The sequence below is a fragment of the Lepidochelys olivacea genome (assembly GCF_965140295.1).
Source record: "Lepidochelys olivacea isolate rLepOli2 genome assembly, chromosome: 3".
NCBI classification, from domain to species: Eukaryota; Metazoa; Chordata; order Testudines; family Cheloniidae; genus Lepidochelys; species Lepidochelys olivacea.
The window spans coordinates 205,542,668-205,613,267 of NC_140413.1; the positions used below are offsets into that span (position 1 = coordinate 205,542,668).

A 70,600-nucleotide genomic window follows, 5' to 3' on the forward strand; every position below is an offset into this window, starting at 1 on the left:
GCCCTTGGGTCTCAAGTTGGGTACCCAAAAATTGAGGCACCTAAAATTAGTGAATATTTCTAAAAATTTGGGCTGGATGCCAGATATTCCACTTACTTAAGGAGAAACATCAAGGGCTACTACCTGGGTACTACCTGGCTATAATATTAATTTGCAAGTTCAGTGCACTATGAATTATGCACACACTACGGAACAAGTTTTTAAACACGAAGACTCAAAGTCCATAGGTAAAAATGTGTACCCAGTAACAGAAGGCACAACCTGGGTACCTGCTCAGAAAAATGGTCATTTAGGAATCAATACAATTTAAAGGTCAAATAATCAAGTACTCAAAAATTCCAAAGGCTGAGCAACAGTGCTCCCTTGTGCATCTGCCTCAAGGCCCCCCAGCACCTCCACAGCATCAATGAACAGCTCTAGCTGAAATGGACACACTACTTGGCATTTATCCCCCTGAGACACTGCTCTGTTTCAGCAGCAGGAGATATCTCTCAGATCCACTGTGAGCTATTATCTGCAGTGTAACATGAATATTTTTCCCAGTGGGAAAAATTCTATCCCCCATATCAAATCATATAAATGATTAACCAACCTTTTAATTACCTGGAAGAGTTCTGCAATGTGTAACTGTGGACACTATAATGGGAAAAAAGATGCCTTCCTTCAACTTCACCATAACAAGATCCAGTGGCAGTTAATTAAGGCCTGTGTAATGCAGCAGGTCAGATTTCAGGGGTCAACAACCTTTGAGAAGTGGCATGCCAAGTCTTCATTAATTTAAGGTTTTGCGTGCCAGTAATAAATTTTACATTTACAGGAGCCCCCCGACAGAACCCCAGACTGGCAGCAGGTTGAGCAGTGCCGGCGGCCAGGACCCCACCTGGCAGGGGCCGGCGGCAGGAACCCCAGACCGGCAGCGTGGGCGGAAGACAGAACCCCAGACCGGCAGCACGCTGAGCTGCTCAGCCCGCTGCCGGTCTGGGGTTCCATCTGCCGGCCCCTGCCAGCCAGGTTCCCGGCCGCCAGCCCCACTCAGCCCGCTGCCAGCCCAGGGTTCCGTCCATCCAGGCCGACAGCGGGCTGAGCGGGGCCAGCGGCCAGGAACCTGGCCGTTAGCAGAGTGCCACTAAAAATCAGCTCGCGTGCTGCATTTGGCATGCATGCCACAGATTGCCAACCCGTTTGATTAGATGATCACAATAGTCCCATCTGGTGTGGTAACCTGCAACCATAGAGTTTTGAACATCAAAAGCTCTTTATTCTGCAGAACAGTCAGACTGGCCACAAGACTTCCACCAGGAATATTCTCTCTCCACTGTTGCAGGGAATCAGTCTATCATTGTGACCTATGAAGATGAAGCTAGTATAGAAAGTGTCTGAAGCCCACCATACCAATAGTAGAAGACAAAAGATCACTATAAAATCTTACCACACCACTGATAGAGCAGTCATTCTGCTTAACAATATTCTCCCTCATGGCGGTCTGGAAACAGAACCAGCAAAAAAGGGTCATTGCCCTGACAGAATAAAGAAGACAATGGTCAGCCCATGACAAAGAAATAATATTTTCCTGCTCAGCTTTCAGGCTGGAGCCAAACACCAGGAGTGAACTATTGGCCTTATGAAGGCAATGGGAGTTTTGCCATTGATTTCAAAGGGGCCAGGATTTCACCCTGACTTGAGCGTGTCCAACACTATGAGTAAAGATGGCAACTGTCTACATGACATGTGATGGCAGACATAAAATTCTGAGATGATCCAGAACAAACATCATGTAAATGACATTGAAAGTTTTCATCAAGATAGTTGTGTAATAGCTAGGTGTATTTATAATGAGTTTCAGTGGAACTGAGAAACAGGGTTTGACTAACTCCCTGAAAAAAGCGACAGCATAACCTTTGATTTCTTGTGAATTACAGACACCCACACAGGGCTGTTATTCATCTGCCAATTGTGGCAAACATTCACAAAACAGAACTCCCTTTGGACTAGGTTGTTAAGGATTAGCCTAAGGGGTTGAGTGCCCCACAGTACCTGTTATTAAAGTTACAGCATATTTTCCATAAAAGCTTGCTTTTCACATTAAATAAGGAGTTAAGCAGAACATACCAGTAAGAGCTAATTTACTATGCAAACTCAGTACTGATCTTAGCAGGCAGTTATTACACTTAGACAGCTACAGTTTGTATTGTTCTTTTTCAAACCAGTAGCAACACCACCATCTTTCGTAGTGTTATTCTGTGGGAGCCAGCATATATGAATTAATATACAAAAGCACCACGTTGTGCATCAGATAAGGTTGCTCTGTACATAGCATATCTAACAGAAGGAAATAAGTTAAGACTATCAGAAATATATACCCCAACCTCCTCCACTCAAAGACACACCTCTTCTTTAGCACAACCATCATATACCTCAGAATATTAATCAAGCCTCAGTCGGGATGCCAGCCTATCAGCAACCTTTCCCCAAACGGGCCACAATTCTCCACCCCCTCCAACCCCAAGTTCTGTGGTCTGAGGTCAGTCTTTATCGTTGGTGCAGTTGGGATTAGCTCCCTGGACTGTATAGAAGAGGGAGACTAGCAACTACAAGCTATACAAGGGTTTCACTCCCACCTCAATTATAATATAAAAATTTCATCTTTAGGTAGCAGTAAACAAAACTGGCTTTCATGCTTAGATCATAAGCCTCTTGGGGTGGGGACTGTCATTTTTTCTGTTTGTACAGTGCCAAACATAATGAGGTCCTGGTTTGTAAAGGGCTCCTAGGCATGACGGTAAAACAAATAATAATAGTGCTCATTTAAATCCAAGAACCAATGAAACCTGAATCAACTGAGCTTGCACCTGTTTGTGTCCATTCCCTATAAGGGCCCAATCTCTGCTCCCAGCACAGACCCAAAGCCATCCTCTCATTCCAGCCTTTCCTTTTCTGGCTCCAGGCTCAGACTGACGGGTAGGGGTTGCGATTCACCACCTCAAGTATTAGGGAGTAGCCGTGTTAGTCTGTACCCACAAAAACAACAAGGAGTCTGGTGGCACCTTAAGGATTAACAGATTTATTTGGGCATAAGCTTTCGTGGGTAAAACACCACTTCTTCAGATTCACCACCTGTGTCACTGCTCATGCCCTGTTCCCAGGATGGGGTGAGCTCTGTCCTGCTCCCCAAACTACCAAGCAGCTGAGCTGGGGCAAAGAAGGGCCACACCACCACTCAGGGCAGAGTGCCTCAGCCCCTGCCCTGACACGCCGACATCCCCCACAGCCCTGACACACATCAACACCCCCGCAACCCTGACACCCCTAACATCCCCCCCTGGCCCCAGTGCCCCCCCACAGGTCAACAATCCCACAGCCCTAATACCCCCCATGTCGCCCCACAGCCCCTCCCTCAGCTCGAGATTTCCACAGCCCTGACACCCCCCACATCCCCCATGCCCCCCCTCAGGTCAACCCCCCCACAGCCCTGACACCCCCACATCTGCGCATGGCCCCGATGCCCTCCCCATGGCCCCTCCCTCAGGCCAACATCCCCCCACGGTCCCGCTCTCATCTAAACACCCCCAAAGCCTTGACACCCCCACAACCCTCATGGCCCCGATGTCCCCACAGCCCCTCCCTCACATCAAACCCACACACACACACACACACACACACACACTCAAACCCCCCCCCCAACACCCCCAGGCCCCGCCCCGTCTCTCTGTGACGCGCTATCCACGCACGAGGGTGCAACCGCTATAACGGCCCGCCCCGCCTAACCCCTCCCCCGCCCCAACTACAGCTCCCAGGGTGCCCCGCGCGCGCGGCCGCGCCCCGTCCCGGCAGCCCCCGCCGCCGCCGGGATTTGAAGATGAAGTGCCCCGCGGCCGCCGCGCTCCTGCCCGCCGAGTGGCAGCTCTACCTGAGCGAGGCCCGCCTGGCCACCTACCGCAGCTGGCCCTTCACCGAGGGCTGCGCCTGCACCCCGGAGCGGGTGAGGCTGGGAGCCGGGGCCCTCCCTCCCCCACGCCCGCCGCGCCGCGCTGCGAGCGGCCCGTTCCCCGGCCCCAGGCTCCCCGCGGCTGCGGGCGGGGATCTCCGGCCTCTCCCGCGGGCCCCTGCTGTGCCCGCCGCCAGCCCCCGCGGGGCGGTCGGTCCCACCTGTCGGGAAGGAGCGCGGTGGTCTTGCTGATCCGGCTTTCTCCTCTCTCTCCCCCCCTCCCCCCCCCAGATGGCAGAAGCCGGATTCGTCCACTGCCCCAGCGAGAATGGGCCTGATGTGGTTCAGTGCTTCTTCTGCTTCAAGGAGCTGGAAGGCTGGGAGCCTGAGGATGACCCCATGTAAGTATCCCCGTCCACGGGGGCCACCATCGCCCGGCGCCCTGCCCACAGAGAGAAGCTGCCCGTAACAGGGGAGACGAGACCCCTGCAAACCAGGGTGCCGAAAGGTCCCATGGCAGCCTTCATTTTCTTGGCCATGTGGCACGTTGTCTAATTACACATCACTGAAGCTACCCAGCGTCTGCCTCTTGGGTGGAGTTGTCTCCTGATTATTGCAGGACTACAGGCTTATGTACTGGGTTTATGCTCCTCAGAGGAGAACAGGGCGCCTCTGCTGCCCCAGGCCTGCTTTGGTAGCTGGGCCCAACGTTCTCCTAAGTATCACAAGGAAAACGAATGTCCTGTGTGTGTCCTCAGTAAGTAACTTGAATTTTTACTCAGGAGTGGAGCCAGTCTATTGGACCTCCATAGAAGGAGTTCCACTGTAGGAACCCACAGTAGCTTTCCCCCTCTGGGGGCGTGTGAAAGTCACAAACACAGAGGTCCGCTAAATATGGGAGTGAAGCCAGAGTACCATACTATGCAAGACAGGTTTCAGAATAACAGCCGTGTTGGTCTGTATTCGCAAAAAGAAAAGGAGGACTTGTGGCACCTTAGAGACTAACCAATTTATTTGTGCAAGACAACACACCACTGAGCAACAACTGGAACACTCCTGTCTTTAGCCTCCTCTAGGACCTTGTTCTTCACTCATGCCAAGTGAGACATGGTTACATTCTACTTTTCTTAACTAATAGCAATCAGAACAGAGGACTAGGATCCTTTAAATAGTTCCCTGAACCCACAGCCCAGTTGCTACTATGGGTTTGGGACTGAGCCCTGAGGAGACTGAAGGGGCTGAGAGTGAGGAAAGTACTTTAGGATTGAAATGCCAGCTGAACCTCAATGGTGGAGTGTTTTAGCAAAATACCAGTAACTTGGTATCTTCTCAGTATTGCAGGGAGTGACTCACTTGTGGCTCTGTGACTAGTGGACATATGGTAGAGCAGAGGTTCTCAAACTTTTTGTTGACAGACTCCTTTTCAAATGTAATGTTAATCACAAACTCCCAACTGATGAACTGATTGACAAAAGTATGTATACTTCATATAAACATGTACTGTTAGTAATGTTTTAAGAAAAAGAGTGTAAGAGATACCTGTGAGATGGGTGTGTCTGCTTCTTTCTGCAGCCTCTATCCAGAGGCAATGGATGTGTGTGTGCACGCAGATGTGCCCTGCCAGATTTCTGTCTTCCTTTTGGCCCTGCTACCTGAAGAGCTGATGTAGCAGGGCCGAACAGTGGTGTCTCTCCTTGGCTAGCTGCTGCCTGCTCATGCAGTCAGTGGTTGTGAGGCAACTCCTTCTGATGGCAGGGGGAGATCTCTCTTCTGCAGTGACACACTGCAATTTTTAGTTGCGTGACAGGTGAGGTGGAGGTGGCACTGCCTCCCTGGGCCCATGAACATTTTGATGGCTCCCCCTGCCATCAGAAGGGGTTGCCCCACACCATTGACTCCACAAGCAGGACCCCACATGGCCCCCCGGATGTCGCCTCTGCTCGTAACATTTTGTGGAGCCCATGTGCAGTCTCTAAGGACCCCAATTTGAGAACTCTTGTGGTGGAGGATGGGGTGAAAGCAAGTAACTATTTGTGCCTTTAACATGAGCCTGGTCTCCCTTTCCTAGGGATGAGCACAGGAAACACTCCTCTGGCTGCGCTTTTCTCTCCCTCCGTAAGAACCCTGTTGACCTGACACTTCAGGAGTTCCTGAAACTGGACAAGGAACGAACAAGAAACGTGATTGTACGTACAGCTCAGAATTGGGGTGTGTGTGTTAGGCCTCTATTCCAAAAGGCTAAGGTAGCCTCCAGTCCTAGGACCTGTTGGGTCAGCCAGCATGTCAACTTGAAGTTCCCTCCCTTTGCCCTGGGGGGAGTGCTGAGCTGCAGTACCTTGTCCTTTTCCACCAAGCTGAGTGTGATACTGCCTGTACTAAGCTGAAGGAATTTTATTTTTGATCTTTCCAGAAAAAGCAAATCTCTCAGAAAGTGACGGAGTTTAAGGAAGAATCAGAGCGTGCACGTCGTGATATTGAGAAGCTGGTCTCCTAGGCCCCTGCGACTTGCCTGTGTGCAGTGTTTGACTTGTATATATGTTCTCTAGAGTTGCCTCTTTGTGCCTGCGTGGTGGTCGTAGCTCATGTCCCTTTCATGCAAGGATCAAAGGGATGTATACTTAGAAACAAAGGGGGAGATTTTCAAAATCATCTAAGGCATTTAGGACTGCAACTACCATTGACGTTTGTGTTCCTAAATCTCTTACATGACTCTGCAAACCTCCTTTGAAATTATTTTGTCTCATGTTGACACATAAATAAATGTCTCAAGGAAACAACGCACAATGATTTATTTAACTGCTCAAACTGAGTATTCTCTAGTGAAGTGTATCAATCTCTCCTATTAGAATAGTTCACATACATTCTTTTTATTTTAAAATGTAAGTTAATCACAGTAACTGCTGTCTTAAGGGCACCACTGCGAAAGTGGTGAATGATCCATTTAAGATTAGGGTGCTGTTGGAAATATCTTAAAGGCACAATTACTCTCCTTGGGCTCAATCCTGTAGTTCTTACAAGTATAAGAAGATTACTTATGATTTTGATATCAAAAGGTGTCAGCTACTTGCTTGATTCAAAGTCCCTTAGTCAGTTTAAAAAAAAAAAATGCATCGCCAAGGTGTGCTGTCTTTTAAAAACCAAAAAAACCCACTTTCTTCCTCACATACACACAGCATCCAGTTCTGCCTTGGATAAGAAAGCTCCAATCAAGCCATGGCCAGACTGATATTCTTGGGCTTGGTCAGTTTGTCCAGCATTCCCTGTCCAAGTTTACTAGCAAACAATGAAATTATTTCTTCATTCCCAGTCTTCAGTGCCAAGTCATATGCTGATAAGCCTTTTCCATTCTTCTTTTTAATGTTTGCATTACAGCTGTAAATAAAGAACAGGCTGCTTAAGCTAATTTAGAAAAGGAATCTGTTTCAATTCACTACAACTCAAAAGTAAATCACAGAGTCAGATTCTGATGCTTACTCGTGTTACAATGTAAGTGATGATATCTGAGTTTGGCCCTGGGTCCTGTTGTACATGTACAGCACAATATTAAGTTGTGGGCACTCAGCTCCTTGCTGGATGAAGCCCATACCTGTTACTGATTACAAGTAGCCCAGAGTTGCACTGGATGCCACAACAGCAGAACTTACCCTAACAAGACTTTGATGCATTTCTTTCCCTCTAATCCAAGCAAAGCTGCCTCATGAAGAGCAGTGGTGTTATGCCTGTATAGGTGGAAAACAGGGTGTACTCAAATAATTTATATTATTTAAAAAGAAAGTCATGACTTTATTTAAAGGAATGTTTTATCTCTACTAGTATATCAACTGCCTCAAACTAGGTGGGAAAATCAAGGACCAACAAATGTAGTCTCCGGTGAGGTGGCTATCTTCTCCTTTTTGATAGGGAGAAATGGTGTAGGAGAGGAGAAGACTGGGGGGTGGTAGTGGGGGAACAAGGAAGGTACCAGTGACAGGAAGATTGAGGGGAAGGGTTTAGGAGGAGGATTGAGGTTTTGTAGAGCTAAAATATGGGGCCACATTTTTAAAGCTGGCCAATTAAAGTGAAGCAATAAAAGGGGTAATTGTCTGTTGATTGACCTGTTTGCAGCTGTGGGTGTGTGTGTGTTTGGTTTTGAAAATTTGATTCATGGTCACTTTAGGAGATTTTAGTCCCTTTTGGTGAAATATAAGTCTCAAGTCCCCCTGCTGGTCAAACTCTATAGAGGATTCTTGTTAGAAATTGCTCACTTACGGTCCTGACTGCTGGTCAATATCAGCACCTTTCTGGACAAGAACTGGAACCACTTCATCATGTCTGTTTAGGACAGCAACTGTTAAAGCAGGTCGGTCTTCACTGTTGGTGCAGTTTGGGTCAGCTCCCTGGAATGTGCAGAAAAGGACTAGCTTATTACAAGCTATACATGTTTCAACTCGCCTCCCCGATTTAATATAACAAATTCAGCTTTAGTTGTCACATGTACTGTCACAGTCTCTCTCAAATCTGCTTTAACATTCAAAACACTAAAGAAACAGCCAAACCTGGAAAATTCAACTTTCATGTATTTGTCTTTTTTCGGTCAAGCCCTTGTAGTTGTGCCTAGCACAAAACCAGAGTAATCACATGGGAGGGAGAGAGGGTCAAAGGCTTCCCCACCTATTTGGAGGAGAGACATTGCAGCTGCTTTGTGGCCACAACTCCAGGCAGAGGTGGCGGTAGTGTTGTGATGATGGATTTGGCCAATGGAGGACTCCCCAACCTGCTTGCACCTCAGAGCTCTCGCTCTTCTTGCGTTCTACTGTGCAGTATATCACCATGCAGTTAAGGTGTATGCCCCCACTTTAGGGAAGGCTTGTGGCAGTTCTTCTAAGGATTTGACCTTAACCCATAAAATGGTTACAGAAAAGGTTACTTTTTTCCTTACTACCATGCTGTTGGTGGAAGCGGGGCAAACTTCTCATGTATCTGTTCATTATCAATTTTGGAAGAATCATAGAATATCAGGGATGGAAGAGACCTCAGGAGGTCATCTAGTCCAACCCCCTGCTCAAAGCAGGACCAATCCCCAATTTTTGCCCCAGATCCCTAAATGGCCCCCTCAAGGATTGAACTAGGATATATGCAAATAGATTTTCCTGTTTCTTTTTATTTAAACTTCATTTTCTTTAATACTGGGGGCAGCAAGGCCCAGAGCCTCAAAAATATTTAGGGCTGGTCTACAGTACACAGTTAGGCTGACTTAACTACATCGTTCAGGGCTGTGTAAAACATCATGCCATGTGTAATGTAATTAAGCTGCTCTAAACCCCAGTGTATCACTGCTTGGATGATGGAAGAATTAATCTGTCGTCTTAGCGACAGCGTCCTGGAGAGGTGGATTCACTACACTGACAGAAGAACCCCTTCCGTGGCTGTCGTAAGTGCCTATGCTACAGTGGCACAGCTGCTGTAGCATTTCTAGTGTAGAGGTTCCCTTAGGCTCCTAATTTCCATTGAAATCAGTGGAAGTTAGAAGCCTAAGTACTTTTGAGGATCTAGGCCTAAAAGCTCTACTGCAGCGATTGCCCTGGGAACAATCGTGTTGGGTTATGTTTATTATTTTTCTTATTAAAAGTCATGAAGGCAGGACTAAAGTTTTAAAAAAGAGTAATTTCTAGTTCAGGTTTTCAAGACACAGATCCAGGCCCATTTACTTCATGAACTTACTTCATCAAGCAATTGTTCTACCAATGAAATTTTTCCTTCCCCTTCTGGACCCACTTCTTTCAGGAGCTGTCTAGCCTCAGGCTGTGAAAATACAGAAATCAACAACACTCGATAACATTTCACAGAGTAGAAATATGATCATAGGGAACTCACACTGGCAGAGTAGCGTAAATGTAGCTGAGGGCAGAATTTGGTCTTATGTATGTTAGGTATTTGAACTTCACTAATCCACACACAATTTCTACAAAAAAAGGCTGTCTCGCCCTACTTCTGAGCAAATATTGAACAGCAGGATGCTATCGTCAACGGTCATATTACTAAGGTCCCAATCCTGTAATCACTTATACACGAGCTTAACATTACTACCATGAGTAGTCCTATTGAAATAAAATAAAACACAAGATAATAAGGTTAAGCACATACATATCTTTGACAATTCAGGGCCTTCGACTTCCTGTTTTTACAAAATACACTGCATAATATTTACTAGCATACTATGAAGTTTTATCAAATAATACTAAACTCCAATTGCCAAAGCACTTTAACAAAATACACTTTGTGATTTGCTAGCCTTGCTTTTTAATTGTGTTTGTTCACTTAAGCCAAACTCCAGCATCCAGCCTGAAAATCTGGGCTGCACATGGGTGACACGAGGACAGAAAGAGGTGGGAAATCCTACTAGGCCTCAGAGTCACTCTATGGCATGCAAACTCGAGCCAATGGCGGGATTAGCCTATACAAACATTTTCACCCCACAGTTCCCTAGATCTATGGCCCAGTGGCTTTCGGCTGAGCCTAAATATGTGCTAAGCCCAGGAGAGACTATAAAATAGCAAGGAGTGAGGGAAGCACTTCAGCATGTAAAACGCATACAGTGGCCCCATCACATTGCCACACAGAGGTTCTTGTGAAGTATGGCTTGCAGAAATGTGATCTTTTATTTGGGGTGTAATTCACTGGAAGTGTTTTTATTTTTGCACTGAAAATCAGTTATCTGTTTTTTTGTTTCTTTATTTTTTTAAAAGCCGTGAATTCAGGTACTCATGTTATATTTCTTACAATGTAACATAGCAAGTCTCCTCTTGTCCCCACTGGATAAATGATGTAACCACGTCCATGGTAGGTTGCCTTTAAAGGTTTCCATAACACATTTTCTGTAGCATTAACACTCCCAATTAGTAACAGTGGCAAAGATTCTGGACCTGATCCTGTTCTAATGGGAGTGCTACCATTCACTTCAAAGGGAGAAGAATGGGTCCAAAATACTTTAATTAAGCTACTTGCATACTGTCCAGACAGTAATGCTTTCGTTAAAAAATGAAAGCTATCTAGTTAAAAAAAAACTTTTTCAGGGAGTAGGGGAAAATTTGGTTAAATCCAACTTCTACAAAAATATACACATGCCAACCAACCATGCCTATTTAGAAAGAGAGCCATTTTTTAAACCAAATTTGACTATGTTCCACCTTTCCCTTCCAAAATGTTCTCCTAGGCCAATGCATTTAGAAGGTGTTAAAAAATAAAGCAGCCCAGTTTTTCCATTGGATGTGTCGATTAGCATTAGCACTTTGTAAGTCCCACTATCCTTCCTACACTCACAGATTGTACATATACATACAGATAACTTATCTTCTTTTTCTAACAATTTTCTTGTCTTCTTTGTTCTTTTTACTTTTTCTCTGGGGCTTGTGATGCTGTGACCCTCTTCACACACTAAAATGGGAGAATCCAGAGTTAAAACTAAAAGTCATATTAGTGGTGTAGCAAGAACTCAGGAGCCATATGTGGTACATACATTCATACATTGTTGTAGCAGCGTGAAATCAACCCCTATCCAGAGCACCAGCATGAAGCCTACACCCCATTTAAGTGGCCCCTTGTACTGGCCATTTGCACTGGAAATGAACTTCAATTGGAGTGTTTCGGATTTGAATAGCATTGAAAATGGGTTAACTCTACAGACCATGCCACATCCCAAATCTCAAGTGACTTGGTATACAACAGCTCTAATAAGGAAAACTGACAGGAATGTGTAAATGCAGTGTTGTTGTAATCGTGTTGGTCCCAGGATATTAGAGAGACAAGGTGGGTGAGGTAACATCTTTTACTAGACCAACTTCTGTCGCTGAGAGAGAAGCTTTCGAGTTTACACAGAGCTCTTCTTCAGGTGCACGCTTGAAAGCTTGTCTCTCCTACCAACAGAAGCTGGTCCAATAAATTATATTACCTCACCCATCTTGTCTCTCTAGGTATATATAAAAGCATTCAGAAATAAATAAGGCACCATGATAATTCACATGCATGTGCATTCATAAGAGCAGTGTTGATAGTAAATGGCAATAAAGCCAGAGTCCAATAACAGGTGGTCTGATTTTCACGTATTGAGCGTTCACACCTCCTACTGAAACCCATGGGTGGTACGAGTGCTCAGCACCTTGGAAAACTGAGCCCTAGGATTATACATGTAATCATTTCTGTTTCATTTGTCAAATGTAGCAAAACCAAAACCCTGCAAACAACAGCTCAAAAACCTAGAAGTTGTGGCCTTCAGATATTAAACAAACACCTGTCAGGGATGGTCTAGGTATACTTAGTCCTGCCTCAGTGCAGGGGCTGGGACTTGATGACCACTTGAGGTCCCTTCCAGCCCTCCATTTCTCTGATTCTATTACTGCTTGATTAGAGCCATACAGTGTCACTGGGCACGGATTTTACAACTAGGATTCAAAACCCTGAGCTTCAGCTACACTTACATGAGCTTTTCAGCTATTCTCTGACGATGTAATTCAGTGTCTGTGAGCACTCAACACAGCCTGCACAATGCCTATAAACCACTTAGGCCCAGATCCACAAAGATACTGAAGCACCTAAACCCCAGACTTGTTTGGTGCCGATGTTTCACCCTCTGGGCATGCACACTGCTGCATCCTGTTAGGTGTTCAGACTCCTGTCTCTCCACTTAAGCCCTAGAGTGAGTCACAAGATAGGGGTATGGACGCCTGACCTGCATGCAGGGCTCAATCCAGTAGGCATACTCGGAGGCCCCTGACTGGATCAGGTCCCATTCAAAAACTAGGGTGGGTGGGAGCGGTGCCTGCCTTATAACTTTTAGTCCAGCGGTCAAAGAGCTTGCCTGGGATGGGGGAAAGAGGATTTGAACAAAGATCTCCCACCTCTCAGGAGAGTGCGCTAACCACTGAGCTGTGGCTATTCTGAGGAGGGTAGGGTCCCTCAGTCTGTCCTGCTGAAGCGCTTCCTCTGTGAATAAATAATGAAAGAGTGAGTGGAGCACGGAGGCTGGACTCTGGGTAACACACCTCCCAGGTGGATGCCCTAACCACTGGACCACAGAGTCATTCCCTCTGTGGCCCAGTGGCTATTTAAGTATTTATCCACAGTGGAACAGCTCCAACGTGAGAGCTCAGGGATTATAGCATTCCTGTGAGAGGCGGGAATTGAACCTGGGTCTCCCACATCTCACCGGAGTGCTCTAATCATTAGGATAAAAGTTATACGGTGGGTACCAGCAGCACCACCTCCTTCTCCAGCTATTTTGTGTGGAGAAAGGCAGGCCTAACTCATTCTCTCAAGAAACGCTTCAGGAGCCTAAGCCACCTGACTCCAGGAGAGAGGTTCCTGGTCGTGCACCACTAAGTAAAGACAGGCGCTTCTCTGCAGCCCAGATTTAGGTGCCTACATCTTTGAGAGGGATGGAATTTAGCACAGCCCCCTCTCGTTGGCATCTCCCATTGGCTCCCTGCTTCATGCTGGATTTTGTGGATTGCATTCTAAGACACTGCTCTCTTCCCATTCCTAGGCACCTAAGTAGGCTTTAGGGAGTCCGTTGTTGTTCTTTTGATTTTTTCTAGGCACCTAAGAAGTAGGTGCCGCAATGCTTAAATCCCTCTGTGCATCCCACCTCTAAATCCCACTTACACCCTATTTTGAGGTTTTAAATGTTGCAGGCTGTCTGCACAGTGATAAATTTCCCTGTTTGAGCATCTAATATGTTATTCATAGGAGACAGATTCCTATTCTTGACTGCTGTAGTTAGGTCAGATTATAAAGATATAGGAAAACTCACCCAAACTAGCCTGACTATCATACCATCCATCTCTGCCTTCTGTCACAGTGCTCAGATAATGATTGTCAAACTTCATTGGTTTACCAGTGAGAATATCCTGGGGAATCATAACATGTGGACATTTAATCAGATGATCACATAATTCAGTAATATCCTCAGTAGCATGAAATGGGAGGAAGTTATATATGAGAAAAGATATACAGCTATTTAAACTCTTCAATCTTAGTTAATCCTGTTTCAACACAGGCAAAGGAAACAAGTTTTTAAAGCACCTCACTATTCAAGACTTGTTTTAATGCAAAAATTTGATCACCACCTCAATATTGTGAAATGAAGACACACATCCAAGGAAAACCATTATATATATATATCGATTAAGAAAACCTCTTAACATATTGCTTGTCAAATAAGATACAGCACTAAGAAGCCAAATGATACACCTTCTGAAACACCTTTCATCAGGGTGCCCTCCAAAAGACATAATCTCTGAGTTGAGCTGGATTCCTTGGAAGGATTGGGAATGTGGGTAAACAAGGTAATATTGCAGGAACACGCAGAGCCTCAGAGCAAAATTAGAAAAAGCTCTGGCATGTGCTGCCTCTGACCTGTATTTGGAATTAGAAAACCTGTGCCACAAGACAACCAGTTGCAGTCTGGAGAGTAGGAAGATTTGAGAGCAGGAGGAAAGTGGTATTAAGGCTATTAAAAATCTTCTCAGTTGAAAGAAGAATGTTAATATGAATAGCATACTTTATAAGATGCCTTGGCAATGAATACAAGATAACAGCAACATGACCATGAAGTCTGGTTTGATCAATAGGGATTCCTGTTTACTTAGCTCAAACAGAAAAAGAAAAGACTTTCACTTTAGAAAGGAATAACACCCTCCCAACAAGAGACGTTCTGGAATAGGGTTAGAGATACATATTAGTGCTGAGCTGTCAAACAATGGCTATTGGCTCAGTAGGTCAACTTCTCCAATGATTAGCCTAGTCCCCTAAACTGACCTTGTTTATGGAAAGAGTATAATTTAATCTGAGACTGACTTCATAACCATCCTCATGGACTGTAGCAGAAATAATCTATAAGGAAAAAAGCACAAGTTAGCATCTCTTCTTATAAAAGTACAGGAAGACAGTTTCAGTAATGCTAAGTAGTCCTGATGTGGGCTGAAAGTATTTATCAACTGAACCAGTACATTCATAAATAAATAATACAGTAATAATAATAATTAATAATTCACACTTTACTTCTTTACAGCACTGTACGCACATTAACTAATAATCTTTCCACTGTAACTGAGTGAAGGGGTAAGAATTTATAACAGGTGATATTTTGAGATAAGTAGAGAAACCTGAATGACTGAAAATGCCAAATGTCTAAAAATGATATTAATGATTCCTCACACTCTTATCCCAAAATGTTGTACATGCCATGAAACAGATTCACACCCAGGGCTGCAGAGGGATGGCATTTACACACACACACCCTGCACCCAGAGGGGCAGCTATTGGCAAATACTACGGTGCACAGTGCTCCATAAATACAGTAGATGCAACGGATATGATAAATAGAGATGCTTTACCATGAAGGAGGGCTGGTGCTAAGTAAGCATATTTCTCAGCTGACCTGGCCTCTCTCCCACTTACTTTTGGGCTGCACCATATGGCTACAGAGCCGCAGTGGAGCATGAGTTATGGGCAGCTTGTGCCACCCTGCTCCAGGAAGACTTATCACCGTCGGACAATTGCCACCTGGGTTGTGCCAGTTTGCGCCAGCACATGAGCAGAGTGCTGTATATACAGGGGGGCTAACGTCACCCGCTACTGAAATGCAGCCTGCTGTGGAGAGGAAACGGCACCATTCTGTGGCAGCCACACCATATAAACACTCTATGAAAGTGATTTCAAGAGGAGAAATGGTGTTATTTATAAAATTGAGACTTTAGACAAGTGGCACATAGCTGGTTGGCTTATGAAAGCTGATAAGATTACAATGCAGGTTGGCATCACTACAGGCTAAGAACTTTATCTATATCTCTAGATATATTCTTCATGAAACATGAAAAAGCATTAATAAAGACCAAATATTGGCATTTGCCTTGAATCAACACTGATACTTTTCTTGGCAGAGGTTTCATTACAGTAGGATGATAGAGGCCTAGAAATTGCAGGAAATATCCCTCCTGGAGATGTTTTCCATATCTTTCCAAACTGCATATGCCTGAACCTTCTCTCAAAGAAAACAAATGGCAGTGGGCCTGATTCTCATTTCACTAAAGTCACTTTACACCTTCTGGCAGTGTAAAAAGGCTTTAAAATAGACACCACTCATATGCAGGACCCTGCGCAATGTCAGAGAGGTAATAAGGACGTGATGGGATGCCACACCTCCAAAGAGTGGCATATGGCTACGCCATTCCTGCTGCCAGCCACCTGCATTTTCAACTGTTTCTGTTTGGTATGATTTTTGCATTTGTGCCATTGAGAGCAGTCACAGCACGTAGAAGGAACCTCAAATTTCCATCTCCCCAGTATGACCATTTTAGCCATCAATACAGCCCCAGCTAACCATTTTTTAGTGTTGGCTGGTGACATTAAGTCAGCTAATATCCCTAATATGCACAAGCCAAGTGCCTGAGGTAAAAACACATTGTTCCAATAATGGCATAGTTTGTGGCAGAAATAAAGTGTATGACACAAAGTGACCTGCTGCTGTCTACTGGGGAAATTCATCCCTGTGCAGAGGGCCAGCCCAAGGCAAATGCACTACTTATAAGTAGGACTTAAATAGTGCATTGGCCTTGTGCTGACCGAAGGCACAGGGGTGAACATCTGCTCTGGGCTATAATAAAATCAGTTGAATAACACCTCTGCTCTGATAGGTCAGCAAGGCCTTTAAGGTTGTTGTGACCATCTCCCCTAACTTCAGGGGTGGTTCCAAAGAGAATATGTGAGAGAAGGAAGGAAATTATAACTAGAGAGAAAGCAGAAAGAGCTCAACAGCAAACTAAGAAGAAAAAAACGCAATAGAATGAAAGAAGTGAGAAAGAGAGAACAAAATGGGATTAGAAAGAGCAAGCAGGAAAAAAAGTAGGACAGAAATAAAACACAGGTAGATGAATCAAGACAATAATTGGCACAGTTATTTAGGCCAGGTCTATACTACAGACTTCTGCTGCGTAGCTATGTCCGTCAGGGCAGGAAGAGGTGTCTGATCCCTGAACAACACAGCTATGCCAGCAGAACCCCCTAAGGTAGGTGTAGCTCCACTAGCAAGGCTGCACTTTAACCGGCGTGGCTTGTTTCATTCATGGGGGTGGTTTTACTATACCCGTACAAAGCGCTGCTTTGTTGGTATGGCTGCATCCACACTAGGAGCACTGTGCTGGTATAGTGCCCTGGTATTCCTATACTGGTAAAGCGCTCCTAGTGTAGACATGGCCTAAGGGGCTAATTTTCTAGAAAATAAAAAAGTATTTTGATAAGGTTTATTTGCTCTTCAATTGTTCAATCACAAGAAAAATGTTAGGTGCACAAGCTATTTCTTACCTTTCCCATTCGAGGTTCTCCAATCAAAGCCCTGAACTCTGGGTTGTTCTGAGCATAGCTTCTAAGGTGAGCGCAGACATGATCTAACTGTTTTCTCCAGTACCCTAAAAAGTAGGAGTTATGAAAATACCCTGTAATTGTCATCAATAACGCTTCCACTGATGTGGTGGAGTAAGTAAAGAATTGTAGATTTTGACCAGGACAAAGAACACTGCGTTTTTCTGTAGCAAATCCAGTTTACCACGGAGGAGGAAGAGAAGCAAGCTGCACCCCATAAAGGGGTGAAATAATACTCTTCCTCTCAGATCAAAAGTGGAGCACTGAGTCATTCCTTCCCAGTGCTCCTCTTGGGATGGAAAAGCTATGTGCTGGCCCATATTCAGTGTTGAGTCTAAAGACTCACGTTAGCCCTGTGTGACAGAGAATGTAAAACAATTTTAGGGGAAAAAAAGTTTGCATTAGTGCAATATTAAGCCGGAGTTATCAGGCATGACTGAACTGATTTTCAGGAAATTTGGCTTGCTTTGTAGATCTCACAGAGAGTAAAAATGAAGCCAGGTCTGAAAACTGCATACACTGTAACAGTGTATAAGGGTTTCCAGTTTGTATTATAAACTGTATTATTGGACAAATACTTTATAATTTCCTAAAGACAAAGTATATTTTAAGGCATAGACAGAAGGAAGTACAGATAAGGATGAGTTTTGACATGCAATTTGTTGGGAATGGGAGGAGTTCTAACAAATCAATATTGGCTCATTAACTCCAGATGAACTGTCTCTGTATTTCCTTCCATAGGGGCCCCTCCACTTGAAATGGACTGAGCTGATACAACTGACAATTGCCTTCTCATCTTTCAGAGCCTTTTTCCAGACCCACTTCTGAGACATCACCTACGAGACATTAGCCAATTGCTAGGTAGCATCTAGGGGGTAACTGGAGACAGTTTATGCATATAGTGTGGAGCTGCCATCCTAACACTGATCTCTCTGCTTGTATATTGCAGGGGTGGCCAACCTGGGGCTCCGGAGCCCCGTGCGGCTCTTCAGACGTTAACACGCGGCTCCTTGTCCAGGCACCGACTCCGGGGCTGGAGCTGCAGGCGCCAACTTCCCAGTGTGCCGGGGCGGGGGGTGCTCACTGCTCAACGCCTGGCTCTGCCACAGGCCCTGCCCCGACTCCACCCCTTCCCACCCCCTCCCCTGAGCCTGCTGTGCCCTCGCTTCTCCCCCCTCCCCTCCAGCGCTAGATATTATTCATCCCTACCTCAAAAAGCTTGTAGTCTAATAGACGAAGAGCAGACAGAAAACTGGGGAAAGAGATACAGTATACCGGGGTGGCTAACCTGGGCCTGAGAAGGAGCCAGCATTTACCAATGTACATGGCCAAAGAGCCACAGTAATACGTCAGCAGTCCCGCATCAGCTCCCGCACCCTGCTCCCAGCGCCTCCTGCCCACCAGCAGCCCTGCTGATCAGCGCCTCCCGATCAGCTGTTTCATGGTGTGCAGCAGGCTCTGGAGGGGAGTGGGGAGAAGCGAGGGCACGGCAGGCGCAGGGGATTGAGCCGTGAGCACCCCCCAGCATATTGACTCCGGGGCTGGAGCTACAGGCGCCAACTTTCCAGTGTGCTGGGGGGTGCTCACGGCTCAACCCCCGGCCCTGCCACAGGCCCTGCCCCCCCTCCACCCCTTTCCACCCCCTCCCCCAGGAGGCACTGGGAGCGGTGCGGGAGCTGATGGGGGACTGCTGACCTATTACTGTGGCTCTTTGGCAATGTACATTGGTAAATTCTGGCTCCTTCTCAGGCTCAGGTTAGCCACCCCTGTATCTCTTTCTGTCTGCTCTTCGTCTATCAGACTACAAGCTCTTTGAGGTAGGGGTGAACAACATCGAGCACATTCTGGGTGCCGCCACAATCTAAATAATTAATAAGAAGTCAGAGTAGGATTTATTTTAAATTCTTTTGCAATCTAAATCCATTAATTCCAAGGCAATATTCTGTGTTTAGTGGACAAAAGGATGGAAGGACTTGTTTTAAACCTTAAGTGGCTGTGTCTTAGGATCCAGCCAACTTTACTGTAGAGTGCCCTTATAGAAAGTACAGAGAGTAAATAAACTGTGGAGAGTACAGAGAGTAAAATAAGCTGTTATATACTTAGATAAAAAACAGTCGTCCCTGATTTAATATCAGGATGTACAATGGGGCCCAACCCAACGGGGGCCTCTGGACATTACTGCCATATAAATGTTATTTTATTTTATATATATATATATATATATAAGGTCAAAGTATAAACAAAGAAATGATTCTCTAAACATCTTTGCCCTTGAGGAAATCAAGGTAAGGAAGCTTAGAAGAAAAATCAACAAGTTCAAAGGTTGGCCATGTAGAAACTATGGTAAAGCAAAAAGACAGACTTCTAGGGTATTGATCACCAAGATAAGCTTTAAAGAAACAAACTAAGAGGGGGTACTCATCTCTACAGGACCCAAAATTGTTCCCCTAATGGCTTCCAAAGCAGAGGCATTTTGCTTTAAACTAAATCACAGACTGCAATAAATACTAATTTAAAGTAACAATTAAACGTTACAACTGGGCTACTACTTTGTGGATGCAATGCCCAGTGAAGTCAGTGATAGTTGCACTAGGTAAAGCCAGGGTTAAATTGGGCCAGGAGCCCATGACATAAAAATCAAGATGTAAAACCAGGACGCCAGAAATACACTTGTGCGTGCTTGGCTTCACGCTACTTATGTTCGTTATGTATCTTAAAGGATTTCTGGCAGCCTTGACTGAATATCTGAACTCATGTTGTCATTAACCAGTTACACCTAGATCGGACCGATTTACTGTATATTACAGTAAATAAAGGGATGGCTTCTCTGTGATATTTACTTTGCAAATGCTTTTGGCTCCTGTTCAAAACCAACTGAAAATACAACAGAAAAAACAGAGTTCAGATCAGAAAACTGAAACTTCTGTTTTGTTATTTCTCTCTCTCTAAATTGTCCTATACTTGTACATTTTCCCCCTGGAAGCATGATTGTCTATTTAGTGCAGGAGGCTTATTTGTTTAGGGAGGAAACAATTACCTTAATTATTTGGCTTTTTAATTTAGCAATAATGTCATAAATCAAATACAGTTGCATTGAAGAAATGATGTATGTATGTGGCCTGGGTGTCACTGAATGGCTGTGGTTAGTACAAGTGTCTCTGGCCTACGTAGCTTAGCATGAAGCAAGGGTGATGATGTGGAAGGCGAGTCCTGTGGGCTAACAAACAAACTGTTATGGATGTGCGGGACAAAGCCTAGGGGATTCTAATGGAGAACAACCTGCCAGCCGCCCCTGCTCTATATTCAGCAAAGGCCTCTGGGGACTCTAACTCTATGTCAGCTGATGAGGTTCAACTGTAATACAAAGCAATTCAAAGCTTCTCCTCAACTTGCCCCTGTGAAGGGAGTTCTCTTTCACATGGTGAAAGCTGCACTTCCGATGCACAGACACAAAAGTCTTTAGAGTTAAATATTTTCTCAGCCCTATTTTGGGCCAATCCCTTACCTTGATCTGATAACTTCTTTCACATGTTGAGTCAAGTACTCTTTTCACTGCAGTGATGGAACTATGAGGAGATTCCTCACTGCAAGGCAGTGTAAAGAGTTATTCCCCAAGTACTGTAATAGGTTAAAAATAAAAAAGCCTCACCTAGATGTTTACAAAAAATTTAGGAAGGCCTGAAAGATGCATTAACCCCTTTTTTTACACTACAGACATATACATCATTCTAACCAGTCCTTTGGTTGGCACACTGAAAAACCCCAGTGTTCTAAGAGTTAGGTACTCTACTGAATGGGAGAATAGCTACAGATGGGTGAGCCAGCTGGGTCAAAAATCAACCCACCGAACCACTGCCCTACAATACAACAATACAATTAGTTGTATTGAGGCTCTAGCTCTTTAAAAGTTAAAATATCCTCTGGGCTGACAGACTGGAACACATCATGAGATTAATGAGGTCAGTGGGAGCTGCTGGGTGTTCAGCACTTTTGAAAATTAAGCCACTTATTTAGGTGCTCAAATATAGCTATAGGAGTCTATCTTAAGGCTTCTTTTGGCCCTAAACTGGAATTTTGCCAGGACACTGGGGCTACGATCCCTAACAGTAAAGGATTTTTAATGACCACAAACTGTCAAGATGTTGGGTTTAAGCTTGTCTATACAGGAAAATTGACCAGAATAGTTATTGCAGAATAATCTATTCTGCAATAGTTATTCCAGAAGAGCTCCCTGTGTGGACACTTTATTCTGGAATAATCTAATAATCTATTCTGCAATAGCTATTCCAGAAGAGCTCCCTGTGTGGACACTTTATTCTGGAATAACAGTGCCTTTTTCATTTAATTTGTTTCCACAGTTTATTCTGCAATAACTATTCAGGTCAATGCTCCTGTGCAGACAAGCCCTTATATATTTTCCAAAAGACAGCGCCTCCAGCAGCACTAAATGCCACTATTGCCAGAAAGACTAAGAACACTGATTATATGAACATCACTTTCAGACAAAACCTGAGTTTTCCTTGGTAGTCTCCAATCCAAATACTGACCAAGTGTGACACTTCGCTTGTGAGATTTGATGACATCACAGTCAAATAGTAAAGCTGCACAAAGGCCTTATAATATAATTCTCGTGCATTCTGTGAAGGCTTGCTGTGCTTTAGAGAATGGCTGCGGTCTCAGATCAAAGCTCCAGACACAGGGTATACAGTTATTAGTGGGAAGAGAGACCAGAGTAATGATGTAAAAGAGTGGCTTTTCAAGGGATTATTCCACAGAGGACCCGTTTTAAAACAATACAAGGTAAAGTACTGTAGTTTTGTTTCAGAACCAGAGGAAGTTTTCCTTGCTGACCATGTGCAATCATGAACTATTTCTAACCTCTTCCAGGACTAATGGCTGTGAGCAGGGGCTTGCGATCACTCATCTTATCCTGTTTTTCTTTTTGAGAAATCAGCTCAAGTTCCTTCTTCTCCAAGAGTGTGCTGGATGGGTAGAACAGGCCAATGGTCTGGGTTCCTTTGTCTTTTCTTTCTGTTATATCTAGCCTTGACTTTGGTAATGAAACAACCAGAGGCTCCCAGGCAGCTCGAGTCTGTAATCCTTTATCCTATTGGGAACGATCAGTGCCCAGATGATAAAAGTGATAATAAAGTGTAATTAATAGTTATATAACTTTATACAAGAAAAAAAAATCACCAAAAAAGGAAAGAAACTATGTCTGTAAAAACAACCCTAGAATGAAAAAAAGTAATCAGAGATGCAAACTGTTTAAAGGAATAATTTTAATAATGCCCAATTACAGTTAACATTTGGGAAAAATGCCACCCTCACATATCAGAAATACTCAGAAAAATCCATGCAACCTATTTCTTGTAAACAGAAATTGACTTATGTTCTAATACCTTACATTTGTGCTTGCTAAGTATTACGGTCTTCTCTTAAAATATATTTTTTTAAAACAACGTGGCATATGCATTAATCAAAGAAAACCTTAAATTAGCCAGATATAATTTGTGAGTGATTGTGTCAGAACCAGATAAAAGTACTTAAAGAGCAAACACTTTAAGGAGAGATGGATTGCTTCTCATTTTGCTATACGTAATAATGATTAGGGATGAATAAATATCCACAGCAAACAATTCCCTCAGTGAACGTATGTAAACTCTTTTTCTGCTCACAGAATGCTTGCAAGCAGAACATGGTATCCTCAGATGGAAGAAGTCTATGGAGTTACACCAATTTATACCAGTTGAGGATACCAGTCTCTCTACTGTGGTCTCAGCCTCGTTTGTGACGTTATGCGACTTACCTCAGAAAACACAAAGGTATCTCCAGCACCCAATAGCATGCTATTCTGAGAGCCCAGTCTTGATGGAGGCTCAATATAAACACCACAAGATCCACAGAATCTAGCATATGGGTGGTTGCTTGCACCACACTTGAAGCAAGTAAAGTAGCTTGGAGGAGGACCTGGCTGAAAAGTACAATGGAACTGTTGTCACCATAGGAGCACATACATATATAGCACAATGGAGATCTACCTTCTTGTACTCCCAGAAATAAACTACCAATCAGACCAACCAGTATGAATTTAGAGAAACTAGAGTAATAGTGGTTACAATTGTTAGACTGGTGACTTGGTTGCCAGTTCTAAACCAGGCTCACACCCTGACAAAAGCCAGACCAAATATACAGCTCATCACCGTCAACTTTGGCTGAACCAGGCCATGCAGAGGTAGGGTTTTGCAGATGGAATCAGCAACTACATAGGTTAATTTTTAGGCCTACCAACCTTAAATTATTGATATCAAATGCACTTTTAAAATATTATTCTCCTCTTGGAAACCCTGTCATCAGTACTGTGGAGCTCTGGAACGTCAAAGCATCTCAGTTAATATTCTGTTCAATGGTATTCCTCCCCAGGCCCTCTCTCTATGAAGACCCATGATTTCACTTTCACCTTGCATCCGACGAAGTGGGTATTCACCCACGAAAGCTCATGCTCCAATACGTCTGTTAGTCTATAAGGTGCCACAGGACTCTTTGCCACTTTTACAGATCCAGACTAACACGGCTACCCCTCTGAAGCATGATTTCACTGGCATATATAGCAAAGTTTCTAATTTTTATAAAAAAACAACGAGGAGTCCTTGTGGCACCTTAGAGACTAACACATTTATTTGGGCGTAAGCTTATGTAACACGGCTACCACTCTGAAACCTGTCTAATTTGTATGAGGCCCTAGAAGATACAGTTTGAACTTCCCTATCCTGGTGGGGGTGAATCTAGCACAAGAAGTTGTAGAAATACATAGAAATATGGTTGCAGAAATACATTACATGGGGACATCTTTACATTGACTATTTTAGGTAAAAACTCCTCTGGTCAGGGAACATGGGTGAAATTCTGGCCCTCTGGAAGGCAATGGGAGTTTGGCCATTAACATTAATGGGATCACAATTTCATCCTATGTCTTTAATTTCTCTTTACTGAGCTCTGCACATCTATAGCACTTTATACAAACATTAAATAATAACAATATAAAAACATGCCCTAACCCACAAGATTTTTGGGAATGGAGCTATGTAATTGCTTCAGGTCACAGATGAGTAAAACCAGGCTTGTCAACACAAACACCAAATGCCAATGAAACAGAAAGAGAAAACAGTCTTTACAGAAGCCTGAGCCTAAAAGCATACCTTGGCTCCACACCAGTCACAGAAACGAGCATCACAGTGGTTATCACGGCCACATTTTGAGCAGGATATTGTTCTCCCTAGATGACTAGATAAAGGTGGGGGTGTATCTCGACTGAGTGCAGGCTAGTAAAGCAAAACAAGAATTTCATAGGCTACAGTAAAAGAAAACCAAACAGGAAATAAGGGGAGTGCGAAAGCAAGCCAATTTGAAAGCACAAAGCAATGTTCAATCTAAGGGAATGCTCAGACTAAAGCTATTCTTTCAGCAGTGAATTAACACTGGGTTTACTCTGATCTAATGTGGAATTTTCTCATTAAAAGGATACAATAAAATATGTTTTTAAATAGTTTTTTGTGCCTCTAACTTTCCATTATTCATCCTCTGAGAAATCTGACCACAAAACCTTATTTCCTAACATATTTTGTCCTTTCTTAATAGTGCAATTATTTACCTAGAAACATGGCGGCATAAGGAAAATCTGAAATTAAAACAGGCTATGTTGAAAAAACTACATTCCACAATAGAAAATTTGACCAATATTTTTCTTATTTGTTTGCAAGATTCGTGTACATCTTAAAATGTTGGCGTGAGTGGAGGGCTGGGGGGATTAGATCACTTGTTTCACATTTATTTTGAGCCCTCATCTTCTATAGTTGTTTCACTGCCAGCAAGCCAGCTCCTCAGTGTAACCCTACTACAATGAACCAGTGAGAGTGCACAATATGCTTAATTTAAAGCTTGTGAGTAGTCCCACTGAAGTTTCAAGATTACAGGGATTGTCCAGGAAACCTCTACACCCAGGTCCTGGTAGTTTTAGCTAAGATCTAGCATTGTTGTCATAGTGACCAGTAGGCAATGAGATCCAAATTATTACTGTCTTCTCTCATCTCTGTATCTCTCCCTGCTTAGCAAAAGAAAATCTCTCCTTGGGCATTTAGAAGAGATTTTGCCTAAGAGGTAGAAATTAATAACTACTCCACCCAGCCAAATGAACACAGCTAAACTGGAAGATGACACAGACAGCAATCTTAGAGGGAAAATTCACTGTTGTTTCTCTCACCTCTGGACAGAGTCACTGCCAAAAACAAGCATAGTAGTTGTACGCTGATAGGGAATGCAGGAAGTGGACATAATAAAAATAATTAAAAGATCACGAATACACACAAAATTTTAAATTGATAAGAGTGGTCTTTCCTGCTGCAAATACCCATCATTGTTGTCAAGATTTATAGTTTTTAATTGCAATTTAAAAGAGAACTGAACATACACAAGCTTCACTAAATTAAGGAAACTTTGAGTCAAGACCATCACCTTTAACAGACATTTTCAAAGCACCTTTTGGCAGAGACAGCAGCACTGTACAATTGTGGCTCCCGCAAGAGATACAAGAAGGTGTGTGATGGGATTTCCAGTATTCTTGCAGAGCTCGGAGCAGGATATTTCAAAGGGAGAGCTGCTAGGTGCCAGAATTCTGTCCTAGGCTATGCAAGAGAAAGCACAGTCCCCAGCACAGGACCAGATTTGGCCCCATGTTTTCAAGAATAAGAAAACGAAGTTCATTCACTGATCTCATGTAACCAAGTGTGACTGTTTTGTACATGAACCTTACCGTCTGTATTTCAGGCAGTCTGCTTTCACAGGTCACACAGTGTTTTATGTGAATAGGATTTCCTGTGCCACACACCCGACAGATTACTTTGCCCTTTAAAATACAGAAAAAACAGACTAATCACCGGATAATTTTAAATTGCAGCCAACAGAACGGTAAGGATAAACAATCTGCTCAACAGGGATTTGAGCCTGCAGAGGTACGCGTAGCTTAGTCCTACAGATGGAGGAACTCCCTCAAGTGTGCACACACAGTGCTCAAATAACTCCTTAATAAAGTTAAGCTACCATGCCCAGCTGCCATGCAGATCTGCAGCTGATGGCAGTGTTGAATTGGCAATACATTTGCCTCAGGGGCTCCAACATCAGTGTTCCTTTCAGGCTGTTTATACACTAGTGCCAATTTGCTTAGTTATACACACAGTTCCTTGCAAACAGTCTATTATTTGCAGGGAAAATCAAAAGAAAGCCACCTTTACCTTTGGGCTACTCTTCCTGGGGAGATCTCACTGGTCAGCCCTGGTTACTGCTACGGAGTGTGAGTTTCCACCAGTGCTAGGAATTATGAGTATGACAAATTCTAGTGTCGACAAGCGTGTCCACACTAGCCATGCTCAACTGGTTTAGGATTGCCGCTCTCTACCTACATTAGGGCTGCTCTAAACCATTTAAAACGTGGGCTGATGTCTATGACAAATGTAAAAACAACAACGAGGAGTCCTCAGCCAGTGAACATCCTCAGTTCACTTTCTGACAATCCCCATTCCCACAGTTCTTCCTTCAGCAGCCTCCTCCCTTTCCCAGAAATGCCTCCCCAGCCCATCATACCCCATGATAACAAGCTAGCTGAGAATCACCAGCTGAGACTGCATTCTACATCCCACAGGAACCCCCCGGAACCTGTCTCCCCCTCACCCCATCTCCAGTAACTGCTCCAGCTGTGCCATTCTCATAGAATAAGTAATATTTCACAATCAAAAGAGGCAAATAGAATTGTGAGGACAGATTTATTAGAGTTAAAATAGCTATGAGTAAGGTATAAATGCCTAGACAGATCAAATTAACATACTCTATACTGTGCAGAAGAAATGTATCCCTACCTCACTCAAATAGATATTACTGACATATTGTGCTCTTGTACAGCACGCTTTGTCATGCTACTGAGGTCTATCTTTAATGACAGCTACTGTTCAATAAATATTTTAAATCCTACTAACTCAAAGTTGCGGCAAGGTAAAGACCCAAAGCCAAATGGAATCAAAACATCTGTGACAAAAAATCGTCTATAGGAAACATACAAAGCTCTAGGTAATTTACTTATTGGTTACATTGATTCTTCATTACCTTTAAGCAGATGCTGGCCTGGGGCTGCAGCTGTGGAGCTATAGGGGCCTCACATACAATACAAGTTGGTGTGTTCATTGGTACCATAGTTCTGCATTCTACGCATAGTCCCATCTGTACAAAAGACAACATGATGTTTCTTTATAATGGAAAATTACACTATCACGAAAGTTAATATCAGACTTCACAATATTATCACTTAGCAGAGGGTAAAGCAGTAGGCACAGGGATCTGATATTAGGAAGCATCTACCCCATATATTATTCCTGCTACAAACGGTAAGATGTTGTCATTACTAGGGTTCTTTATAAGACAAATCCTGTAATCCTTAGTCTTTACTCAGGAAAAAAGCCTCACACTGATTCCAGTGGGACATTTACTCAGCATTGAGTCATAACACACTCACAAAGGACTGGCTCCTTTCCTCTGAGATAGGGTGTCAGGGAATGCTAAGGAAAGTACACACTGCAGCACACGGAGCATTACAATGAAATATCTATGGCAATTCACACTGCAGGAAAGTGGAATGAAATTAAGAACAAAAGAACGACCACACTGGTTCAGACCAATGGTCCATCTAGCCCAGTATCCTGTCTCCTGACAGTGGCCAGTGCCAGGTGCCCCAGAGAGAATGAACGGAACAGGGAATCATCAAGTGATCCATCCCCGGTCGCCCATTCCCAACTTCTGGCAATTGCTTCCTAAACACCTAAATCCTGGGCTATGCCCTGAGTAGATAAACCTTAGGCTATGCTTGGAGTAGCCCTCGTGGTTGTGGTGGGGAAGGATTCCTTTCCCCTGACAACATCCTGCCTCTGTAGGGAAGCTTCACAGCTGCTCTTATGGCTGCAACAGTAACACAGTGGGGAAAGGGAGGAGGAAGGGAACATCAGGGACCTCTGACCTCACTTAAGCCGCCCCCCCCCGGCCCCAGCTGGAGTTTACATTGCACAGGGGTATACCCAGGACATCTATGGGTGCTTCAGGAGAAGGGAAAAGAATCTTCCCTCCAGGCTGCAGAGTGCCATTCTGCAGCACTTATTGCTGCTTTAAGGTTCCAGTAGGCCAGGGAGATGATATGTGCCCAAGGGCCATTTGCACAAGGAGAATAACAGTTGTATGTGCATACTTCCACACATCAGCTGCTCTTGCCATGCCCATAAATTACACCTCCCCCATGAGCCTCGTAGGAATGGGCCCTGTGCCAAACAGGATCTGCTGCAATCCACCCACCATACAAGGAACCATGCGAGTTCCAGAACTTTCTACAGCCATGCAATAGATGGGGCAAGATTTTCCTCAATAATCAAAATAACCAGTGTATAATACACAGTGAATACTAAAAAGTGTCATGAACTATAGCTGTCAAAAGGAACTATTCCCATTAGACAAGTGCTCTGCTAAAAAGTGGATTCTAAGCTCCTTGGGGCAGAGGCTGGTCTTCCTATGCCTAGCACAAAGCACCTAGCACAAAGTCCTGATCAAGCCCTCTGGCACCACTGCAATGCAAATAATAAAGATTACTGTTACTTTAGCTGGGGGAAAGGGGAGACAAAGTAGAGACTGGAAACCAGGGCAGGGACGGTTTTTCAGAGTCCCGTAAAACTAAGAAAACAAAAACAAAGGACAAACTCATACAAGGTAAGTTTTGCTCAAAAAATAGATGCCTGAGTGGAAATTTGTAACTTCATTTGTCAACCCATTTATACACATTTTAGAGCTAAATTTTACCCCCCTCAAAATAGTGGTTTCATTGGAATTAATGATGACCTCTAATGTTGCCATTATAAGAGTTAATTCCAGAGTAATGCTGCCATTCAAAAACAAGTCAATCCACATTCTCATCTAGATACCCAGCTCAGCAGATTAAATAAGGAGGCTGCTGCTTTCTGAAGGCCTGGTGTTTATTTACTATTATTAGAGGAAAACAAGTCCAACACGAGTACTGTACTGACATGTAAGACAGTATTTGAGGGAGAATATTCTCATTTGTTTCAAACAATCTCTCTCTCCTCATATGTGATCTCAGAGATTACAGGATGGGTTCTTACCAGAAAATACCTGTTGCTTTTCTGTGTCTGTCATTCAGCATTACCCTGCTATGAATCATTTTTTAGGATAATGGGACAAGTGATTTGAATCCCACAACATTACCTATTTTGATCCATGCAGTCTTAACACAGCAGAATCAATGTTACCCATGTAATTATGGTGTACTTATTCCATAGATATACCATATTATTCAAGGTCCCTAAAGTTCTTCTCTTTCCTACTACTGTAACTCTTGTCCAGGCCTTGGTCAGCTCTCATCTGATAAAACCTCCTATTTCCTGTTCTCACTGTTTCTTATTTCAACCCCTACAGTCTATTCAAAATGCCACTGCCAAACTTGTTCTTCTCCTGTCACTCTGACCATACCACTCCTTTCACTGGCTTTCCACTGGCATTCATGTCAGATTCAAACTTCGCATCTTTCCCTTCATTCAAGCTGGGCACTGCCTACATCTCTACTCTTATCTCCCACAAAATGTCCCTGTATGTCCTCACACCTTTGTCTTTGCACTGTCTTCTATGCTTCCCCTTGTGCTTGGAACTCCCTCTTCTTCATCAAATCATCTCCACCACAAAGTAATAAGGGTCAAATCCTGGCCCCATTGAAGTCAATGGCCAAACTCTCACTGATCTCAGTGGGGCCAGGAGTTCATGCTAAGTGTCTAATGTAACATTTAAAAGAAAGTGAAATCTACACTTTGTCTGTCATCTGGCATGTGTCTGCATTTATGGCCTCAATATTGCAAACACACACCTAAGTAGCTTTAAGTATGTGACCAGTCTCATTGAAATCAATGGGACTGCTTACATGTGTGAAATTACTCGAGTGTTTTCAGGATCAGAGACTTAGACTATTACTTGTGGCAATGACTATCTCTGTGTTTTGTACAGGATCAAACATCCTGATTATGGTTAATAGATAAGAAATAGAGCTATACAGAGCTCTAGGCTAAGATTTTCAAAGCCACCTAGTGGATTTAGACACACAATTCCCACTAATTCCAATGGGAATTGTGCATCTAAATCAGCCTCATTGTGTTATTGTGACTATTATATGTGTGAGCAAAATCCTAAAACTGTGACAGAGTGCTAGGAATCAGCACCTATTGAAGCACTATGGTCACTGTTTAATCGATTAGGCCTAGGGGATTAAGAAGAGGAGTTCCTGATGTTCTGATTGGGGCTGGGGAGCTAATGAGCTAATTAGCACATTACGGAGACTGGATAAAAGAGCGCAGAAAGGAAGCAAAGGAAAAAGCAAAGCAAGAAAGAGAAGGAGAGGAAGGGTGCAGCAGGAGGAGTCCTCTGGGAGGAGGGAGACAACTTCTCCCCTACCCTTTGTAACAGGGCTAGTAAAGCTGGATAACATAAAATACTGTGACTGCACTAGTATACAGAAGGTGGTGGAGTAAAACACTATAAATGAACTGTACGGTGGTATCTACATGGTGTCCCTCACCTCTGTTTGCCAGAAGCTGGGAATGGGCGACAGGGGATGGATCACTTGATGATTACCTGTTCTGTTCATTCCTTCTGGGGCACCTGGCAATGGCTACTGTCAGAAGACAGGATACTGGGCTAGATGGACCTTTGGTCTCTCCCAGTATGGCTTATCTTATGACTCTCTGAGCAGCTTATGCAAAGCAAAGAGGATGGGAGAAGTGTGTGCCCCATCAGAGAAATAATTAAACTATACATGCAGTCCATCAAAAGAATAATATTCATTTCCAACTGCAACAAGTTCAACATTAATGATACTGCAGCAATGTCAAAACCTAACTATCGTTAACGGGGTGTGCTCCAGCTATAGTTAAAGTTACCGAAGTAGTTCCATTTTAAAGGCTGTTCCTTAATTACTGACAACTGTCTCAAACTTTCACTTTTCAGGCTGAAATTGTCCAGATCCCTTCTCTGCCTGAAGGCAGAAAGTTAAGCAACAGTTCTGAGAACTAAAAGAGTAAAAAAAATACACTTTTGCCATGATAACATTATTCTTGCAACTCAGTGACCCTGGCTGAGTTATAACCACCTAACAGCACGCGCATGTTTGGTCCATTTTTAATAACATTTTAAAAAAAATAACAAGCTCACAAAATTCTAAAGGAAGGGGGCTACACTATACTTTGTATCACACTGTATTTTGTATTGTATTAAAATGGATCAGCATTAACTCCCAGGTTTATTTATCCTAAGAAATCCGCTGGGCTCAGTGGGAACTGTACAGTAGCTGATCCTCCATTTTAGCTCCTCCTGCCTGATATATTACCTTGAGACCTGCAGAGGTCAAAACCCAAGACAGTACCTAAAGAGGGGTTTCTTGGGCGTAGCGGGAGCGTGATGAAGATCCGTTGCTCTCTAGTTAAGTCACACTCCCTTGTCCAGTCCCACTGACTCTTGTTCCCCATCATGAGCACAAGGGAAGGGTTACAACTGATCCTATACCATTCCCCTTTCAGTATCAGGTTGCTGATAGATTTATGTGTGGACTCTAGTAATTGCATTTGCTTTTCAAGTAGGAGCCATTTATGGAGCTGAAATAAACAAGACCTACTCTTCCCATGGTATTTAACCCTATACATTGCTCACTGAGGCAAAAAAACTCATGAATAAGCAAAATCTGAAATTGGTTTTGCTAATTCAGTCAGATTTCTGCAGAACCCAAGAGTACAATCCTGGGTGCAGATACGTTCTTGTGGAAGTTACATTGTTTGTTGGCCTGACCAGCTCATGATTGGATACTGCCTCCTGTATGAGACAGAAGGAGCAAAAGTGTTAGTTGCAAAAGCAATTTATTTTCCAATCAGAGCCTGACACTGCTCTCAGTGAAGCCAGTAGAAATGTAAGTATTCGTAACTTTACAGTTTCTGAAGATTTGTTGGTCACTGCAGCTCTAATGGGAATCTATATTTTTGCTCTTTTCTGGCACAGATGAAGAGAAAATAATTTATTTTTCCAGAATATGCTTACAAGAACAGATCCCATTAGAAACTTGCCCTGGTCAGCTGAAAGCCACAGGCAAAACAAACCAGAAAGAATTATTATTGTCCCTCCTGTCAAAGTTACTGACCGATATGAAGAATTGCAGAGAGCAGGATTTTCCAACAGAAAGTGTGATGAAAACACAGTTCCCTCAGCAGTAACTTATATAATTTGTGGAGGCTGATTCTCGAAATAGGAGGGAGTTGGTTACAATTTTTTTTGCTGACCTGAGCTCCTTCAGGGGATGGAAGGTGATACCCTGGCACTGGCAGGATAGGAGAACCACATTCTTGACAGAAGCGAGCAAAGGGATCAGATGGGCGAGGAGCTAAGCAATGTGCACACCTAGAAATAACAGCAAACTGGTTGAACGTGTTCTCAATTTGTGCTGCTAAATCCTGCAACCTCCTGTAGTGAAACCCAGCGCAGGGAATCAAAGAGCCTAGACTGGTGAGCACTTACTCACACTCACTGTCTGGGACTACTCCTGGGCAAATGCTCACCAACACGAGAAAGGGCTACATACTGGAATTTTAAACCCAATTCCTCCCCCTCCCCATTCTTTGGGATGTCAGATCACTAATTAAGTTGACATCTCACTATAATAAGACATTATCAGTAAGATACTGTAACATTAAAACAATATGACAACAGCAGTCCCCTTTTATTAACCAATGTCCACACTTACCTTCCTCATTTTAGTTTAATTTAACAGCATTGTCCCTTCAATTGTTAAAGCAATTTCTCTGTGATTCCCCTACCACAAACAGCACGGGGGAAAAAAACACCTTACTTGAGGAAGTCTGTTTCCCTCTGGATTCTCATTGTCTGGGTGCTTGTTAGACTTTTCCTGCTAGACACTGCGGAACTAATGAACTGAAATAAAGATGGTTCTTTAAGATAGTGAAACATGCACGGTAAAAATATTAATTTGATTATAAATGACTTATTACCTATAGGCTGATCTACACTGAAAAGTTAGATTGGCATAGCTACTTTGGCAAGGGATGTAAGAAACCACACCCCTGACCACTGTAGCTAAGCCAACCTAACCCGCAGAATAGATGCAGCTATGGCAGTGGAAGAGAGCTGTCAACACAGCTGACTTCGTTTGGGGAGGTGGCGTTCCGACACTGACAGAAAACCCCTTCTCTCAGTCCAGGCTGTGTGTACGCTGCATTAGTCTCCAAGTACATTTACAGTTTAGAGACTATGCCAGCATAACCCCAAAGTGTAGATGCAGCCTACTCCAATGAAGGGGTTTTTTCCCCATCAGTGTAGGAAGTCCACCTCCCTGAACTAAATTAAGTATGTTGATGGAGGTATTTTTCCATTGACATAGCTGAGTCTGCGCTTGAGTATAGGTTAGCATAGCTATGTCTGAGGAGTATGTCTTTTCCACACCCCTGACCATGTAGCTATGTCCACCTAACTTTTCAGTGTAGAACAAGGGCTGGTCTACACTGAAAAGTTAGGTTGACCCAGCTACATCCCCATATGAATGCTTATTGTTCAAGGTAAAACTCACTGCAATTCAGAGGCTTCAGGTAAGGCCTGCTAAACCAGTGAATTTCATCTGTGATCCACAATAAGGACCTCCAGCTCCTGATAAAATAAATGTGAGTCTTACTATTTACTTTAATGAGAGCAGGATCAGATCCTACATTTTAACAATTTCACCTGTATTTAACAAACAGAAACTACTACTGCTGCAGGTCTATAAATCACTAACGAGTTAGAAAGAGAAACAGTAAGAGTCAGTCATCAATTATTTGCTCTGCCTCATCAGTCTTTACTGATGGCTGAGTTCTGCTTTGGACGTTCCTTGAATTATGTATTACAGGCCTGTCACCACCAACTTGTTTAAATCAGTACTGTACAGTATAGGCAGAGAAGTGAACTAGATGGAAAAAGGAATGAGGATGACTACGAAAGCTTCAAATATTTTTAATTGTTTAGGGCTCAGTTCTCATCCAGTCCTGCATGGTTGTGCAGGAGAGTAAAGGGATCTCAGACCACCCTGCAGGACTCACTCATCATAAATCATGATCTGGCGGAACAGTAAAGCCCATAGACCCGATATTGACCCCACCAAGCTAGTGCATGGGGAGCGGGAAGGGCCCTCAACCTGCACCCTTTATACACCAGCCAGCAACCATGCTGGTTCTGGAAATGGGCCAACCCAACCAAATTCCCCTGCCTCCAACTGGGTGCAAGGCAGGAGCGCTGGAGGAACTGTGATTCATAGGCCTCTCTCTGACTCACAGCTCCTTTCTGGAGCTATTCCCTCACACTGGGCTGAGAGTCAACTCTCAGCCTGGCCCTTATTGTTTCCCCCAGTAACTGTTTAACTTACCTGGGACTGGTGTGTTGGTGGTGATGAGATGGACTTTTCTCCATAACCTTGTGTTTCCAAATGACCATTCACGAACCGTGGCCCTTTCAAAGACTTGTGGACAGTTCTTCTCTCTAACTCCAAGTCTAAAATTACAGGCAAATTTCATCCCATCATTCCTCTATCATGCACTTCAGAAAAACATGAGATTTGATTAACATTATGACACATGTAATCCCAGGATCACATCCCAACATCTAAGAACAGTTCTCGCCATTTTCGAAAAGGTTATTTGGCAAACAGTTTTCTGGTAGTGGAAATCTATCACAAGTTCCTCTCTAATGAAGGGTTTCCTTTTGCATTTTCCCCTAAATTAAGATTTTCTCCTCTCCTAAAACCTCCACCCAAAAGTAAATTAGTGAGCGATGGCATTAGGATCTTATGCTCTTAAGCAGGCTCATTTATCATAGCTATGGAACAATCAGCTTTATTTATAGCATGAATCAAAATCTGAGCTAAGTTTTCATTTTTGCCTTGTGGTATAATCCTGCACTCCTTATGCAGGCAAAACTCTGAAGGCCCTCGACACAATTGTGTCTAAGACATCTGAAACTCCCATTAACTTAAATGTTTGTAGTGTTGTTGTGGCTGTGTTGGTCCCAGGATATGAGAGGGTACGAGACAAGACAGGTGAGGTGATAACTATCATTGGACCAACTTCTGTTGGTGGACGGTACAAACTTTCAAGCTTCAAAGAGTTCTTCTTCAGGTCTGGGGAAGGTAACCAGAGTGTCTAAGCTAAATACAAATTGGGACAGATTGTTAAGCATAAGGGGTTCTAAAGCACATGGGAACTCACAGAGAATGCTCAGTGTCTGAGATATCTGTGAGATTATCTGCAGTTTCCTGCAGAGAACAGAAAAATACACTCCTACCAACTACTTTCAGTGGGGTTAAGGTCCAATTTGGCTTTAATGCAGTCATACCTTGAAACTCTTGGGCTGTATCATTCCAGCTGGATTTGCTTTCCACTTTCACTCCTTTCTTTTTTAATTTTGTGACAGACAGTCCACCTTCCAGCTCCTACGAATACAAAGATTACCTGTCTATAGTCACACATGCACACTCCGTAGAACACTGAATTCAAACACATGCCTGTGCTCAGTCTAGTCATCACTCGCCTCAATTATTGTTGCCTCATCTTCTTCGGTTTCCCTGATAACAATATAATTTCCCTCCAGTATGCCTTAGGGTATGTCTACACTACAGCGCTATTGTAAGGTCTCTCATGTAGCTGCTCTATGCTGATGGGAGAGAGGTCTCCAGCCGGCTTAATTAAACCACCCCCATTAAGTGGCACTAGCTATGTTAGCGAGAGAACGTGTCCCGCCGACAGCTTTTGTCAGGGAAACTTCTGTCAGTCAGGAGGTGTTTTTTTTCACACCCATGACCGACAAAAGTTTTACCAACAAAACTGTGTAGACATAGCCTAAAACACAGATGCTAAAATGATCATCCTTCCCTTACCCTAACTACATGGAAACTCCCCTGAAGGGACTTATGAGGTGTCCAGGTCTTTGGGTTGGGAAAAGAAAAGTATGGAAGGAGGAGGATTGTCACTGCACTACCAGACCACCCTCATAGTATAAATTTCTTCTTAACCAATGAGATTTGTACCCCGTGGAGATAGAAAGTGGGTGCAATCTCAGCATGTGGTGGAGTGCAAGAACTATAGTAGTGCCAGGCAGTTGCACTTGATGGTGGTGGTGTACAAGTGGGACCAGATTTTTTGTGCACATTCCCCCCTTGCACACCCAAGCAGCAGGGCACAACCAGGCTCTGAGTAAGAATTTCAAGATTTGGCCCTTTCTGGACTTCTTGTTTTCAGATGGTTAATTTTTCTAATGAGATCAGAACAATCCCAGAGAAAACATTACAGGACACGTTGAAGTGTTATTTCCAAACGAAGTCTCTGTATAAACCTTTCAGTTAAACACAACATTCCCTGAGCACAATGAATGGTAAATGTTGTAAGTTACTAGAAACTGAAACAAAACCATTCTTGCATAATGTCAGCTGCTCATAAGTAAAAGAGATGTATCACAATAGTTTCAATTGGTTGTCCCAATAAAGAACCAACCATTTGAACTTTCATAGATTTCAATACCAGAAAAGATTGAAAAAAACAACGATGGGCAGATAAAGAAATAAAAGTAATGAAACTCTACAGCTACCTGGATTTTGTCTCTCTGTAATAGAATACAAAATGTTATGGTCAAACAGGGATTCACCATTGCTGTAACTTGCCTGGTTGGAGAGGTCTTTCAGAAAATTCTCATCATTATCTTCATCAGCAAAGAGTATGTTTGGTGGCTCATATTCTACCAGAAATACCTTTGTTACAATGGCACTCTCCCTGCAGTCTCTGAAAGTTAATAATCAAAAGGATACAGATAGCTAGAGCACAAAATTATGGGTATTATTAGAAAGAAAATCAGTGGTGAAAATGGGTCGTTTATTGAAACTCCTCCTGCTAGCCAGATTACTATTTCAGCAAGCTGCCATGATCCCTTCATACTCCCAATCAATCAGTGCTTTTAAAAAACGACAGGAATTCTATGTATGATAAAAAATTACCAGTTTAAAATGATGAAAATATGGATAATTTTAATACCTGGTTCCCTTTCATATAAGATATTCCTGATATACCTTAATCCATGTCCTCTTTCTGTCCTTGTTACTGTACAACTCCCTTGTGGGGGCGAAAAGGTGATATGCTCCACATTATACATAATGCCACATGGAATGGGAGCCCTTACCTCCAAAGCTGAACCACATTCAGCTTGCCATTCCATACCATTCATTATATGTCATTGCTGACATTTGATACCACACACATTCACTGTCCATGCCATTCATTTAGCAGGGGATGAAGAGCTGAGAATCTGTCTTTTCACAATCACAACAATAAAAAATAATGTATGGTCTGGACAGCGATACCAAGAACTATATATAAGCCTTGATTCTGCAAGTCCTTGCCCAGGGAATGCACGGTAGTTTCACTCCAGGGCAAGTATGAGCAAAGTTTGTTTGTCCCTGATCCATGGTTGGGGCCCTAAGCACCACTGCAATACAAGTAATTACTATATAATAATAATAATAATAATAAATGTTCTGGCATAGAAGATACTGATGTCCATACAGAGGAATACATGAATATTAATTAGACTGTAAGCTCTTTGGAGTACGGGCTGTCTTTTTGTTCTGTGTTTATACAGCACCTAACACAATGGGGTTCTGGCCCATGACGGGGACTCCTAGGCACTACAGTAATGCAAATAAATTACCATAATTATAATGCAATATAGACAGTTGCTACTTACTTGGTGACTGCCAAAGCTTTTACTGTTATTTTCCCATCAGGTAATCTGATAGGTCCCTTATACTTAAAAGTGTTATGTTCTCCATAGCCAGGTCTCCTAACGAGTTCTGGTTTACTTCCATCTAAAGTGTAATATATAGTGACATCAGGAGTATCTGAAAGACATGAATAAGATAATTACCAAAATTGTATTAGAGCTGTTCAAAAATAAGCCTCACTCCTGTAAATGCTTACACACATGCTTAATTTACTCACATGAGCAACATAAGGATGTGAGTAAGGGATTGCAAGATTAGGGCCATAATGTGTGTTTTGGTTTTTTCCCTTTCCCTCTCTCCTCACAAAATTTGGTGACAAAATAATCACAATTTCATTACAGGCCAGTCATCTTCTCACAAAAAAGTTGCAAAAAGGGTATGTGAAAATATGCACAGGTTCTACATGTGGCATGTTCGGATATGAAAAATGATCATGGTTGAAATATAAAAGTTGGAATTTCAAAACTGAGACTCTTGCTAACAGATAGGGCCTTTTCAGTGAAATGGACCCATGCTATTTTCAAGTACCAGTTTTGCAAAATCACAAAACACAAAATTATCAAATTCTAAGGTTTTCATATTTCATTGTGACTATGGAACAGACACAATAGCACAGAAATATAAGGCCCAGATCCTGCAAACACTGAAAAATTTGAGTTACGTTACACACGAGTAGCCCTATTAGCTTCAACGGGACTAGTCACATGAACGAAATTAAGCATGTGCACGTTTGCAGGATAGAGATGTAAAGGATTAATTTATGCAAGGTATTTATGAAAATAGATTCTCATCAAAATCACGATAAAATGTGAACGCAAACACAGTATCAAAAAGTGAGAGTCAAATGACAAAATAAAAGAACAGGGTTTATAGAACAGATTTAAAGCTGTTGTTTATACCTGATTTTATTTCTACATGTGTATTTGTGTCTATTTCATGTTTAGCCTTCCCTGGCAGAGGGAGTCGAAGTGGTATAATTTGAGGCACTGACACTGAACCAGCAGTCATTTTTCTTTGTAGTGATCTGAAAAAATAGCAAATGTTTCTTTTAAAATGTAAGAGTAAAGCAGAAATGAATCTTCATGCAATTTCACACCCCTATTCCACCTCCCTGAAAAAAGAGAACATGAGATGCAGTAAATTGTTAATCCTTATAACAATAACATTCTTATTTGTTTTGCTGTTCATTGAACATTTTTTCCTATTGAACCCATCTGAGCATGCTAAAAGCTAATCAAAATTTTGACCAGTTCTGCAACTCTGCAATTTTGGACAGAGTGTGAGAAAAGTACCACTACTTTTATTCCAATCTGATCTTCATTGCATGAGTTTAATTGATCTCTGCATACGCAGCTGAAACCAGCTTTGCCAAGGTCAGCCCTGTCCATGAGGTGTCAGTGATACATGCTGGATCTGAGTGACAGTTCATGAGATAATCACGAAGAGTGTTGGCCTTGTTTATAATAGATGTGGCTCCATCCATCTAATATCTCATGTAAGAGAAATCAGCTACTTATTTCACTATGTCTATATGAGTGCCTACATGGAACCCAAGATTATTTGCTGAACAGGACTAAAATAAGGCACTCTCTGGTATTCCTGAGTGGTGTCTCGCCTGCAGTATATTAGGACAAATGATGCTGAACATGATTTTGTCCTGGTTTACAATGGCCAGCACTGTGTCAATGAACTTAATTGTGAACAACTGTGCTTAGAGATGATAAAAGTGTATAATATAGACAAGCCCCTAATGTAGGTCTTGGGTGGTTATGTTCACAGCCAAAGGCCTTGTCTACACTAGCAAGTTCTGGTTTTACAATCAGCTTCCCAAGCCCCCAACATGTCTGTAACATGTCACACATAAAACTACTACCCACTCTGCAGAGACAGGCATTCATTCATGAGAACGCTGGGATTGCACTTGTTCTGATCAAGGGTAACTATAGTGTCAGTCTGAACTTCTGTATTGCCTGTACAGACAGCAAGCACTGTGAGAGCAATTTCCAGCAGTGCCTTTACTCCTCCCACCAGATACGCCCTGGTGCAGCACATTTGCCAGAATCTGCCACCTCGAGCGCAGGATTAACAGATGGCAGAACCATTCCGATTGGTTTTCTACCACCCTCAGGTGGCCAGCTGACCACACCGGTTTATTTGAGAAGCTGGATGGCTCTTACGCACCTGCGGGAGGCAGAACCAAAAATGGTAATTCTGTTGGTGCACCGAGTAGGTTATTTTACCGCATTCAGAATAAATGCCAAAGCCGGGCAGCCACCCGCAGCCGCTGGCTCTGGTTGTTCTACACGGCTCCCCCCGCCCCGCATCAGGTTCCCCGGGCTCTGGATCCCCCCGCCCCGCATCAGGTTCCCCGGGCTCTGGATCCCCCCGCCCCGCATCAGGTTCCCCGGGCTCCGGACCCCACCCCCCCAAACTGCGCCCGCCCCGCCCCGCCCCGGGCTCTGGATCCCCCCGCCCCGCATCAGGTTCCCCGGGCTCCGGACCCCACCCCCCCAAACTGCGCCCGCCCCGCCCCGGGCTCTGGATCCCCCCGCCCCGCATCAGGTTCCCCGGGCTCCGGACCCCACCCCCCCAAACTGCGCCCGCCCCGCCCCGGGCTCTGGATCCCCCCGCCCCGCATCAGGTTCCCCGGGCTCCGGACCCCACCCCCCCAAACTGCGCCCGCCCCGCCCCGGGCTCTGGATGCCCCCCCGCATCAGGCTCCTGCCCCACTCCAGGCTCTGGACCCCGCCCCCATGAGGCTGCTCCCGCCCCACTCCGGGCTCGTCACCCCGGCTCCGGACCCTGGCTCCCACCCCAGACTCCAGTCACCCCCCACGCGGCTCCCTCCCCGTTACTCACCCGTCCCCGTCACTAGAGACGCTGTAACACCGGCAAGAAGGCGGCCCCGGATTGGCCCGCCTCCGGCTGCTCCATGGCAACCGGGTCCCCTCTGTGACGTCATCTCCCCGCGCCCCGGCGTTGGGGGACCTGGCTGGGGTTTGCGCCGCCGGGGCAGGGAATTGCCCCGCGTCACTGCGGGCTGCCACCCCCCCCACACCCACCCTCCGCCCGGGTCCCGGCTGCCATGGCCGAGGTGAAGGTGAAGCCGGAGGTCCCGGACCCGCTGGAGATAGAGAACAGGTGCGGCTGAGGGGCCGGGGCCGGGGCCGGTCTGTCTGGGTGGGGGTGAGCGGTGCTGGGTGGGGTGCGGGCCCCCAGCGCCTGGGGAGTGGCCTGGGACAGAGCTGGGGGGCGGGGACGGTAGCGGGGTGGGCTGAGAGGGGGGCAGGGCTGGAGCGCAGCTGGGGTTGGGGTTAGGCCTGAGAGGGGTCGTGGTGGGGCTGTGTCTGTGTGTTGTGATCTGACTCTGCTCCTCTTCTCCTCGCCTCCAGGATCATCGAGCTCTGCCACCAGTTCCCTCACGGCATCACCGACCAAGTGATCCAGAATGACATGCCCCACATGGAACCCCAGCAGCGGGCCATGGCTATCAACAGGCTGCTTTCCGTGGTAGGGTTCACCTCCCCATCAGTACAGCCCGTTCTGCGGTGCCGGAGGGATCGCACCGCCCTTTCATATGCATGCACGCCATGGACTTCATCAGCCATTACCAACATCGAGCAGCTGCAGAGTTGGGCCTTGTGTATTAATCTTCTGCGATCTAGCAAAGCAATATGAGTGCGTTTCTGTTAACCACTGTAACTGCATCTCAAACCTCATTGGTATTGTTATATAATATAGGGATAACCTGAAAGAGCCATAGATTTACCTACCATTATTGAATCCTGTTGGTATCTGCTTTTAGAGGGAAGGTGACATCCTGGCCCCATGGAAGTCAAAGGAAGTTTTGCCATTGACTACAGTGAGGCCAGGATTTCACCCAATGTTTACTAGATTCCAGCTTTTAGGTCAAAGTGTCTGGGATTATCTCATACCTTTTGACTTACTGTAGTTTTAGTTGCACTTATTATTATAAGACACATGTAACCAATATAACTGAGTGCCATTCATATGCGAGCATGGAACCAACCAACATATTGCCCAAAATAGCGACAATGTTTCCTGCATTTCTCTACAGTAGCATACTCAGCTTCCCTGTAAGGATTTGAAGTGGTGTTTAACAATTTAGCAGACCATCAGGAAAGTCCAAGCCTTGCTGTTATAGTTAAAGCCTTAATAACAAGACATCTTGAATCTTGTTATAAAAGTGACCAGACCTGAGTCCTGATATAGATGTATATGTCAGAACTGAACTCCAGATGCAAGAAGCCACCACTGAGAATACTCTGCACTCATCTCTCACATGCTTCACGCTTGGCATAGATAGCAAGTGTTCCCTCTGAGCACAGTTATGTGGTACATGGGAAGAGCATTCTTTGAGATAACTGGGAGCATAGAGTATTTAGGGTTTCCACCTGTAAATTAATTGGCAGGCAATGTAGAAAATTATGCACTGGCATAGTATGCTTCTGTCAGTTTGCCCTATCTAAAAAGGTAGATCTTCAAAGTTAGTCCAAGTTAGACCATGTTGCACTTTTCCTGCCTTGAGGTAACAGACATAGGTAATCATGGCAAAGCCTGCCACCATCTCTTGGCCAGCTGAAGATGAAAGAATGTGTTCTTACTCACAGCTGTTATGTAGGAGTCTGGGAATGATAAGGAGGAGAATCTAGCAGCATCCTGAGAATGTGAATTATTCTGACAGTAGGTGGGTAAATTCACTCAACTGGAGGAAGTGTCACAATTTTTACTGCAGTTTAGAATGCTTTCTCATACCATATGTATCACCTCCATCTTACCTGAGCTGAGCCAAAGTAATTTTTTTTTACATTGACTTATGTTTTCAAGCTAACTGTTGGCTATGTAAGTGAGCAATTAAAAAAATGATTCAATGGACATGTAACTGCAGGCTGAGAGAGGTGCATGCTGGAGCTTTACATCTTTTGTGCCGTGTTGGAAGATGAAAGAGTAGATTTCTACATTTTAGTTAATGACACGTGTTGCAGAAAGAGACCAGGAGCCATGTCAATAACCTCTAGCAGCTCGATGATAAATGAACAGAATATTTCCTGAGCAGAGCTGTCTAAAATGTCCTAGTGTTTCCAAAGGATGAAAATGTATTTTGGTCTGTTTTTTATTTAGGCAAAATTAAATGAGATTTCATGTTTAAAAGGTAAGTGTCAAGCTCTTAATAATAGTATTTATGCCTGTCTCTTTCAGGGACAGCTAGACCTTCTCAGGAGCAACACTGGCCTTCTCTACAGGATCAAAGAGTCTCAAAATGCTGGGTAAGCTTTATTTTGTTGAAGGGACAGTCATTTGATCATAGCTCTCATGCACTCTCCCAGTGCAATCAGGGTGATGGTAGTAATCATCAAGTGTTATTCACCCATTCATTCCAAGATGGCACATTTACTTACTTTGGGCCCCATCTTGTAAATGCTCTTGGAGGTCATGCTTCCCACTGTGAATAGTTGCATTGAAGTGGGATTACATGGTGTGGGAAGCACTATTGCTGGTAGTAAAGCCCCCCATCAGGTGATCTGATCCATGCAGGCAGGCCTGTATGCCTAAGTGGAGTCCCACTGAAATCAGTGGAGCTCTGCTGTGGGTCCAGGGGTCTGCCTAGATGGAGCAGAGTGCAGGATCAGGCCCTATATTTGTAACAGTCATCCAACCCCAAGTATATTACTCTGTATACTAAATGGAAGTTTTATTTGGTTCATAAAATGTGCCTGTACAAAACTGAGTAAAGACATACTCTGTTTGCTTCAAAGAAGGAAAATCCCCCAAACCTAACAGTCCTCCCCACTCCTCCACCACCACTCTCAAATGCTTCAAAAAAGAGATGAACCTCCCACTGTGGCCTGGAGCTTGGCAGAATCAGGCTGTCTTAGACCAGTGGGGAAAGCAAACTTCAGAGCTGAGAGCACTTTGCTGCACCTTCCCAGATGTTCCATCCAGGGGCTGCTTATTTTGGGTAAGATTTTATTCAGGATTGAGCTACTGCAGTTGTAGGTGAGCAATTGGTGGTCATGGTAGTGGTGGGGAAACTGGAGTACTGCACCAACAAAATGCTGACAGTTACTTTGGCTGACTTGCCATGACATGTAAGAAATGATAAAAGCTGTCTGTAATAACAAGGAACTGCAGTAACCAGCTAGTGCCAGCTGCTTTCTTTTTGTGTAATTGAATTCATTTTATAGTTTTGCTTTCCACAGTTTAAAACAAATCTAGTTTACTTCTATCCAACCTGCTGGACATTCACAATAACTAACTCCTTTCCCTTTTGTAATCTGTCCTTTACAGTAAAATGAAGGGATCTGACAATCAAGAGAAGCTGGTCTATCAAATTATAGAGGATGCAGCCAACAAAGGTGACTTATTCAAGGGCTATTATAATTTTATTCATGACTCGTTGCTTAGCATGTATTTGGGGAAAACAGTGTGTACTGTTTCTCAATACTCAAGAATTAAAGGCATGGTAATAAACTACCAAAGCATTATTAACTCTAGCTTCTTTACTATAGTTGTTTTAAAAGCATCTGTTTGAGGTATGACATGCTTAACTAATCACTAAAAATAAACAAGTAAAGTATCTGTATCCACATTAGGACTTGAGTCAATTCCTCTCCCAGCTCCTTCTGTGACTAAAAAGTACAAATTCCCTATAAAATACCCTCCCCTGCCGGACTGTTTCATATCCCAAACTCTCTGAGAGAGCCTAGGAAATCAGGTGAGCCTTGCAGCATATGAAGGCCAAGAAACTGGGATTCTGTCAGACTGAGGAGTGAAGGGATGAGCGTTCCAGAACCAAGGGGCCCTCAGAAAAAATGGTTTCCCCATTTTTTGGCCAAGTCTGTTGACAAAAGAGAACTCCCCTGTATGAGCTCTCAGAGCAGGCAAGTTTGGGTTATAACAACTGTAGGGAGATGTTGGAATAATACAGACGTGTTGCATGTTGTACATGGTGCTAACTGTGGTAGTGATATAGTGAGTGCCCTTAAATCCCCCTGAATTAACTGGGAGTTGACGGTGCTTGGCACTTGGCAGGAGGTTTGGGATCTTTAGTATGTATGCACAATCTGAAATTTTTGGCTTAAGTATGTATATACTATGTTAAGTATGTGCATTCTATTTAGGTAGCGCTCAAGCAACATTGTGATGCGAATTCTGAATCGGAAAGGAACAGCTCGAGACTTGGCTTGGAACATAAGAGCAAATGTAATGTGCCTGAGACTTGTCATGCTCTGTTCATATTCATTTGAATTCAGCTTTCCTTTTTTCATTTTAAACAGGTATTTGGAGCAGGGATATTAGATACAAAAGTAATCTACCTTTAACAGAGATCAACAAGATACTGAAAAACTTGGAGAGCAAGAAACTTATTAAAGCTGTTAAGTCTGTGGCAGTGAGTAATCTATAGTTTTAAATACTTGAAATACTGTATATACTGCAAAGCATGTTTGTTAGAGCAGGTGACTGGCAGTCAAGAAACTTGGGTTATTCTCCCAGCTATGTCACTGACTCTCTGGCACCTTGAGAAGATCACTTAACTTCTCTGTACCTCAGTTTGCTCCTCTATAAAATGGAGCCAATACTTTAACTACATTGTAAAGCACTGATGGTCTCAGACATATGGCACTATCTAAGTGCAAATATTAGAGAAGGGTAGAGGTGCAATAACTTTAGCAAAGAGTTGCTGGTATCCTTTATTCAAAACAGTAGGAATCATAATAACCCTTATCACAATTGTCTCTTCTGCTATTAGGAGTGAACTGCTTAGGCCAAATTAAAACTTCTGTGCTTTGCTCTTTCCAGACTATCCCACAGCCAGAATTTTCTTTGGACGTAATTTCTCTTAAGTGGGGGAGAGTTTTTAACCTGCTGATTATTATAACTGTGATTCAGGAAAACATTCCTATTCAGGACAAACTTAAAAGACATGCCTAAGTGCTTTCCTGAATCAAAGCCTATACTAATAACATGACTTCAATGGAGTTGAAAAAGCATCTAACCCAGTTTATAAATACTAGATTTGGAATATGTAAGCCATTTATGAGATGGCTTTGTGAAGTGTCTTCATCCTTCATTTATTGCAGAATCCAGGGGCTTTATTGGGGGGGCTGCTGCATGTTCTGAGCTTTTTTCATCTCTTGCCATAGTTAATGAAGCTTCAGAAAGGCTCACTTTCAAATGTGTTCATTAGGCACTTGTGTTTTAGTGCAGTGTTGCTACAGCCTTCGTGTCAGTCCCAGGATATTAGAGAGACAAGGTGGGTTAGGTAATACATTTTACTGGACCAACTTTTGTTGGTGAGAGAGAGAGACGCTTTCAAGCTACACAGAGCTCTATGTGAGGTCTGTGACTGAAGCAGAGCTCTGTGTAGCTTGAAAGCTTCTCTCTCTCGCCACCAGAAGTTAGTCCAGTAAAATATATTACCTAACCTACCTTGTCTTTCTAACTTGTTTAATGTAATAAAACCCTTTTCCTGTTCATAGTACTGAATTCATGTTCACCATCCTGTGCAAAAGCTTGGGTACCACTTATTGCCTACAGCATAATACATCGCTCTGGAATTACCAGAGCAAGATTTATAATTTACGGCTAAAGATACGCGTTTATATTTAAAAATCTTAAGATTAACTTCTCTAATTTAAAGATGCCATTGTATAACTTCAGAAGTTAACCCTCTGAAGTTTCATAGCCCCACTGTATTGTATGTGTAAAGTCATCTGACTCTGTATTTCATCTCAGACAATGTCCTGTTGTAGCTGCCATGAGTCAAAAAGCAGAATAATGAGTGTCCTTTCCACAAAGAGTAAACTCTCAGAAGTGATTTTAAAATGGAAGCTGATTTAACTGGGAAATGTTTATAGCGGGCATTTTGGCTATGTCTAGGACTAGTTCTGCATTAAACAATTTTAAAAGCGGTTTCTCATCCCCTTTAGACTAGGTCATCAGGCATGCTTAATCATCATACTGTTATAGGAGGGATAGCTGAACCACATTCTGACCTGAAGGAGGGCCAAAACCAGGCTCAGAACTTGGAAGGACATCAGATAACAGGCTAAATTCAGATCTTTTGCAGCTTCATTGAAATGAAGCTGTAGCGATTCGCACCCGAGCCTGAATCTGTCCCATTTTCTTTAAAGCCCTTTATCTTTGTGTAGTTTTGTTTCCCTTTTCCAACCCTGCTCCATAAAACAAGTCTGAGAGTCAGAATCCAAAAAGACGACCTCCTCTTTAACCCCGGTATTCTTGGAGTGCAGACAGTGCTTCTAATGGTTTGCTGCAGCTATGCACTTCCCATCTTTCGGGGCACATGGCACTACATGGATCGTTCCTATGCTTGTTTAAATGAAATTTTCCTTTCATGGAAGATCTTCAGCTATTAAAAAAAAGTGTGTATTGTTCAATAGGCCTCAAAGAAGAAGGTGTACATGTTATATAACCTGCAGCCTGACCGGTCCGTGACTGGTGGGGCCTGGTACAGCGACCAAGACTTTGAATCTGAATTTGTGGAGGTGTTGAACCAACAGTGTTGTAAATTCTTACAGACTAAGGTGAGGGATTGCTACAGATTAACCCATCTTTGATTGTTTTTACAAGTAATTGCTTTTCCTTTAAAAACTGGTGGAAGAAAAGTTTGTATACAGTTGTTAATATAAAAATAGGTGGACTTTGTTATGTAGTTGCTGGACCATAATTCTTTATTGGCATTTTTCTAATTTAATTGTCGCTGCAAATGCATGCAATGGATCATTCACCTTAATAAACCCATAATTTGTACTTTTAAAAGAAAAGAAACATCATTCCCCCAGATTCATATCTCAAACTGAGTATTGAAGAATGTAGGAACAAATGAGGAAAGGTCAGCTTTCCCATACTACTTCAGCTGTGCAAAAAAGGTTGTCGGCCCTGATTATTGTGGACTGTGTCTAGAAAGTGTTACTCCCTATCCATGCTACAGGGAAAGCCCAACCTCCATCCTCTGAGTCCTAGTCAGATCGTGTCAATTTCCCTTTCCCTCCAAAATATACATTACAGGCCACTGGCTATGGCTGAGGTTTTTCCATAGTCGGGAAACTCAGAATGATGGTGCCTACGTTCTAACTCTTCATGTCAATATGGTGTTTCATGTTACTGTATATAGTGTTAACTTGTAATTTGCCACTTACTGTTCATTGTGCAATATATATCTAGGATTATTCCATTTGTTGATAATCACCTGCTTAAAACGGCAGTGGGGAACCTTTTTCCTATCAGGGGCCATTGATCCCCAGAAAAAATCAATTGTGGGCCACACACAGCCCCGCCGGTGGTAGGGAAGGTGGGCGCAGAGGCTCTGGGCTTCCCCTAGGGTTGCCAACTTTCTTAATTGCACAAAACCGAACACCCCCCGCACTTCTTTTAGACCCCGCCCTACACTCACTGAAGCCCCCCTCCCTCAGTTGCTCACTCTCCTCCACCCTCACTCATTTTCACTGGGCTGGGGTAGGGGATTGGAATGCGGGTGGGGGTGAGGTCTCCAGCTGGAGGTGCGGGCTCTGGGGTGGGGCCAGAAATGAGGGGTTCAGGGTGTGAGAGGGGGCTCTGGGATGGGGACAGGTGGTTTGGAGTGCAGGAGCGGGCTCAGCGTTGGGGCAGGGGTTTGGGGCGCGGGCTCCAGTCAGGCAGTGCTTGCTTCAGGCAGCTCCTGGTCGGCGGCGCAGCGGGCCTAAGGCAGGCCCCCTGCCTGTCCTGGCTCCGCGCTGCTCCTGGAAGCAGCTGCTGTGCCCAGCTCCTAGACAGAGGCGCAGCCAGGTGGCTCTGTGCAGTGTGCACTGCAGGCAGTGACCCCGCAGCTCCCGCTGGCCGCGGTTCCTGGCCAATGGGAGCTGCGGAGCCAGCACTGGGGGTGGGGGCAGCACACGGAGCTTCCCTGATCACCCCTGTGCCTAGGGGCCGCAGGGACATGCCGTCCGCTTCGGGAGATGTGCGGAGCCAGGACTGGTGGGAAGCCTGCCTTAGCCCCGCTGTGCCACTGACTGGACTTTTAATGGCCTGGCAACCCTAGTTTTCCCCCGCAGCGGGGTGAGCCGGTGCTCGCAGCTCCAGCCCTGCGGGGCAGTGTGGAGGCTCAGGGTTTCTTGCCCATGGCGCCAAGACTTGCCATGGGCTGGATGAAATTAACCAGGGGGCCAGATTCCCACCCTGGCTTAAAACTTGGGAGAGATTGTCTGGAAATTGCCTCTACAATGGTTTAAAAGCAGCTTGTTGTATACCTAGAGACATTCTCTTCACAGGGAGCACTGACTGCGTTTGTCACACTCTCCCCTCCATGCTTCCCCAGGCAGAAGCAGCTCGCGACAGCAAACAGAACCCTATGATACAGAGAAACAGTTCGTTTGCATCATCCCATGAGGTGTGGAAATACATTTGCGAGCTGGGCATCAGTAAGGTCAGAATGGCGTTTAACTTACCACCTTTCAAGTTGGTGCCGAATGGCTAGCATTTGGAATTGGGCCCTAAGTCCTAATTTTGGTGCCTGACTTGATGCATCCAAGTTTGCACATTGGGGTCTTATATTGCAGTGTGTATGAAGTAGAGGGTTTGTGCTGCATTACAGCCCAGAGCCAATATAGTCTGGGATTTCCAAAGGCACCTAAGGGAGTTAGGCATCCAGTGCCCAGTCAATGCGAGTTGGGACCCATTTTCTTTTGGCAATCCCAGCCATAGGGAATTTTATAATTGCTCTGTTGGAATTTCCCTATGAACATAAACTGAGATTCTTGAAGTCAGCTAGGAATTTAGCCACACAGTTTTAATGGGAGATGTGTAACAAATTCCTAGCTGCCTTCGAAAAGCTCCATCATAATATGTAAGAGCAAGAAAACAGCCATGGGTTCCCTGTTAAGTGAAGATCTGGCACAGCCCTGGTCAAGCTTCCCCTGCTGGCCACTCACCAGGCTGCTGTGTTCGGACTCATGCTGGATCTATGTGCTCTAAAGCTCCCATTGCTCACTGGGTAGGCTCTGGTTTAGCCGCGCTCTCTGGCTGTGGCCTCTCTGGCACCCTTCCTGGCTGCAGACTCTGTCTGGTGCCCTTTCTGGAAGTGGGACCCCAGGGCCCTGCTGTCCTGGCCCTAGGACCAGTGCTGACCCCCGAGATATCTCAGTTGCTTTAGCATGCCCATTCCCAGAGCTTTTGCTTTGTGAACACTCTAGTTTACAGGTGTCACCTTCAGGGACACATGATAGTTGAAGCGACTAGACACAGACTTTGTAAAAGGACTTCTAAAAACAGTCGTTCTGCTTTAGACAGCATGGAATATACAGACCCATAACAACAACAAATGCCTGTGTGCCATTCCCTGCCTCAGTTTCCTCACCACTCTTGAGAGTTCTATGGGATTTGGATCAGTGTCTCTTCAGGGTCCAAGTGCTCTCTGTTGAACTGCAATCCTCCAGCTCAAGGCTTCTCTAAACCATGGTGTGTGTGTTTCTCTCTCTCCCCTTCAATCAGTGTCCTTCAGCTCCAGCTGATCTGACAGTCAACAATATTCCCTCTAGCTTATGACACCTGGCCCTTTATTCCTTTGTCTCCCTCTAAGTCCTCCTTCAACTTCTCACCCTTGTGTTTTTAAGCTTCTGCCCTGATACCTCTCTTTGTCCCCTTTCTGGGGATTTTCCGCTCCTTGAAACCTTAACTGTATGCAGACAAGTGAGAAAAATTATTTCTCTGGGGATACAGCCATCCTGTTCTGTTTGGGTAAGATTATATTCAGGTGTTGATGGTCTCTAAAGGCCATCCTAGTCAGCAATAGAGACTTGGCACTCCTCCCTGTTTCCTTAGAGGCACGAACATCACAATGATAATCATAAGGGCTTAAACATTATGATTGAACATTAGTTCATAATCTCAATCAGAATTCATAACCTGTGCTTAGATATCCCAAATCATCAGAGGGTTATTGCATTGTATCTGAATTGTTGCAGACACTTGAGGAGTATGGGTGAATTCCACTTGGCAAATGTATCTGAAAGCCCAGCATTATTTTAAAAGAACTGTAAGAAAAACAGTGAAAACCTCACTCTCTTTGCTCTTCCCTTTTCCGCATAAACTGCCATTCAGTATCCATGATTCAGTGAATTCTGTGCCTGTATCAAGGCTACACCAGACCTCTAAAGCCTTAGGAATGAGGGATGAATGTCATCATTCATAAATGAGAGTTTATTTTCCTTTTTGCAGGAGTTATTGCTACACCTTTTCTCTAGTTGTTACCAATATCTTTTGTTATATTTTTACAAAATTGCCTTTAGGTCGAATTGTCAATGGAGGATATCGAAACTATTTTAAACACACTAATATACGATGGAAAGGTGGAGATGACCATCATTGCTGCAAAAGAAGGGACAGTTGGCAGTGTGGATGGACACATGAAATTGTACAGATCTGTCAATCCTATCATCCAACCCACTGGGTTAATCCGAACACCCTGTGGACTCTGCCCAGTAAGTTACTGATTGTGTATGTGGAGGAAGAAGTACTTACTAATGTAGACCCGGGTCTGGCAAACACTTAGTCACATGCTTAACGTTACACACAGGAGTAGTCCCATTGACTTCAAAAAGTCAGTGGAGGTCACAAATGCCTTGGCTATGGAGTAAATAAAAGACCGATACTTTTATTTAGGCCATGATGTTTCCTATTTAAACACTGCATCTCATCCCTTGATTGCATGGTAAAAGGACACTGTTAAGTCAAACATGCTCCAAAATGTAGTCTTTTTATAAATAAATGTCTGGGAGATCTAAGACCAGTAGAAACTGTTTTAATCATTTTTTGTTTTGTTGGATTTTTAATTTCAATGGGAAGCTTATACAAGCACATGTCCCAGCTGAGTGACAGCCCAAACATTGTTGCATTGTTATAATGCATGGGAACCAAAAAGAGATACTACCTGGTTTATTTTCATTGTCCAAGATCAGAAATACAAAAAGCCTTGCAATAAGAAAGCAGAAATAAACACTAAATGGTTCTAACACTCTTTAGCTGTAATAATCAAAGGCGTTGAAAACGTGAGTAGGAAATGTTTTCAAACCAGGGTTTTAACCGGACAATGTCCATTTAGCTTTTTTCAAGCCCCTCTCTCATTTTTAACATCTTTACCCTCATCCAACTCATTTATTAGTATAATGTGTAAATGGAGTTTTTACAATGGGCTGTTTGTATTGATGTAATGATTTCTTGCACATCAAAGCCCCAGCATAGCTGTTGATTATTCCTGTTCTTTGCGATGGCACTGTGGTCTTGCCTAGTGGATACGGAACTGAATGGGGAGTAATAAAACTGGTTCTAATCCCAGCGCTGTTCCCCTGTTGTATGCCCTTGGGCAAGTTATTTCACCTCTTTGTAACCCTTTGTCTTGTCTAATAATTTATAAACTGTCCAAGGCTGGGACAGTCAATCACTGTGTGTACAGTCCCTAGGACAGTGGGGCCCTGATCCTGAGTGAGGGCCTCTGGTGCTAGTGTAATATAAATAATAATCTCTATCAGGGTTGGGATTAGATGATCTCCTGGATCCCAGTCTTGTGTTCATTTTACTCCTCCATGGAGCAAACACTTCAGTTTTTTACTTCCAATTGTGTTGTGCTCACTACATGTAAGGAAGTCTTACACCTGGTTTCATTTTACCACAGGTCTTTGATGACTGCCATGAAGGTGGTGAGATTTCTCCATCAAACTGCATTTATATGGCAGAGTGGCTAGAATTTTGATGGCAAGATAAGAACCATGGATTGTACCACTCTTTGCAGCCTACCTTGATGAACCAATTGGCTTTTTAATCGTGGACTCGGGATTTTTTGTGAGCGACTTCAGGACATGACGTTAATTTTTTTTAATTACATGCAGAGAAGCAACACATTGGTTTGTTAGCAGTCCTGATAATGGACCAAAAGTGATGCACTACTTGAGGTCAGGTCATTGATGGCAACCTATCCTCATTCTCGCACCAAAAAGGCATAGTGACTTGACAAACATGACAACAGGAGTGGGATGTAATAGAAAATCTTGGAGAGTTATGTATAGCTCTGTACTGAAGGTTATATTTTGAACATGAGAAAAGAAGTCGCTAGCTCTGATCTTTACAAAGAACTCTCATGTTCAAAGTGGTAATACTGAGCAGAGAGCGCAGTCCTAAAGGCAGCACCTTACTCCAGTGGTAACAAAAGTCTGGTTGGAGACAAGTGTTGCATAACAAAGGCTCGAGGACATTGGAAAGCATCACTCATTGATTCTTCCTTCTCCTCCTCTAGTGTTATAAATAAAACGCTATTTTAATATCAACAGGTATATTTGGTCTTTGTTGTCTTCGTTACTTCTATTACAGTAGGACAATGGAACAGACTGCCTCGGGAGGTTGTGGAAGCTTCTTCACTGGAGGTTTTCAAAAGGAGGCTGGATCGCCATCTGTCTCGGATGATTGAGACACACCAAATCCTGCATCTTGACTGGGGGTTAGACTAGATGACTCTTGTGGTCCCTTCTAGCCCTATGATTCTATAGTAGAACCTGGCTGTGGGTACGCAGGATTGAGGGTCATTTAAGATTTTCATTTCACTCAACGAACAGCCAGAGAGATAGATTGTTAATCTTTGTAAGTGCATTCTGGGGATTAAAATCACATAACTGAGAGATAAGGCAAAGTCTTTGAATAGAATAACAGTGAGATTTTAAAAAATCTCCACCATCTAGTCTTACAGGTAGGAGAGTGTTTCACATCGCTGGGTTACCATGGATTAATGTAAAATCACATCCTCCAGAAATTTACACACATCCTTTAGCAAAGGCTTCTCTGTGGGATTGGGACAGAACTAGAAATAAGATAAGATCTTTTCCTTCGCCAATGACACCCATTGCAAATGATCCAGCTCTTCGCCCAAATCACGAACCGAAGATTGAGAGAGCCATGGAATACTCACAATTGGCCAGCTATTCAGTAAAGAAACTTTTCTAACTTCTTTAGAGATGTTGTCATGATGGCTTTGTTTCTGATCTTTACATAGGGGCGAGGGAGGTGGGGGTGCAGATGGTGTTCTCATCGATCCTTTTGGCCAAGGGGAGGGGCCCAGGCACAGACATTCACACCCTGGTGGTGAACACATGGCTCCACAGATGGTGTTGCCAGGATGACTGGCTTCCTTGACCGCAGGATGCTGTTCTGAGAAGGACTGCTTAACAAAGATGGAGTCCACCTATCAAGGAAAGGGAAGAGTATCTTTAGATGCAGATCTGCTAATCTAGTGGGGCAGCAGACAAAAGCCCACAGGTGAGTCTGTAACATGGAGACCTGGGTGAAGGATTGGAATCTGGGGAACATGGGCAATCAAAGCTGGGACAAAGGAGAGTCTAGAGGGAATATAGAGGGGAAATCTAATGAACATCTTAAAGGTCTGTATACTAATGCAAGAAGTAAGGGGATTAAACAGGAAGAACTAGAAATACTAGTGAATAATCACAGTTATGACATAGTTGGCATCAGAGATTTGCTGGCATAATTTACATGACTGGAATATTGGTCTAGAAGGGTACAGCTTGTTGAGGAAGGATAGGCAGGGGATAAAAGGTACTTAAAGGTATACAAGGCACTTGCCCTGAGGCTGAGACAGAAGTGGGAGGCAGACCTATTGAAAGTCTGGATCATGACCAAAGGGGGTAAAAAACAAGGGTGATGTCATTGTAGGGGTCTACTATAGACCACCTAAGCAGGAAGAAGAGGTGGACGAGGCTTTTATTAAACTAACAATCATTTAAAGCACAGGACTTGGTGATGATGGGGGACTTCAACTACCCAGACCTCTGTTGGGAAAACAATACAGCAGGGCACAGATTATCCAACCAGTTCATTTTTTATTACAGAAGGTGGAGAAAGCGAGTAGGGGAGAGGCTGTTCTAGATTTGATTCTGACAAATAGGGAGGAACTGGTTGAGAATTTGAAAGTGGAAGGCAGCATGGGTGAAAGTGATCATAAAATGATGAGTTCATGATTCTAAGGAATGGTAAGAGGGAAAACAGCAAAGTAAAGACAATGGACTTCAAGAGGGCAGACTTTAGCAAACTCAGAATTGGTAGGTAAGTTCCTGTGGCAAGCAAGTCTAAGGGGGAAAACGAGGTCAGGAGAGTTGGCAGTTTTTTAAAGAGATGTTACTAAGGGCGTGAGCAAGCTATCCAAAAGTGTAGGAAAGATAGGAAGTATGGTAAGAGGCCACCTGGCTTAGCCAGGAGATCTTCAATGACCCAAAACTCAAAAGTCATACAAAAAGTGGACGCTAGGTCAAATTACAAAGGATGGATATAAGAAGATAACACATGCAAATAGGGACAAAATTAGAAAGGCCAACCATAAAAGGAGATTAAACATGCTAGGTACACAAAGGGTAACAAGAAAACATTTTACAAATACATTAGAAACAAGAGGAAGACCAGGGAGGGTGGACCCATTATTCAGGGGCAAGAGAGAGATAATAACTGAAAAGAAGCAATGGCCAAAGTGTTAAATTCCTTGGGGGGAGAGGGGTGTGTGTGTTTGCTTTTTTATTTTCCCCACCAAAAAGGTTAGCAGTGAATTTGCTCAGACTAACACAGTGAACATACATGAGTATAAATGGGGTAGGATTTGAGGCTAACATAGGAAAAGAACAAGAATTTAGTTAGACGTCTTCGAGTCAGCAGGGCCTGATAAAATACATCCTAGAATACTTAGGGGATTGTCTGAAGGGATCACTAAGCCACTAACAATTATCTTTGAGAACTTATGGAGGATGGGAGAGATTCCAGAGGACTGGAAAAAAGGCAAATATAGTTCCTTCCTATCTATAAAAAAGGGAATAAGGACAACCTAGGGAATTATAGATCAGTCCTCTTACCTTTGGTACCCGGAAAGATAATTAATTATTTGCTCCATCAATCAATTTGTAAGCACCTATAAGATAATAGGGTGATAAGTAACAGTCAAGAACAAATCATAACAAACCAACCTAACCACATTCTTTGACAGGGTAACAAGCCTTATGGAGGCAGGGGAAGCAGTGGATGTGATATCTGTTTTAGTAAGGCTTTTGATGCTGTCTCACATGACCTTCTCATAAGCAAACTATGGAAATATAGCCTGCCTAGACAAACCTGCTATCAGGTGGGTGCACAACCAAATGAAAACCTGTGCTCCGAGAGCAGTTCTCAATGGTTCACAGTCCACCTGGAAGGGCATATTGACTGGGATCCCACAGGGATCTGTCCTAAATCTGTTTCTTTCAAGATCTTCATAAATGATTTAAATAATGGCATAAACAGTATGCTTTTATAAAGTTTGTGGATGATACCAAACTGAGAGGGGTTAGAGGTGCTTTGGAGGACAGGACTAGAATTCAAAATGATCTTGACAAACGAGAGAAATGGTCTGAAATAAATAAGACGAAATTCAATAAGGACAAATGCAAAGTATTTAGGAAGGAACAATCAATTGCACAAATACAACATGGGAAATGACTACCTAGAAAGGAGTATGGCGGAAAGGGATCTGGAGGTTAGAGTGGATCACAAACTAAATATGAGTCAACAGTGTAAAACGCTTGCAAAAAAAAAAAATCATCGTTCTGGGCTGTATTAGCAGGAGTGTAAGCAAGACACGGGAAGCAATTCTTCCACTCTACTCTGCACTGACAAGGCCTCTGCTGGAGAAAATGTGACCTAGGACAATAAAGATTAAAAAAACTGGGTTGTTTAATCTGGAGAAGAGAAGACTGAGTGGGGGGTGGGGGAGAGGGGAACGTAACAATCTCCAAATATGTAAAGGTTGTTATAAAGAGGAGGGTGACAAATTGTTCTCCGTATTCACTGAGGATAGGCAGTAGGCTTAAATTGCACAAAGGATGGTTTAGGCTGGACATTAGGAAAAACTTCCTAATTGTCAGGGTGGTTAAGCTGTGGAATAAATTGCCCAGGGAGGTTGTGGAATCTCCATCACTGGAGGTTTTTAAGAGCAGGTTAGACAAACTCCTGTCAGGGATGGTCTAGATAATACTTAGCCTTGCTTCAGTGCAGGCCCTGAGCAATGTAACAAGGTTGATCTAATTTTTAAGAGTAGACCAGATCACAGTTGCAGCGCTACATCTTTTAATAGTAATTTCAAGAGGAGCAAGTTTCCAGGCAGATGAGCTGTGACATAGTGGAGGGATACTTATCTTTCAGACTAATTAGTCCTCACCTCAGGGTGTTGAGAGGATAACAGGAATGCTGATTCAGGAAACCTGAGCTACTCTAATCCTTGCTTGAGGATCCATTGTCTACTCACAGAAAGATAATTAGCATTAAAGTACAAGGGAGAGACTTTTGTTCTGTGTTTGTGCAGCACCTAGCACAATGGGGTCTAGTGAGTAGGGCAATGAAAAGGGAATCGTAAGACTGGAGTCTCATGACTTCCAGCTTGCCATTTCTGCTATGTACACTTGTGCAAGTTATTTCACCTCTCTGTACCCTTTGTCTTGTCTACTCAGGTTAACTGTCCAAGGTAGATTGTGAATGACCAATGGGGTCCTGGTCTGAGACTGGGCCTCTTGCAATGAAAGTTTTTTTCAAACTAGAGCTAGAAACTGATTTGCCAAGAAATAACAAGTACCAGAAGCTGAAATTTCAGCATATCCTTGTTATGTGCGCAATATTATGGATGGATGGCACTGGAAATGAGAGAGACCTCCTGCTATGTGAATGTATTTTGGAAGTCTTAGAGCACATCACCAATGAAGAACTGGTTTATTAAGCAGTTCAAGTTGGCATCTGTCTACCTGTGTCTCTAAAGTGCCTTGCACAATGGGGCCCTGAATTCTCATGGGAACCCTGGGGTGCTACTAATTTTATTTCACTGTCTCTGAAATCAAACTCCTGCTGGGTGTAGCAAAAATGTGTTTCAGTAAATAAAGAACAAGCTTTCTATCATTTGGGCCTTTCTGAACTTGGTTTATGTTGTCTCCACTGTCCCTCTCAGGAGAGACGGCAAACTCAGAATAAACACAGTCAGTTTTCTTTTTCAAATTAGAATCATAGAATATCACGGTTGGAAGGGACCTCAGGAGGTCATCTAGTCCAACCCCCTGCTCAAAGCAGGATCAATCCCCAATTTTTGCCCCGATCCCTAAATGACCCCCTCAAAGATTGAACTCTGAACCCTGGGTTTAGCACGCCAATGCTCAAACCACTGAGCTATCCCTCCTTCAGTTTCCTTGGTGTGACTGAGAAGATGGACTCCAGTGTGGCAGTGTATGGCTGTGCTTGCATTCACTAGTGGTTTATAATTATATGGTAAAAATGAGAAACTGAAAAATAGTGAGCGGTGACACTTTTTTGTATTTTTATGTCTGATTTTGTAAGAAAATAGTCTTTAAGTGAGGTGTAACTTGGGGGTACACAACACAAATCAGACTCCTGAAAAGGGGTACAGTAGTTTGGAAAGGTTGAGAGACACTGGTTTAGAGGGAACCACGATTCTGGATGTTGTACTGAAAATGGAATATCTTATTCATATAAACTTTAGATCTTTGAGCAGCTTTAAGGAGGTCAGACCCTTTGAGGAGGTCAGACCTGATGATCACAGAGGTGCCTGCTGACCTTTAAATCTAGAATTTATGACTGGATTTCAACTTCGCCTCCAAAGAAAAAATGTCTGAGCAGACTGTGTTTCTGAATCCTTTATCTAGCCGAGTAAAACCCGTGCTGATTTTAGAGCAGTTAGAAGAGTCAAGCTTTAAGCAGAATGCTGGTCTAAACCTTAACTAAAGTAGACCTGGAGAGGTTCACTAGCATTCAAACCCTCAAGAGACCGTTCAAACATCAGAAATTCATTGGCCAGAAGGCCCTATAAAGCAGGCTGGGGATCTGAAACTAACAGTCCAAATGCAAGCTGATGATAGTCACACCCAAATACTGTTCTTATCTGGGAAATCAGACACAAGATCTGCTTTAGTTCCTGGTAGAAAAAATTAACTCCAGTAGCCAGGTTGCGTGGCATATACTGATAGCACAGAGCTAACAGGTGCTCTTTAACAATGCCTACCAGAGCTACCTTTCCACAGAAAAGTCCAAAGGTTACAGACTGTGTCAATAATGATATACCAGGATCTTTGATAGAGAAACCACTTGCCCTGTGACTCTCAGGCTCTTTTCATTGTTACATTTGACTGGAAATAGTGAAGGGCTAGTTAGGTTTATCTGCTGCTCCTCGAGCACCATCTGCTGCCTATTCTGGGTAGTCCTGCATTTGTATCCAATGTCTTCCCTTTGGAGAATAGGGTGGGTTTTTAGCATCCAGTCTGAAGAAGATTATTAATTGTATTATCATAGTGCCTTGAAGCCCCAGTCATGGACCGTGAACCCATTGTGCTAAGCTGTAGCCTTCAAAATGATTTAAAAACAACAACATCTTTTCCCCCTTTTCTACTGCAAGGTCTATTTCCGTCCATTCCATTACCAGCGGGGGCAGAGGTTTGGCATAGCCGTGACTTCTGCAGCATGAGCAAGACAGGAAGCTCTTAAAAGAAAAGCCCCATCCTTATTTGAAGAGGCTGCTCCCTGGCAATTCAGGCTGCCTTAGGCCAGAGCCTGCATAGGGGCGGGGTGTGTGTGTGTGTGTGTGTGTGTGTGTAAAATGACTGTGATGTGCTGGACCAATCTGCAAATCAAATTATTGACCCCGTGGAGTCTGCCCTAGGAGTCTCCATTATGACAGTGAGACGGTGCTCAGTCTAACGAAGAGTGCTTCTGCAGAGGGCTCGTCCCCACTACAGACACAGCGCCTTGTTGTTTCTGCTCGACACCAGGCACACACAGTAGAATGGCAGAGGGGCGCCTCAATGAGTGACAGGAGATCCATAAAACCCTCTGTTGTGCTGAGCCCTCCCCTGAGCTGACATCTCAAAGGGCGTGAAAAGCGGGAAGCAAGCCGGTGTGACTAGCTGGGTAGCTGGGATGTTACAATTCTCGTTGAAAGGACGCCCAGAAGGGAGACAAAGAAATGATGTGACGCAAAGGGAGTTTGAACTAAAAGATCCACTGACTACAGGGCTCAGGCAGCTCGTGAGGCTACCCAAGCTAACAGGCAAATCGTTGCAAGACGAGGGAAAGTTTGTACGTGGACCATCAAAAATGTGCTTTGATTGGGTCATTTAGATGAGACCAGCTTCCTAACCCTGCTGTGCACTTCTGGGGAGTGCTGGGCAATGCACATAGCTCAGTGGGGCAGCGGCATCAGTCTCACAGGGGCCGTTCTCTTCACTGTGGTCATCACTACGGCCACCCATGCTGGGACCTGGGGCTTTACCTGTTGCCTTTCTTGCTGACCCTGAAATGGATATTATGATTGGTTCAGACAAAAAGGCAAGCAATGACATCACCAGTGCCATGGTGATGCCCTGTATGAAGGTTCTTGTCACCCCCTCCCAGCATGAGAGTTTGCACCCTCTGTCTTATTCCTTCTTCCGACATCTTGTCTTTTTGCCAGCACAGCTCTAACCTTGCAAGGCTTTGGGGCCAGTTCTCCAAGCAAAAAGCTGTCCTGGGCAGCCCAACCTCAGTGAAAAAGATTGGTCTCCCCCAGATTGGCCAGAGGAAATTAAATGTAGATCAGCCAGACACTTCCCAGAGCGGAGGAGTAAAGCCAGATCCCGGGGTGTCGGACGGAGTCTTGGGGCATGTACTTTGTTTGTAGCTTTCCAGCAACTGAACTGCCACCCAGGCAGGAGACAAAGCAGCATTTACTGCACTTCTTTTATCCCTCCCCTGTTGTTAATTCTATGTACTGCACCCCAGGACCCGATTGTTGTGCTAGGCACTGTACAAACACAGAACAAAAGGACAGCCCCGGCTTCAAAGGGTATGTCTACATAACAATTAAACACCCGCAGCTGGCCCTGGTCAAGACATTAGGGCTCACTCGAGCTCTGGGATCCCATGAGGGGGTGGGGATGGTCCCAGAGCCTGGGCTCCGGCCTGAGCCCAAAGTCTACAGAGCAATTTTTAGTCCCACAGCCCAAGCCCCAGTGTAGACGTACCCCAAAAGCTTACGCTCTCCGTAACTGTGTGTGTTTATCCTGTTTTGAGAGGAGACACCACGAGAGTTTAACATCAGGGCCTGAGAGCTAACACCTCAAAATGATACTTCCTCACCAAGGATAATTGACAGCCTCTGAGAAACTGTCAAGCAACAGTTATTCTCTTTGAAAAACTTCAGACTCTAAAGTTTAGAGGCATACGCTTGGGCCTATGTGTGCATGCAGGCCTGTACACACGCACATATAGTGAAGAGGGAATTACACGCAGTGATACACAGATTAATTTGATCATTTCTATGTAAAATGTTTAATGTATTTTTTTTTCTTTTAAAGCATTTAATAAAAGTTTGCATTGTCCCGTATGCAGCAAGACAAACTGCCTCCCTGGCAACAACACCCTGAACCCACATCCCGATTCATGTAGAGCTGGAAGAGTAGTAAATGGGTAACCGGAAAGAATGCCCTCACAAGTCTAACTGATCTTCCCAAAACACCAGGGGAGGAATGTACTTCTCTAATGCAAGAGGGACCTTTTATTGCTGCACTAAGACAGGTTTGCATAGCAAATAGAAAAGGAGACTATCTGAAGTACAAAGCAATATCTGAGATTTTTATCCCATACCCTTTTTCTTGCACAGCCACTGATTTTTTCCCCCAAAATATCCATGCCTATGCTATCGTGTTAATTACCAATATTAGTTGTCTGGTCTGGAGTAATAGCTCTTTGTGACTGGTGTAACTTCATTGACTTTAATGGAGTGGCAGCTACTTAGTTACATTGCCAATTTTCAGACCAACCTGTCAGTATTTTATTGGAAACAATAATATTAAAGAACAGCCTGACAGCAATAATGCAGAAGATGTCGCTTTAAAGCACACCATCACAGGGTGTTAGGGGATGAGGTTCTTTGGCCTGTGTTCCGTCAGAGGTCCCTTCTGATGTTAAAATCTGTGGCTCTATCTCCATGCCTTGAGCCGCAGGTATTGGAATAGACTCACATAACAGCCTAAACTCCTTAAAAGAAACAATACATATTTTGTGTAACAAAAGCCATGTTATTGTGAGATTGCAAAGGCTTTGATTTTTTTTTTTTTAAGTAAGCAAAAATCATCATCACCCTCGAAACCGTGAATCTAATCAGCGCAAAAAGACAGGGCGAAAGAATTGGCATGTCCTACAAGCTGCACAGCAAAACTGAACTGGGAAAGAGAACACATGGAAGTATGATCACAACGCTATAGGAGGTCCTTATTCAAAGCCCCTTGGCATTAATGGAAAGGCGCCCATTGAGTTCAACAAATTTATTTGAGCATAAGCTTTCGTGAGCTACAGCTCACTTCATCGGATGCATTCAGTGGAAAATACCGGGTGCATTGGCATCTGATGAAGTGAGCTGTAGCTCACGAAAGCTTATGCTCAAATAAATTTGTTAGTCTCTAAGGTGCCACAAGTCCTCCTGTTCTTTTTGCGAATACAGACTAACACGGCTGCTACTCTGAAACCTGTCATTGAGTTCAATGGCTATTGGCTCTGGTCCTTAAAGCAGAGTGAGGACTTCCCAAACAGTGCCCATCCAGCCCTTGGATTAGCTGTTCTCTTTCAGATTTCATTTTCTTCCCACTGTATTCCCTTACACATTCCATCCATCTGTAACCTTTACATGAACAGTCAATTCTTTCTTAGTTCCTGGCAGTGTGGGGGCTGAGCCTGCTGCCAGAGAACAGGCAAGCTGATGATTCAAGCTTTGCTCACATGGTACATGGTCTTAATCGTGCTTTGTGACTGTGAGTGCTCTAGATCAGCGTTTTTCAAACTTTGGGTCGCGGCTTGTCAGGCACCAGGTCGCTCTGGTCAGCACTGCTGACCAGGACGCTAAAAGTCCCATTGGTGGAGCTGCCCAGCTGAGGCAGGCTAAACCTGTTTCGACACCGCGCTGTGCCCTGGAAGCAGCCAGCAGCGGGTCCAGCTTCTACACGGGGGGCCACGGGGCTCTGCGCGCTGCCCCTGCCCTGAGCACCAGCTCCGCACTCCCATTGGCTGGGAACCAGCCAACGGGAACGGCGGTGCCTGGAGGCGAGAGTCACGTGAAGCCACTTGCGCACCTCCACCTAGGAGCTGGACCTTCTGCTGGCCACTTCCGCGGCGCAGCACGGTCCACGGTGCCAGGACAGGCGGGAAGCCTGCCTTTGCACCCCAGCTGCGCTGCTGACCGGGAGCTGCCTCAGGCGAGTCCGCACCCCAACCCTGCACCCCAATCCCCTGCCCCAGTCCTGAGCCCCCCCACACCTGGAACCACTTCCTGTACCCTAAAGCTCTCATCCCCAGCCCCACCCCAGAGCCTGCACCCCCAGCCCACAGCCCCCTCCCACACCCTGAACCCCTCATCCCCAGCCACACCCCACAGCCCTCATCCCTGTACCTCTGCCCCAGCCCTGAGCCCCTCCCACGCCCCAAACCCCTCATCCCCAACTCCGTTGGGTTGCGGGCATCAACAATTTTCTTCAACTGGGTCCCCAGAAAAAAAAAGTTTGAAAGCCACTGCTCTAGATCTTTGCTGTCAAATTGCTCAGAAGAAAATACAGCCTGCACCTCCTGCCCCCAAGGTAAGGAAATACACAATGAACTGGTTTCAGAGTAGCAGCCATGTTAGTCTGTATCCGCAAAAAGAAAAGGAGGACTTGTGGCACCTTAGAGACTAACAAATTTATTGGCGCATTATGCTCAAATAAATTTGTTAGTCTCTAAGGTGCCACAAGTCCTCCTTTTCTTTTTACGCACAATGAACAGGCCCTGCTTTAAGCAGCCCTGTTGAGTATTCCCTGGACCACACTGATTAGCTCATTGAATTCACTGCTCTGAAAATGGCCCCTGTCTGTGAACTTGTAAAGCTCTGCGTTGAGCTCATTGGCCACTGCCTGCTGCTCACTCCAGGGAAGAAAAGGATCATCTGTGGAAGCAAACTGCACAATGCGATTGCAGTTAGCCTTGATCTTCTCCCATTGCCAAGGTCGGTTAAAGTATCCTGAAGGGCACAAAAACAATCATTATGGAACTGAATCTAACCTCTCTGTGGTATCTTCAATGTCCTGTTTACTTCCTTGTAAATTTCCAATGCAAATAAATTTCTTCTTGGGACCAGATGCAAACTGGGAGCAGTCACGGATTTAAAAGATTTCTGACTGCCCAGTGTCAAGCAATCAGTCTCCGGTTTGTGGATAAGCAGGCATATGTGAAAGGACAGGACTCTCCTTTCACATTATTAGGGAATGTCATGCTAGTAATTTTATTGGTTCAAGAGAATGCCACACGTAGATCAGATGAGATCAACTTACCGCTCTCTCTTTCATTCTCATCTCCCAAGTCGGAAACGTAAGCAGACACTAAAATAACTGCATACACCTTGTGAGTTTCTGCAAACCTGAGAAAAAAAGGAGCCAGGTGACTAAGCCGGCTGTACATCATTCTCGTACACAATACATAGTTCCTGTCATTTTAAGCAGTTTGCACCTTTGGGAGATGGTTTTTACCTTCTAATCTATCATTTAAGAACATGAAAAAAATCTAGATTGTTTTTACATTTAAAGGAGAACGAGAAGCAGGGAACAGCAGAAGTCAAGACAAAGTAACTGACTGAATCTGACAGCAGGGCTCTACAATGTCCTTTCTGCAAAGATGGGGTGAAGTTCATGTAAAAGATTTGGACAGGTTACAGCTACAGGCAAGTCACCCAAGGATTTTCAGATGGATCATGTAATGCTATAGCACCCAAACTATTACATTCGATTGAGGTGGGGGTGTTTTATCGTGGCATTCCGTCCCCATTGTTACATATTTAGTTCTTCAATGGCAGATCAGAGGCCCAATACAGAGCCAATCCTGAATCCCTTATGCATGGTTCTAATCCCATTAAAAGCATTCTACTCACACTGATGTCAGGGGGTATTTTTGCCATTGATCTCAAGTCAAGCAGAACTGGGATCATTAGCTTAAATTGGCCTGATCACATTAGAGTGTGAAACATGAAGCTCTGTGCAATGTCCCCTGTACTGTACCTCATGGCAGCAGCCGCACCAGAACTGTGTCCAATAATGATAGTCTGCTCATCGCAATGGAGTTCTGATTCCATGAATGGCAGCCAGATTCTCTCTCGAGCTGTAACTGATTTTTAGAGAAGCGATTCAATTGCTTTGTGCTTCCTTATCTGGCAAAGAATGAACTCTTCCCCTCCTCCCCACCCCGGCTGGCATGCTCTGTGTGCATCTCTTTCAGGGATTTTCTCTCTGTTTAATTCTCCGTGTACTTATTGCTTGGGAAAGGGGTTAGGTTAGCAGCCCTGGAAACCAAAGGCCTCTGTTTATCCCTACTATGCATCAAGTGTACACTGCAGCTGTGCAAATTCCAACCATGCTACCCCACCAAAAAGCACTTCCACATGGAGCTGGAGGTGCCAGGTGTAAGGGTCAGTGTGTAGTTTAACCTTCACGGCTCAGTCTTTGGCCTCTTGGCTGAGATTGCCAACAAAGACACCAGTCCTGATGGTGGTGGTGGTGTTGTGGACACCGGGGTCTGCTGGAAACTGGGCTGAGACAGAGACTATTTGTCTAGAACTACTGGCAGAAAGAGCGATCTGGAATGTCAGCCTTCATGAACACTTCCCCACCGAGCTCTCCAGTTTGCTCCAGCTCATCCAGGGCCCCGTGGAATCTCTGGGGCTTGCAGGTCTTAGTCAAACATGTATTGTCTGTGCACGAGCAATGTTTTGCATCACAGTATGTGCACGTAACATTCAGATGAGCATCCCAAGCCCTCTCCCGATTAAAGCATGTGAGCAGGCTATGCACTATGGATCTCCTTCTGGGCTGGGGGTGCACCAACTCCCCAAGCATGAAGACAGCCACTGAGATAGTGCAGGCTCATATTCATTTTCTGGAAATATTGAGCATGGGATAAGGCAAAATAAGGGGACAAGAAAAAACAGACTTACTTGGGTCAGGCATATTTCGAAGTATACACTGGAAACCAGGTATCTGTGTGGAGAATACCAATGATTGCACTGTCAAAGGTTGTCTCTTAGCAAGCAAAGTTAGACAACTACTGGATTGCTCACTTTCCTCCAGAGGGTCTTCAAAGACGGGCCTTGCTACAGTGTGTCAGGTTGAAAGGTTGAACGCTTGAGGTGGACTGGGGAACACGGAGAAGAGTGAGTAGCTAGTATTTACCTAGTCCTTTGAAAACGTAAAGCACTGTACACACTGCAAATTATTATACCCTGGGTGGAGGGAGATTGCTGATTTTACAAATACTCCTCATTTGAATTACCAGCAATCTCTCTCAAACATACCTTTTGGGGTTCTCCCTTGGGAGACCAATCACTGCACTCTTGTGCTTGCATCTCACTAAGAGCGATCCCTTATTTCTGTGCTAACTTTCTCCTCCATATGATGTCAAGTGGCTGAACGTCATAACAGAAATACCCGAGTGGAATTACAGGGAACCAGGTGAGAGTCCCGAGAGGAGCAATAAAGCATCATATACTGCATCCTTCATGCATCATTCAAATCAGTGTGCTGGATCTTCCCCCAAAAGGGAGGTCTGAACAAGCCTGAGGGGAGGGGGGGATGTTATATGACAAAGACAAGAATCACAGAGAAAGTTACTTACTTCTAATGCTGAACAAGGAACTTTATTAGAGTAAGAAAAACTATATGATCTCTCTCTCTCGCTCTCTGATTCACTGCAGAAGTTCTGCCTAGACCAGAGATTCTCAAACTGTGGTCCGCGGACCAAGCTCCATTCAGGTGGTCCGCGGACAGTTCCCTCTAAGGTGCACACCTGGGCAGCCACACATGAGAGAATGAAGGGCCACCCACCTATTTAGTGGAGCTGCACAGGCAGGGGGTAGGTGGGAGCGGGCAGTAGGGTGAGAAGGCAGCTGGGGGGAATTTGGAACGTGCAGAGCTGTGGCTGCCAGGGAGAAACACCCCCCCTCCTTCCCAGCCCCAGCTTGGGGGGCTGTCCTGGTGCGGGAGAGAGGGCACATCCATTGCATTAGAAAGGTAAGACTACTGATATTAAAATATGAGTTGTTTGCTTTTATTTGTAGAACAAACAACGTTTATTATTATTATTAAGGTTTTTTATATATAGCACTTTTATGCAAAGCGCATTACAATAGTTAGCTAACGGTACAAACAACATTTGGAAAGATCATTAAGTGGTCTGCCGAGACCCTCAGCAATTTTCAAGTGGTCGGCGAAAAAAAAAAAGTTTGAGAACCGCTGGCCTAGACCCTTCCCCAGTCCCCCTCCTGCTTGCCAGCTGTGGATTTAAAGAAAGGGAACATAGATGCTAAACCTCACAAAAGGGAAGCAGAGACTGGGGCACACAGCTTGACGAGGAAAAGAAGCCAGGTGCCTGATCCAGGGTGTTCCAAACACCTGGTGGGGAGAAGAGTAAATAAATGCAGTCAGATCAAACCTCGTGTCATCACCACGTCTCACCTCCTCTAGTCTTTCCCACACCCATCTGTACCAGTTGGATTGCTCGATATCGCCTGACCCGTTCCCAGGTACGATAACAGCTTTAGTGGCAGGAAGCTTCTGCCGCACCTGGAACATGCTGCTGCTGCACTGCAGCAGCAGGAGCAGATGCTTTTGCTGATACAGACTAACAGGGCAATCACTCTGAAGCCAAGAAGAGGGGATCCTGGGATGGCTGGGAAATGGAGGCAGAAAGGAGGCATCTTGGGAGTTGAAGTTTTCTCGGTAGAAAATTATTCACAGTGTGGTCCTTGCTGTCATTTGTTGCTCTCTGAAATAAGCTAATTTAGAAACCCCAAAGCACAAGTTAATGAGACAAAAGCGACATGTCAAAGACTTGACAATCACAATGGGAGCTAGCGCCTTACCTGCTACTTGTCAATTTTGTTTGCAGTGTTGTCGTCATGTTGGTCCCAACTCCCAGGATATTAGAGAGACAAGGCGGGTGAGGTAACACCTCTTACTGGACCAACTTCTGCTGGCAAGAGAGACAAACTTTCAAGCTACACAGAGTTCTTCTTCTTGTTAATTTTGTTATTTCCACTTTTTTTTTTGGATGTTTGTACAGTGTCTAGCGCAATGGGGCCCGTCCTGGTCCACAATTGGGGGTCTGCAGACACTAATGCAATGCAAATTACTATTAATTATTATTTTCAGTAGAGAATATTATCAATATACCTAAGCATAAATTTCAATAAGGTTTGTGTATGGTTTTGTTTAGCAGTGTGTATTGGATAGCTGATATAATTTTTGAAAGATGTAGTGTAAATATATTATATAGTATAGGCTTATATTTTTGATAAGGTAAGAACATCTGAGAATGTGATCAGCCTTTGGGGTCTCTGTCTGGTGTACTGTATGTGAAGGTGCTAATATTGTCTTAATGATTATAATTGTCTTTAGATGATTAAATAAAGTAGGTTGGAATGTCAAAGTTAAGGTTGCAAATTGTAGTGTAATTCTGAGTTCTTTGATGAGAGCACTGAGTTGAATTGAATGTGTTAGAGATGGCGTTAGCCTCATGGTATAGCTACCTAGACCATTGGTGGCAGTGGGCAGATTGTTATTGTGCAGGTGTGAATGTTGCTTTAACATATGCGTTTCTCGCTTTATAGTGTTTGCATTGATGTGAGGAAATACAATTGAGCAACTTTATGTTAAAGATTTTAGTGTGGGAGTGACTATAAGGAACAGTACCGCAATGTTTCAAATACACTACCATAGCCCCTGAAGACATATCTACACTGGGCGTGTTAGTCCACTTTCCCTTTGTTGCTGCCATTGTTTCAGCTCCACTTGTGGAAGCAATAATACGTATTATCTGCACCATATATATGTATTTTATATGCATTAAGCATAAATAGTATTAAGCACAAATATAATAGCAATTATATAGCTAACATTGGCCTATGCTTTTTATATAACCCTAGGTTTCAGAGTAACAGCCGTGTTAGTCTGTATTCGCAAAAAGAAAAGGAGTACTTGTGGCACCTTAGAGACTAACCAATTTATTAGAGCATAAGCTTTCGTGAGCTACAGCTCACTTCCTCAGATGCATATCGTGGAAACTGCAGCAGGCTTTATATATACACAGAGAATATGAAACAATACCTCCTCCCACCCCACTGTCCTGCTGGTAATAGCTTATCTAAAGTGATCATCAGGTGGGCCATTTCCAGCACAAATCCAGGTTTACTCACCCTCCACCCCCCCCACACAAATTCAGCAGGAGAGTGAATTTGTGTGGGGGGGTGGAGGGTGAGAAAACCTGGATTTGTGCTGGAAATGGCCCACCTGATGATCACTTTAGATAAGCTATTACCAGCAGGACAGTGGGGTGGGAGGAGGTATTGTTTCATATTCTCTGTGTATATATAAAGCCTGCTGCAGTTTCCACGATATGCATCTGAGGAAGTGAGCTGTAGCTCACGAAAGCTTATGCTCTAATAAATTGGTTAGTCTCTAAGGTGCCACAAGTACTCCTTTTCTTTTTATATAACCCTATTTACTTATGCTGAAGCAACGGAAGCTGTCAAAATCAGGATTGATGAATCCTTTACCACAGCACCAGAATGGGAGTTATTCTCACAGGCCAGTTCTGGAATGTTCCAAAGGAAGAAGACAAGACATATGACTATTTTACCCTGGTACAAACCTAGGAGGTACCTTCATATGCCCTTGGTACATGGAGTGCATGTGTTCAGAACAAAGAGGTAAGCAGTACACCCTGGAACCAGAAAAACAAGGTAGAAAGCTGATTGTTTAACCTAGTTTCAGATGACGTACACAGTACCTTTTACTTGTAAATAGGGTACAAAAAGATGGCTTTAGGGGTGTAACTTGGGAGCACATCTGCTGCTGCAACATGAATGTAACAATGTTGCATGAGACGGCTTCCTGGAGACTGTTATCATATAGGACTTTTTCCTGTACTGTATTCTTTTTGGCTTATAGCAATAAAACTTATTGATGTTAGTTATTTGGTCACTTGAATACATTTCATAACGAACCAAAGTGTGGTCAAGTAATTGACTATACAATTTGTCAACAGGACTAATGCTCTAAGCCCTGTGCAATCTAACTCTGCTCATGTCAAGGCTACATGACACAATGTTTAAAGTACCACCAGACACTACTGCCTTGTCTACGCTGTGGCTCCCAATGTTGCTGCCACTGATGGTAGTAATGGCTGGGAAAAAATCTTAGGGCATGGCTACA

General features: G+C 44.0%; 4 protein-coding genes across 6 annotated transcripts; 2 read left to right on the top strand and 2 right to left on the bottom strand.

Annotated features, from left to right (window-relative positions):
* The first annotated feature begins 3,801 nt into the window (after window positions 1-3,801).
* LOC311518430 (baculoviral IAP repeat-containing protein 5-like) lies at window positions 3,802-6,666 on the top strand. The gene is made up of 4 exons (XM_084624252.1): window positions 3,802-3,979; window positions 4,217-4,326; window positions 5,994-6,111; window positions 6,336-6,666. Exons 1-4 carry the CDS (start codon window positions 3,857-3,859, stop codon window positions 6,417-6,419), a joined length of 435 nt encoding a protein of 144 aa, XP_084480378.1. The 5' UTR covers window positions 3,802-3,856; the 3' UTR covers window positions 6,420-6,666.
* Window positions 6,667-6,697: 31 nt separating this feature from the next.
* Window positions 6,698-41,173, bottom strand: DZANK1 (double zinc ribbon and ankyrin repeat domains 1). 3 transcript variants are annotated; one of them, XM_084624250.1, is made up of 21 exons: window positions 41,115-41,173; window positions 39,155-39,279; window positions 38,219-38,372; window positions 37,143-37,260; window positions 35,822-35,918; window positions 34,857-34,981; window positions 33,294-33,376; window positions 32,728-32,845; window positions 27,470-27,583; window positions 26,127-26,219; window positions 24,517-24,639; window positions 23,127-23,291; window positions 22,196-22,424; window positions 17,261-17,364; window positions 14,717-14,791; window positions 13,710-13,806; window positions 11,244-11,338; window positions 9,626-9,706; window positions 8,174-8,301; window positions 7,570-7,644; window positions 6,698-7,297 (listed from the first exon to the last, which is right to left on the bottom strand). In XM_084624250.1, the coding sequence occupies exons 2-21, from the start codon at window positions 39,261-39,263 to the stop codon at window positions 7,132-7,134; spliced, it is 2,349 nt and encodes a 782-aa protein (XP_084480376.1). In that variant the 5' UTR covers window positions 39,264-39,279; window positions 41,115-41,173; the 3' UTR covers window positions 6,698-7,131. The 3 variants fall into 3 exon arrangements, with proteins under 3 accessions (XP_084480376.1, XP_084480375.1, XP_084480374.1); XM_084624249.1 differs by lacking the exon at window positions 41,115-41,173 and adding an exon at window positions 40,437-40,563; XM_084624248.1 differs by lacking the exon at window positions 41,115-41,173 and adding an exon at window positions 40,133-40,280.
* Window positions 41,174-41,234: 61 nt separating this feature from the next.
* POLR3F (RNA polymerase III subunit F) lies at window positions 41,235-53,590 on the top strand. The gene is made up of 9 exons (XM_084624251.1): window positions 41,235-41,396; window positions 41,648-41,765; window positions 43,476-43,543; window positions 44,565-44,632; window positions 45,554-45,666; window positions 47,678-47,821; window positions 49,591-49,698; window positions 51,560-51,751; window positions 52,942-53,590. The coding sequence occupies exons 1-9, from the start codon at window positions 41,341-41,343 to the stop codon at window positions 53,017-53,019; spliced, it is 945 nt and encodes a 314-aa protein (XP_084480377.1). The 5' UTR covers window positions 41,235-41,340; the 3' UTR covers window positions 53,020-53,590.
* Window positions 53,591-63,796: 10,206 nt separating this feature from the next.
* On the bottom strand, window positions 63,797-68,037 carry RBBP9 (RB binding protein 9, serine hydrolase). The gene is made up of 5 exons (XM_084625277.1): window positions 67,844-68,037; window positions 66,328-66,370; window positions 65,396-65,501; window positions 64,676-64,761; window positions 63,797-64,365 (listed from the first exon to the last, which is right to left on the bottom strand). The coding sequence occupies exons 1-5, from the start codon at window positions 67,958-67,960 to the stop codon at window positions 64,139-64,141; spliced, it is 579 nt and encodes a 192-aa protein (XP_084481403.1). The 5' UTR covers window positions 67,961-68,037; the 3' UTR covers window positions 63,797-64,138.
* Between the last annotated feature and the right edge of the window lie 2,563 nt (window positions 68,038-70,600).

Bases quoted from the DNA above. Each gene is read 5' to 3' on its own strand.
- LOC311518430 (XM_084624252.1), top strand. From the start codon at position 3,857: ATGAAGTGCCCCGCGGCCGCCGCGCTCCTGCCCGCCGAGTGGCAGCTC. The intron at 3,980-4,216 runs GTGAGGCTGGGA...TCCCCCCCCCAG, and splicing joins GCGCCTGCACCCCGGAGCGG to ATGGCAGAAGCCGGATTCGT. The intron at 6,112-6,335 runs GTACGTACAGCT...TGATCTTTCCAG, and splicing joins AACGAACAAGAAACGTGATT to AAAAAGCAAATCTCTCAGAA.
- DZANK1 (XM_084624248.1), bottom strand. The intron at 38,373-39,154 runs GTATAAACAACA...CATGTCTTTCAG, and splicing joins ACATGTAGAAATAAAATCAG to ATACTCCTGATGTCACTATA. The intron at 14,792-17,260 runs GTAAGAAATAGC...TTTTCCTTATAG, and splicing joins GAGAACCTCGAATGGGAAAG to ATTATTTCTGCTACAGTCCA.
- POLR3F (XM_084624251.1), top strand. From the start codon at position 41,341: ATGGCCGAGGTGAAGGTGAAGCCGGAGGTCCCGGACCCGCTGGAGATA. The intron at 41,766-43,475 runs GTAGGGTTCACC...TGTCTCTTTCAG, and splicing joins TCAACAGGCTGCTTTCCGTG to GGACAGCTAGACCTTCTCAG. The intron at 47,822-49,590 runs GTGAGGGATTGC...ATGCTTCCCCAG, and splicing joins GTAAATTCTTACAGACTAAG to GCAGAAGCAGCTCGCGACAG.
- RBBP9 (XM_084625277.1), bottom strand. From the start codon at position 67,960: ATGTTCCAGGTGCGGCAGAAGCTTCCTGCCACTAAAGCTGTTATCGTA. The intron at 65,502-66,327 runs GTAAGTCTGTTT...TCTAAAAATCAG, and splicing joins TCGAAATATGCCTGACCCAA to TTACAGCTCGAGAGAGAATC. The intron at 64,366-64,675 runs GTAAGTTGATCT...TGTGCCCTTCAG, and splicing joins TGAGAATGAAAGAGAGAGCG to GATACTTTAACCGACCTTGG.